Genomic DNA, 72089 nt, shown 5'->3' with positions numbered 1-72089 from the left:
ACGGGAACACATATAATCCCAACTGGAGGGATCACCCGAATTTATCATGGGGCAGAAACTAGGCCTCTCAAAATCAGTACACGTCTCAAGGGAACTACAATCTGCCCCAAAGGCCACCACAACAGGTAGAAGAAAGCACCAATGATATATTATAATGCTTTTAATTGACAACCAGCAACTTTGAACATACAACTAGCAGTTGAGGACTGATTGGGCACTTAGCTGCACAAAAAATTACCCGACCTACTGGAGCACTCCCTAATAATTCTGAAAAGAATCCCATAGAACACGTACAAGCAATTAACCTAAGAAGTGGGAGAGAATTGGAGGAGCCTCCTTCCCCAAAGCATGTATCTGAAAGAGAGTTGGTGCCTAAGCCAGTAATAGAAGCCGAAAAGAAGGATGGTGAACACATGCAAGAGATAGAGGAAAGGCCACCACCTCCTTTTCCTCAAAGGTTGCAAAAGTAGAAAGATGAGTCCAAGTACAAAACATTCTTAGATATCTTGAGTCGGGTACGTGTAAATCTACCCTTGATAGAGGTGCTGCAAGAAGTTCCTAAATATGCCAAGTACTTAAGAGACATTGTGGCCAACAAAAGAAGGTTGAGAGAGTTTGAAACGGTTGCACTTACTGAGGAGTACAGTTCTAGAGTACAGAGTAGTCCCACCAAAGTTGAAGGATCCAGGTTGTTTTACAATTCCCTTGGCGATTGGAAAGGACGAGGTTGGTAGAGCCTTGTGCGATCTGGGAGCGAGCATTAATTTGCTGCCACTATCACTGTTGAAGAAGCTGAATCTTGGAGCCCCTAGGCCTACTACTATAACTCTACCGCTAGCAGGTCGATCATTACCAGTGCTTGAAGGAATTATTGAAGATGTGCTAGTGCGAGTAGGGAAGTTCATCTTTAACGCATATTTTATTATTCTTGACTACATGGCTGATGAGGAGGTTCCAATTATTTTGGGGCAGCCATTCTTGGCCACTGGAGGGGCACTTATTGATATGAGGAGGGCAAGCTAAAGATGAGAGTGCATGATGAAGATCTAAATCACATTTAATGTGTACAAGGCGCTTAAACTTCCTAAGCATTATGAGGATTTATGCATGATCTATGTGGTAGAATCAAAGTTGATAGAGAAATGTCGTTATGTGGAGCCTAGTAGCATGGAAAAGAAAATCGAGTTAGAAGAAGTGGTGTTGCGAGCGAAATGTGTAAAGGTAAAAGAGAAAAGGGTCTGAGAGGAAAGAGGAGATCCTCCTAGAGCACGCAAAAAGGCAAAATTCGATGGAAAGAGTTGGAAGCGAAAGCACCCAGCCTGAGCAGAGTATAAGACTTGTGCCACGACTATAAATAAGACTTTTGTTGGGAGGCAACCTAGCATGTATTTTATTTTTTAGTGTTATGTTTTGTTTCTTTTTGCTTTGTAGATTAGGGGAAGTTTGAGTACCCGAAGTAGAAGCTAAGGAGCATGTTTGAGCTTAAGTGTGTGGTCGTCCCAACCCTTAACATTGAGCATCATGTGCTAGCTAGGCCCTAGAGGGTCTCAGGGAGTATTTTTCATCCCTTTTTAAATATTTTTTTATGTGATCATGCATCGAGGACCATGCATTTCATAAGTGTGGGTTGAGAAAATTACTTTTTGAGTGTAATTGAATGAAAAATATTTCTCATTTTTTTAAAAATATAACCCATAGATAGAAGTAGTCTAGTATAGTAGTAGACTAAAGAAAAATCAGAAAAAGCTAGGAATTTTCCCGACGATGGATCTTTTGGACAGTTTTCTTGAGGGATTAAGGTCCCATTAAAAATACCAAAAAGATTTTCTTTGGTTTTTTTTAGGATAGTTAGGTAGTATCCCTTGGTTTTTCTTTAGACACCGGTTCTCGAAGGGTGTAGCTTGAACCGAGTATTTTGTTTTTTATTTTTTTAAGAGTAGGATAGGAAGAAATCTGAGTTGCTCTAAGTTACCTGTTGACATGTTTGGTATTGGCACATTAGGCTATGGCATGCGCTCTGTCTTCCTATTATATTTGATTTGAAATGTGATGCCTGAGTGAAATAAATAGTCTATTCTGTGACGCCTTTTTCTTAGTTATTCGACTTATATGTCAGCTAGTGCATTATTGCTTAAATATTTTTCAACTATACATGCTTGCTTGACTTGAGAGAGTTGAACAGAACTATATTGATTGAGTCATGTGCAATGTGTGTGTAAGGATTCGTGATATTCTATGCTATCCTATCGAGTCTAGCACTTGCCCCATGTGTTAATCGAAGTGAAACCATTAAGTTGTGCTAGTATAGGAGATGACGTTGGAGTTTCTTGCTTGATCATAGATGTGCTTGTCACTTATAAATAAAATTTTCCCGTTGCTAGCCCCTCGAGTCTATAGACCTTTTCTTTGGCACCCACACTACAAGTCGTAGTCCTATATTGTTCTTAATTTGAGCTTGTTGAACCTTTACCTCCGAAGGCACTTAGGGACTAAGAGAAGTAAGGTGTGAGATTTGGGAAGTGGCTTTCAAGTGGAACGATGGAAGGGCCTATAAGGTGCAGTAATGTTGTGAAAAATACAACTTGCCGATGATCCTTAATCTATGGGGTGTGTGTAGAAAAAAAAGAAAATTGCAAGACAAAATAGACAAATAATGTGGATAATCAAAAAGAAGAAAATCACACACCTCCTAAACTTACTAATTCGTTCTCGTGGGGGTGTACAATTGCTTAATTGAAGAAAGAGCTATGTTTTGTATGGTTTGTGGCGAGTGAATTGGTTAAAAAGAAAAAGCGCTTGATTCTTGAGTGTAGTGTACTAAAGTTCTTAGGAGCGTTAGTCACTATTCCTAAATGTATCCTACCCTCCCCCTAGCCTATATTACAACCTTAAAGTCCTAATTGATCCAAGATTTGGCTAGCTTAGATTAGTAAAGATGTACAATACAGGTAAGTTTATGGTACGACCACGGGATGCACACAAATTACTTTGTGAGAGTGAGAGAATGTTGTTCAATTGTGTGATGTCCTTAATTTATGTTCAAAATTGTACTTGAATGTGTGGACTATTCCTCTCTTCACTCTCTTGTTGGTGAGGGAACATGATCTCATGACGGATTAGTAATGTTGTGAACTTATCTTGTTGGGTGAGTGCGCGAGTTGAGGGTGCTTAGTGGTAACGAGTTGGCTCTTGAGGTAAGGTGGTTGTGGATAGGTTATTTGAATTGGTTGAATTGCATTGTATATACTTGGGCATGTTTAAAAGGGGAAGAATGTGAACTTCCTATGTTCATGCTTGATTGTCGGTATCGATTACAGTCAAAGGTAGAGTGTATGATTGAAAAATTGAATTGCTCCTCCCTTGTTGATATGTACGTTGTTAGAGTATAGTTATAGTTCCATTACTCGAGGACGAGCAAGAGTTTAAGTGTGGAGTGTTGATATTCGACTTAAAGTATGTATATTTATATGCATATTACCTCGCATTTTACTCATGTTTCGTAAATTTTGGATGTATAATTTAATGATTCGTACTAATTTGTGGTATTTTTATTAGTAGGAATCATCCGGATTCAATTTGGGATGAAGGTGTGTGAATTGAAGTGAAGAGGGGAACAAACGAGAAAAAGTCACAAAGTAGCGCCATAGGTAGCGTGGGGCGCTACCTGTGGCGCAGTTTCCAGACCCTCAAAATTTCCAGCGTCAGGGCTAGTGCCCCACGTTACCTTGGGCACTAGTGAAGGGAACTTGTCCTATTTCGCCTGGGACTTGGTTATTTCTACCTAAAGACACCCTAACCCATATAAAAGCAAACCTAAACCTATTTTGGAGGGGGAGACGTCACTTGGAGAGAGAAACAGAAGTACGAAACACTCGGAAGCACGGAATTCATCGATTCTCCCATTCTTCTTATAGTATTCAAAGCTTTTATGTTTAAAAACGATATTTTGATTATTGTTATGAACATGAGTGGTTAAAACCTCATTATTCTGGGGTTATGGGTCATTCTTGGCTATTGTAATTTGACAGTTGATTGTTTTGCTTGACTTTATCATATTAATTTATTTATTCAATCTTGCACTTAATTATTATATTGCGTAGCTAACTATAGAATACAATCTACGAATTTATAGTTGAACTCGAAAGTAGGAACTATTGTCACGACCCACAATTCTAACCTGTCATGATGGCGCCTATCGACGGTACTAGGCAAGCTGATTCTCAAAAATACTTCCAATGTTTCACAAAAGATAAGTCAAAAGCTTTTACATGATAGAGTTTTTGTAAAAATAGGAGTTAAACTTAAAATACAGTGCGAAAAAATAACCCCAACATCGGGTGTCACCAAGTCTTGAGCATCTAAACAACCAGTCTAAGAAACAGTGTCTACAAGAGTCTATGTCAAAATACCAATACAGAAAAGAAAAGATAACAAGGAAGTAGAGACAAGGACTGCTAACGCCGACAGCTACCTCGTGAATCTCCGATACTCAACCACGCACGAGATCAACGTCCTACGTGACCAGAAACACCTGAATCTGCATACGAAGTGCAGGGTGTAGCGTGAGTGCAACCAACTCAGTAAATAACAATAATAATTAAGAACTAAAAGGTAGTGATGAGCTATGCAAATACAGTTCATTTTAGTAATTTCAGCAATGAAAGTAGACATGTTTCAATTCCGGCAATTTAAGTCAAGTCAGTTACACATTACCAAGTTTAGCTAAAACCGGATACAATATTTTTCCAAAGGTTTCAGAACAATGATATAAATCATCTAAGTGCAGCAACATATGAAACAAGTGCAACCTCTCAGGGAAACAACCCCTCTAGCTCTCTCAATAGCTCAACACTCGGCTCTCAGCCCTCAATACTCATACTCAATAGGTACCTGCGCTCACTGAGGGTGTACAGACTCCGGAGGGGCTCCTAAAACCCCAAGTGCTATAATCTGCACGAACAACTCACGTGCTATAGTATGATATCCAGATCCGCACGGACAACTTACGTTCTACAATATCATATCAGAATCCGCACGGACAACTCACGTGCTATAGTATAAATGTCATAATCCGTACGGACAACTTATGTGCTATGGTATCAATACCTCACAATAGGCCCTCAGCCTCACTGAGTCATCAACCTCTCTAGTCTCACGGCCCTCAGTAATAAAGGGGAATCAACCCAAAACAGAATGATATAATGTATCAACAGGGAATAACAGAGACTGAGGTATAATATACAAGTAATACTACGACTGAGTACAAGTAACTATAAGCAGCGAGAATCAATAGGTATCATGACCATTGTGGGTCTCTACAGCACCAACACATAGCCTAAGCATGATTTCTAACATGTTTTACTGTCAAATTTCTATAACACAGGAAGGCACATAGCTAACGACAAGCTTATTCAACTTTTCAGTTTCACAGAATGGACCAAGCCTCAATTCCCACGGTGCACGCCCACACGCCCGTCACCTAGAATGTGCGTCACCTCTAAACAATCATTCAATACAAAATCCGGGGTTTCATACCCTCAGGACCAGAGTTAAAACTGTTACTTACCTCAATTCGCGCAAAACTCTACTCCAAAATGCCTTTGCCTCTCAAATCGGTCTCCAAACGTCCCGAATCTAGCCACAAGCAGTACAATACAATCAATATAGGCTCAAGAAAATCAATTCCACAAGAAAAATACGAATTTATAGCCAAAATTCGAAATTGGCTCAAACTCAGCCCCCGGGCCCACATCTGGAAATCCGACAAAATCACAAAACTTGAAATCCCATTCACTCACGAGTCTAACCATACCAAATTTATCAAAATCCGACACCAAATGGTCTTTCAAATCCCAAAAATTCACTCTCCAAATCCCTAGCCTCAAACCCCCAAATTGCACCTCAAAAACACACCAACTAGGTGGAAAATCAGTAGGGAAACATCATTATTAAAGAAAAAAGAACACAAGAAGCTTACCTCAATAATCTCTACAAAAACCCTCTCAAAAGCCTCCATCCGAGCTTAAAACGTTAGAAATGGCCAAAAATCACGCCCGAATGACCTCAAATTTCGCACACAAGTCACAAATAGCCCCACGAACCTACTGTGAGTTCCGGAATCGGAATCCGACCCCAATATCAAAAAGTCAACCCCCTTGTCAAACTTCCCAAAAATTCGGCTTTCGCTATTTCAAGCCTAATTCTACTCCCGACCTCCAATTCACAATCCGAACACGTCCCTAAGTCCAGAATCACCCAACAGAGCTAACAGAACCATCTAAATTCCAATCAGAAGTCGTTTACATATAAGTCGACATCTGGTCGACTTTTCCAACTTAAAATATCAATTAAGAGACTAAGTGTCTCAGTTCACCCTAAATTCTCTTCGGACCCGAACCAACTAACCCGATAAGTTATATAACAGCTATAAAGCACAAATAGAGAGACAGTAATAAACCTTACTAATCAACAGATTAGATAAGTCAAGTGATTACATCAACCGAAAAAATGCAATAGGAGAGACGCTAATCCCAAAACCCTGGAATATCCCTATATCATTGATTTCTTTCTAGTGTTTATTAGCTTTACTTGCGATCTTATTTTCTTGCTTGCTTATTAGTTCGTATTAATTTAGTTACAAAAATCACAATCATCTTCGGCACAATCACTTGAGCATTAAATTTATGAATAGCTTGGATTGAAGAATAGTTGATCATAAATCCCCGCGAGAACGATACTTTCTTATTACTTTATTACTTGTCAACCGCGTATACTTGTGTGTGCGTTTGGACCTAACAACTTCTAAAACTAAACTAAGAATAGACTACTCCCTATAGCCTTACGGTGCAATCCGTAAACATCCTTATCTCAAAAGAAAGTGCTACCGGTAACAATGAACAAGAACATGAATAACTCTACCCAGAAAAGCTTAGGACAGTTAAGATTTACAATATAAGGATCATTCAGAAAGAAACGCTTATATTATATCATGCCAAGAAAGAACGATTGCGTTACATACCTTTTTAAGAACTAGTTATATCTTCTCGGTTTTTACCCTCTTATAACGAAAAGCTTCACTTCTAAGGAATCTTCAAAATCACGATAATAGAAGAACGTTTGATATAGGGATGAACGTGAGAGCTTTACTCTAATCTTTCCACTAAGTTTGATTCTGGCCCTGAATTGTTTAGTGAATTTCTTAGAAAACTTGAAAGCTTTTGAGTGAGATAAAGTGGGTGACACTTTCTAGAATGCAAGAGAATATCATCCAACACCCAATGATTCTACTCCAATTCCAGTATCTGACTGTTCTTCATCTTACCCGGGAGGAAGTCGAGGATAGAGTTAATTTCTAGTCACTAAAAAGTGAACTTCATTTCTTCGACAGTCGGAAAGTCTCTTAGGCGGTCTGAGGATACCAGCTTCGCGGGACCACAGTCCAACTCAAGGATGCCTTTATTTATATGTACCTAACATAGGAAATTATGTCGCTCCACATGCAAAAAGGGTCGCCCCGCCCCAGTTGCAGCACCCAGTGATAACTGACGCAAGTTTAATGAGGCTTAATCATACCTTTGTCTCCCATGGGATGTCGTCGGCTGATTGGTTGTTCTAAAACGTCTCTCTCTTTTTTAAAGTGAGTAAAAAGGTGCGGGGTGTAACACAAACATCTTCCAACATAATTGGCAAGGAACAAGTTATCGTTGAATTATAATACGAGAGTTAAATAATAATGAGATTCCGTAGGAGTTCATTCGCAAGTAGGACTTGACTAAAGTAATGATAGCATATTTTAAGAGCTTAAGGTGGAGTATGTAAAACAAAAAGGAGTAGCCTTTTCCTAGTTGAATGTCCCGAAAAGACAACTCGATATTATCGAAAGAGAAAATTTAACAATCCCAAGTGGATCTATGATTTCTCCTCGTATCGTTCACACTTCACATGCTTCAAAGCGGTAAGGGTTTCCCCTAATTACTCCATCGCGTTCACAAGAGTGCTTACTTAAAATGTTCTCTATTTTTCTTTTTCTTTTTTAGTTAATTATCACTTCACTGATTAAAACTATAAAAATAGTTTCTTTTAAACAAATGAATGATTTCTTATCTTTTTAAACCATCAAAAATTTAATTTAATTTGTCAAAATGAATAATATTTGTAACTGAAGGAAGTATATCAGATCCAATAAAAATGCCTGTTGTTTTGTTCAAACTAAAGTCAGTTCATGCAATCTACGAGACACGGTTAACTATCCCCGTCAAAGCTTGAACTTTTACTTGATACTAAAGCAATTCTTTTCCTTTTGAGAGAGTATTTAAGTTGACAAACGTAGTAAAACGACTTCAGAAATAGATAGGAAGTGGAAAGATTGATTACCACTTAACGAATTACAAGGCTTGTGTCACAACCCGAATTTCAACATTAGGATCGTGATGGCGCCCAACGTCCATTTGCTAGGCAAGCCAATATTAATTAAATAATTTAATAACTAAACAATTCAAAACAGAATAATAACAATTATTAATGATGATTAAAGCTGAAATACATGAAATAAACCCATAACATAATACGGTCTAACTCAATCCCAGAAGCCTGGTGTCACTAGTACACGAGCACCTAGAAGTCTACAAGTATAGTTTGAAATAAATACAACTAATCGAATTAGATAAACAGTAAAGGTAGGAGATGGAAGGGGACTTCAAGGTTTGCGAACGCCAATAACTCTACCTCATGTCTCTGAAGCAAATATGATCCGAGCAGACGCGCTTCTAAGCACCGCTGGACCAATACAAGTATCTGCATAAGTGCAGAAGTATAGTATGAGTAAAACTGACTCAATATACTTTGTAGGGGTCGAGCCTAACCTCGATGGAGTTGTGACGATGCTATGACAAGATACCTAGGTAAAATCATGTGTATATATATATATATATATATATATATATATATATATATATATGACAAGTAGAACGATAAGATATTAACCAGGAGAGGATATGCAAAAGGGGTAATATCATAAAAATGACAAGTACGAAATCACCAAATAGCATCTTTCAAAATAAGCAACAGTGTATCGAAGTAAATCACCAAAACCGGAAATCAAATAAGGCAATAAAATAAAGATGGCACGGCATCACCCTTCGTGCTTTTACTCTCGTCCTCACCGTATAATACCATAATTAAATAGCACGACATCACCCTTCGTGCTTTATACTCTCCTGCACGGCATCTCCCTTCATGCTTTAATCCTCTCAACATCTCAATATGTGATAATGAATGCAAATAAGGCACGGCAACATCGTTCGTGCTTTTCACCCTTCCTCACCAATCGATAATACAAATCCAAATAATAAATGTAAGGCGGAAAACAACTTCACTTCAATTATAGTGCCATGCTATCATACTCAACTTTCAAAAATTTCCAACATCTTCAAAATAAATAATAAATATGGGACGAATAATTAAAAGTAATAATCTAACCTAAGCATGAAGAATAAAGTCAAATAAACAACTTAGAACAAAGAAGACAATTCTCACCCACATGTTTTCACCCAATAACTACGCATATGTACTCATCACCTCACATATACGTCCTTCTCATACATAATACATATAGCAAATAAACCAACAAGTCCTAATCCCTCAAGTAAAGGTTAACTACGATACTTACCTCATTCCGGAACCAAAATAAATGTTCAATCGCGGCTTTTCCTCTAGAATTAGCCTTCAAACCAATCAAATATAGCCAAATATAGTTTAAATAATTCAACATAGGCTTTAGAAACTATCAACGAGTGAAAAAGATTCAATCTTTAATGATTTTGAAAAAAGTCAACCCCGTGCCCGCTTGGTCAAAACCCTAGATTTGGACAATAACTCAATTATCCATTCACCCTCGAGCCTGATTATGCAATTGGTTTCAATATCCGACCTCAATTTGAGGTCTAAATCTCAATTTCTCAAAATTCTCATTTTCTACCTAAATCCCCAATTTCTACCATGAAAAAATATAGATTAAAAGTTAAAATCAATCGGTGTTTATGAAAATAAAATAAAACAAGATAACATCTACTAACCTATGAAGTTGGGATGAAAATCCTGTTTAAAATCGCATTTAGGTCGAGCTCAAACTTGAAAATAGTGAAAAATGAAGAGAAATCCCGATTTTGAAATATTTAAATGACCGATCAGGTGTGCTTCGCGGACGCGATCGCGATGCACATCGGCCCAAAAGGCCTACGCGTTCGTGATGTAAACCTCGAGTTCGCGATGTAACCGTCGCGTTCGCGAAGGCTTAACTCCCTGGCCTTCGAATTTGCGAGCCAGTGCCTGCATTCGCGTAGAGTTACATGCATCCTCCCTTTAAGATCCCCTAAAACTTCGCATTCGTGTCAGGATGGTTGCGTTCGCGAAGGGTATGCCCTACAATGCTTTGTGTTCGCGACCAATTCCCCGCGTTCACGAAAAATTAATCCACTCCAGCCCCAAGTTCCTCCTCGCGATCGCGAGAGTAGCTTCGCGACCACGAAGAACAAAGCACCAGACATCAGCAAATAGTTGAAACCAACAATTTTCTAAGTTCAAAATGATCCGTAGCCTATCCGAAACTTACCCGAGCCCCTTGGGCTACAAACCAAATATGCACACAAGTGTAATAATATCATACGAACTCTCTCGCACGATCAAAATACCAAAATAATACATAGAACTACGAATCGGATAATAAAATGCATGAAATTTTCAAAGAAACTCAAGAACTTCCAAATTCACAACCGAGTGTCCGAATCCTATCAAACCAACTCTGATTTGCATCAAATTTTACAGACAAGTTTAAAATAGCAAAATGAACATATACCAAGTTTTGGAACTGAAATCCTAAAAGATTGAAAAATCATCACAAACCTCTCTTATTTCTTTTCTATTGCGATTTCTGTGGATTATTATATGATGATTTTTGAACTTTTCATATATAGAAAAGAAATAGAAAGAGATAGATTAGAAACGACATATGTTATGTCAATGACACAAAAGGGATATTAAATGAATGGAATTGGGATATGACGGCTCCAAAGAAAAAAATTGGGGTTCTCAATGCTTCTCCACGCTCAGCGAGATGCGCCAACCTCGGGATGCTTTACTCCTAACCCCACAAGGTTCTGAGACGGAGCTTAATCTGAGTCTCGGTTAAGAACAGCAATGATATACGTTTCACACGGCGCACGATTCCATGGATAGTTTCTTTCGAGATCGTGATGGAGGACATAGCTTGCGATCATCGCGCTTTCTCGAGCCTTTTTCTCTTATCCCTTTTGGTTTGGGGACGACAAGTACTTCGTATCGAATAGGACACCGGTGATCTCTACATTCACCTATGTAATTTCAAAATCTGCTTTCAAGCAGCTCCGTTTTCTAAGGGAGAGTGGACTAAAAAAAGGAGAAGCATCATGCGTCATGATTTTGTAGACCAACTAGTATACATTAAAGAAAGTGGCTTCCTCAATTAAACTAGCTTCCTCATCTTCTATTCCCCCAACAACTTCACTCCGGAGGAAACGCATATATATATATATATATATATATATTTAGTAATTCGAGGGTGGGTCTATGTCTTCATCCCGGATTCTTCATGATAGATTCCATTTTTCTCCTAAAAACAACTTGTTTTCTGTTAGTCACCTTGCACCTAACCATCTTCGTCTCATTTTTTCTTCTTTTGAGTGTCTTATCCACGATCAGCGCACGGGAAGGATCGTTGGCCAGTTGGGAAAGCTTTATTATACGGATATTCTTCTCTACATTCCTTTTTTTCAGCGCATTCTTCTCCTTCACATCATCGGTCAACTCTGGGGACAGTGGATAGAGCTCGTCCCTATTTGACTGAAGAGGGTAGGGTTCGCTCCTATGACAAGTGCTGCTTGTTGACTGCCACAGACCGGCTTTCCTCAGTCGTTGACTGTGGCGAGGCTACCCCTCTATCAAGAGAAGAAGTTTTCCCGAATCAATGAGAGAGATCAATGTGTGAATTTCCTTTCCAATCTACCTCGTGGTTGAGAAAAATGCACCTGACTCGATCGGTACCACTCCAATTGGCTTGGTTGGAAGGGGCTATAAAAGGACCTAATTGAGATCACACTTCTTTTGGCCTGGGGAGGAGTCTGACGTACTTCCAACACTCAGCGAATGCTTAAGAACTGGCCAGCAAACAAAGAGATCTGATGCTCGACGCTCGGGTCGATAGTAGCCGTGGTAGTAATGCCCCGGAGCCCAGCTACCGACCCGAGGCGCCGATCGAGAAAGTCATAAAGGGACGTTAAACGTAATTCTAGAAGGGCCTTCCCGAAAAAAACCGATTAAGTAAAAGTTTTTTAGACTAGTCCCACTACGATGGCGAGGAAACTGACTTCCAAGAGAGCTGCTTTCGCCTCGGTAATTACTTAACGAAACAGAGCCGATGCAAAAGTAGTCCTTTACGCGAGGAAACGCCAGACAAACTGACCTCTGCTGGAGGCTCGTAGCTACCACGGCCGTAAGCACTCCGCTCGTTCGTAATCCCCTTTAGAGATAGGGGCGAGCTAGGAGCTTACTTCGAGTATTTATGACTCTGGTGGCAACACATGACAGGCGAATGACATGATTCTCGAAGAGTTACACGACGGCCATGTGATGATGCATCAAATAGATGCAAGGGTGGATGACTCAGTAGGTCCTTGTATGGACTGATTGTGTTCCCCACAGGGTACCCGGTAGCCATAGAGTCAACCTACGATCAAACCTAGGAAATCTTTAAACCTTTAAGTTACTAGCTTTCGACAAAATAAGTCAAATTAAATTAAAGACTTTCGAATTCAATTCCGGACATACGCCCTAGTTCAAAATCACGATACGGACCCAGCGGGATTATCCAAATACCGATCCGGAGTTGTTTACATAAAATATTGACCGTAGGCAACCCAAGTTATTTTTAAAGCCAAAAATCATGTTTTTCTTCAAATTTTCACGTAAAATCTTTCCCAAAAAAAAATACGGACTGTGCACGCAAATCGAAAAACTATTAAATGTAGCTAATAGAAATCTCGAAATACGAAAATAAGGGCTAGTACTCAAAATGACCTATCGGGTCGTCAGCTTATCGGTCTCTAGTTAAAAACAAAAGAAGTCTTTCAAATTGACGATTATACAGTACTCCTATCATTTTAAACCTTCACATACATACACTGATACACATGTGACAACTTAATAATATCAAATAAAATAAATATTACTCCCTCTATTCTAGTTTATGACTTTATTTCGTTATTAGTAGATCTGTTCATAAAAGAATGCAATCTTTCTACTTTCAAAAATAATTTAACTTCAAAACATTTAATTTTACTCTTAATGAGAATCTTATATAATCACACAAATGTTATGTCATGTTTAAGATTAAAAATTCAAAAGTCTTATAACTACACAAATGTTATGATATATTTAAGAACATAAATTTATTTTTTTTTAAAATTCTTTCTTCCTTAATTTTCGAGCTCAATCAAATAGGATAAAAACAATGAATCGAGGGAGACAAGGAGTGACAAGTTTTGATCGTGGTGCACATAAATATCAGCAACTTGCCGATTTTACAAAATAAATCATCTAACGAGAGAAACTTCACGTTGAAATGTTATCAAAGAAACTTCAACAGCTAAAAAAATCTATAACTTGATTAGGCTCGGAGACCATATGAACATACAAAATTACGGAGAACTTGTAGAAGAAGCTATGAAAAACCCTGGAAGAACGCAGAGACAGAGAGAAACTTTCGACAAATGCGGAAGAAAAATAATGAGGTAATTAAGAAAAGAGGGAAGATAAAAAATGATAGAAAAGTGGCCAAAATAACCCTAATTAGCACTTGGTCGATCAAGGGTATAATTGTCATTTGACTATGTCATTTTATTTTTCATACGATGCCACATATGCTAGAACCGTCCACACTTTCATCTTCTCGGCTTGGGGTTTTACCACAATTTTGCTTAAATCTTCTTCCACTTCTTTTCAATTCATTCTCCTCTCTCTTTCAATCTTCTGTTCATTACTTTTTTTCAAAGGATTTCTTCCTATTTTATCAGCTTCTTGCTTGAAGTATCTATATTTATGGGTCTTCTACTTTGGGTGTTACAAGGTTCAGGTTAGTGTGTGAGCTATTTTCTATTTCCGTATTTCTTCTATTTTGTTTCATTTTTTGTCTGCTATTATCCTTTGTTAGTGTTGTTATTTATTTTGGATTTTCTTTTGGGCATTATGTTTCTTCTTTGTATCTCATGTTTAATTTTTGTCTTCATATGCAGATTCTATCAATATAATACTTCTGCATTCATTTGTCGTCTAAGCGACTGGTTAAATTTTTAGTTAAATTTGATTTAAGTTTCTTTTCATTTGGTTTTCTTGATTTTTTCTTTTTGTCTCTTCTTGGTATAAAAACACTACCAATGGAACTGGGTTTAATATGGAACATGTGGATGCTGCTACCTGAAGCTTGAGTTAGTTTTAATTGTGTTTTGTTATATTTTTAGGTAAAACCTTTTGTGCAATAAGTGTTTGATGAATTTATTGAAAGAAATTGCTTTACATTAAACTTCTAGATTCTCCCTTTTTTAATCTTGAGCTTTGATAGATCATGGCTACACAGTTTATGGGTTCAAGAGCAATATACTCTGTTTGACAGAGAACTTTCTATCCTTATGGTCTCTCCATCTCGAGGAGTCAATCACTTGCAATTTACATTGCATCTTCTTTCATCGGAAAGAACAATCTAGAAGAACTTTATATCTCTGCCACAAAATTTAGTCATATCTCAAAAAATTGAATATAGCCTATAGTCTATCTTTCTTTCATTTTTGTTATAATAGTGGTGATAACACCTTCTCATTTCTCATATTTTTCTCTATTTATTTAGATGAACCGAAAAACGTAATGCATTTTTCTTGTGTTGCGGGAAGACTTAACATTGATTAATAATTATAGGAAGATCACTCTAGCGCATTGCTTTGTCCTCATTTGATATTTTATCAAATTTAGTAACAACTGAAGCAGAACAAAAATTAGAAAATATGTTAACTTTGTGTTAAACTTAAAACACATATCTTCTCTAACCATCATAATTCATCTAACTCTTTTTATAAATGAGTTTAATGACAATCGTTTAATATCATTTCTCCTTTATCTATCTTCTTTTCAATTTGTGACTTTATAGAGAATGTTCAAGCTTTGTTCCCATTTTGAATTTACCTTATTGAAACATGTTTGTACTCAAAAGATAGAAAAATATTTACTTGCCATGGTAATGGAAGACTCGACGCACCTCCTCCATCACTTTCAGAAAGGTTATAAATTATCTATCTTGGTACCCTTTCTTTGATCCCTCAATATGTTGTTCTCCACGTATTATGTTTATCTTTATGATGGTAAGGTCTAAATTTCTGCACGTAATTTGTTGGGTGTCCTTGCTTTTGTGTTTTAATTTAAAGTTAAACTCTTTCTAAATAAAGAAGTATGATATTTTTTTTGGGACGGACTAAAAAAGAAATATAACACATAAATTGGGACAGATAAATTACCTTTTATTTGTGAATTACAACATAATTACTCTATACCCCACTGCACTATTTCCATGAGATAATTTTGTTCTGTGAGTTTATGCACTAAGATAACAGAGAAAGGATGGTTTAGCATGATTAATGTGGAGTTGTTTGGTAACTGTTATATGGTATAACTTTATTATTTTCTTTGTTCATAATCATTGCAAATTGGATGTGTCACATGTTGATGCCAAGGACAAACCAAAAATTTGAGAAAGAGAAATATATTACCTGGACTGAGTCCGTTTCAAACATGTGGCGCTCTTGCGGACAGAATAACGCAGAAGAGTTATTGATGTTACTTGGTTTATCAAACATTCAAATTCCATGTTGATTAACTTCTAATCGGAAGGGTGAAGATTAAGCATTATTTTGAGTTGACAATATCTTGAAGGACATTTTTGTAATGACCCAACCGGTTATTTTGTCTTCTAGAACCCCGTTCTCCTAAATAAGACTCCCCGTATGTGCTTTTACTGTTTTATTACTTGTGGGGATGGTTAGTTCGGGATTTGGAAGGGTTCGGGTTGAAATCGGAACACTTGGTTCCTTAGTTGACATTAAATAGGCTAAGTTAGACTTCGGTCAATATTTTGAGAAAACGACCCTGTAATCGGGATTTGACGATTCCAATACGTCCGTATGATGATTTTTGATTTGAACGTATGTTCGACTCGGGTTTAGGACAACCCGGGAGCGTTTCAGCGCTTAATAGTGAAAGTTAGCTAATTGAAGGTTTTAAGGTTATTTAAATTTTGTTTGGAGTAGGTTTTGGAGTGATTGATGTCCGCTTGAAATTCTGAGCCTGGAAATAGTCCCGTATGGTGATTTAAGATTTGCACACAAAATTTGAAGTCATTCCGAGTAGTTTAAGTATGTTTCGGCATGTTCGAAGTAAGAAATATTTGAAATCTCTAAGTTGAATCAATTTGGTTTGAGGTATGATTCTAAGTTTTGATATTATTTTACGCATTTCGAGGGTTCAAGCGAGTCCGTTTTATAATTTCACACTTGTTGGTATGTTTGGGCGAGGCCCCGGAGGCCTCGGGAGTTAATCGGACGAGGCTCAGACCATGTTTGGACTTAGGAGCAGCAGCTGAAGCTTCTAGTTTCTGCTGCAATCGCACCTGTGCTTGGCCAGCCGCAGGTGCGAGCTCGCAGAAGTGAGCCACAAGCCGTGGAAGCTGAACCGTAGGTGCGACGCCTTGCTCGCAGAAGCGGAAAGAGGAGGGGTCGTTGGGCACCACCGAAGCGAAGAGGCGTCCGCAGAAGCGAACCCGCTTCTGCGGTGAAGGAGTCCACAAGTGCGGAAACGGGGTAGCTGGCCATGTGTACCTCGAGCCGCAGAAGCGAGCTCGCAGATGCGCTAGAAGAGCCGTAGAAGCGGTCCCGCAGAAGCGGTGGGCTCCTCCCAGGTGTGGAAATATTGCTGGGCAGAATGTTTTAAAAGAACGAGGCTCAGCCATTTTCGCCCATTTTCTCCATTCTTGGGCAATTTTGGAGTTTCTTGATAGGGGTATTCACCTAGAAACTTGGAGGTAATTTAATTCTATCTATTGTGAGTTAAATACATAGATTATGGGTAGATTATAACATGTAAATTGTATAAATCAAGGGTTAGATGAAAAACCTAGGTTTTGATAAAACAAAAATGAGATTTTAACCACGAAAATGGTTATGGAATGGGATAAACATTGTATATTTGATTTCTTGAGATTATGGGTAACGATTTGCTTCAAACATTTATGGAATCCGGGCACGTGGGTCTAGGGTGAATTTTAGGAATTTTACCATTTTGGGTCGGGTAATTAATCTAATAACCTAATTTTGAATTATTGAGCATGTATTGATTAAATTATATTTTTTCGGTGCCAAGTTGTGCCTTTAACGCGAAATTTTGATCGGGGAGTGACCTTTGAGACGAGGTAAGTCTCTAGTCGAATCTTGTAAGAGGGAATTTATCCCATAGGTTTTGAAAATAAATATTTGTATCTAATTATGGGGGCTACGTACGTACGAGGTGACGAGAGTCCTTGCGTAGCTACTATTATGCTATTGTTCGGGTAGTTTTAGGACCCAATTCATGTAATATTTGAAATTTTTCACTATACTTGTTGAATTAAAATGCTTAAATTATATTAGAACTGTTTAGAGAAATTTTGAAGGATGGTTAATGAAACTTGTATTACCTTGGATATAAATCATTAAAAATGTTTAAGTCAAATGCTTATAAAAATTTTCCTTCTCTTCCTGTGGAGAGGGCCGAACGCCTCGGCAGTAGATAGATGCATCTATGGATCATGCAGCATGTCCCTTTGTAATGTACACGATATTCTGGATCGGGCTGTATGACCTCGGCATAAATCGTACTTAATAATAAAAATTACACGATGTCTTAACATCTTATTGCAGCTTGTGAATATAAATGGTTTATTGGAGATTATTGAATTTTTGAAGAAATTATTTATTTCTGCTTGTTAAGAAAATTATTGTTATTCACGTAAACCATGTTTATTTAAATATTTCTATTTTAATATTATTGACCTATAGTGAGTGTCAAAGTCGACCTCTCGTCACTACTTCTTCGAGATTAGACTTGATACTTACTGGGTACACGTTGTTTACGTACTCATGCTATACTTGTTGTACTTTTTGTGCAGGATCTGAGACAGGAACTTTAGGCAGTCCTACCGGTGCGCACCCACGTTATCCCGAGGCCTAGTTGTGAGCTGCCTTCCTGAACCATTCCGCAACACCTAGTGCCTCTCTTTATATTTGTATTCTGTCTATTTTATATTCAGACAGTATTTAGAATTTTGTACAATCTACTAGATGCTCATACATTTGTGACACCAGGTCTTGGCACACACTTTAGTAGAATTATGGGTTGAAATTTATTATTTTGGTCTTTATTTATTTAGACTTTCTATTTTCCTTAAATCTTGCAAGTAAGGAGAGTTTAATTACTCGAAAATATATTAAAAGAGGAAATATATGTTTAATTCACTAGTTGGCTTGCCTAGATGTGATGTTGGGCACCATCACGACCTATAGGTGAAATTGGGTCGTGCAAATATGGTATCAGAGCTCTAGGTTCACGTAGGTCTCACAAGTTATGAGCAGGCCTAATAGAGTCTTGCATATCGGTACGGAGACGTATGTACTTATCTTCGAGAGGCTATAGGGTGTTAGGAAACTACCTTTCTTCATATCCTATCGTGCAGTTGATGTAGTACTAAGTATCGTTCTCTTATTTTCTCATAGATGGTGAGAACATGCTTTACGGAGGTTCCAGACTAGGGAAGAGCTGATCCCCCTATTGTTATAGGCCGAGGCAGAGGTCGAGGGAGGGCTCCAGCCCGTGGCAAGGGACGAGGACGTCCCAGGGTTACTCTAGCTATGCCACTAGTTGGTCTAACAGAGGATCCTATTATTATGGAGCAGGGCGAGGTGCCTGCCGCAGAGCAAGCTCTAGTGGATTTCACGTCCGCACAAGGATTCTAAGAGGTCATGGGATGTATGCTTCTGTTCATGAATACCATGACTTAGGCCGGTTTATTCCCGGCAGACCCACCCACATCTCAGGCGGGAGGAGGGGCATAAACCCCTACCGCACAGGCGCATGGGCATGCAGTTGCGGTATATCAGACCCAAGGTGCACTACCCATAGGCAGAGTCCAGCCAGTGGTAGGAGCTACACCTGAACCCAGACCAAATGCGGCAGGCGAGCCACAGAAGCTATTGGACATATGGACCATTCTACATCCTCCTGTATTTGTGGGTGAGCGACATGAGGATCCCCAGGACTTTGTTGATCGGTGCAGGGACAGACTGCACAACATGAGGATATTGGAGTCCCATAGGGTAGACTTTGTTACTTTTCAGCTGGAGGGCAAAGCCCGTAGATGGTGGAAGTCCTATCTTCTTGGCAGACCTACAGATTCTCCTCCAATGACTTGGGACAGGTTCACCCGTATCTTCCTGGTTAGGTATATTCCACCCTCCTAGAGGGAAGAGTTGCGGTTTCAATTCGAGAATCTCCAGCAGGGTCAGATGTCAGTGACCGATTATGAGGCGAGGTTCTCTGAGTTGTCTTGCCATGCACTTATGATATTACCTACTGATGCAGAGAGAGTGCGAATATTTGTTGCGGGTTTGCACACTGGTATTCAGGCCAGTAGGACCTGGGAGGTTGATATGGGAACTTCATGAACTGGTTGTGGAGATAGCCCAGAGGATTGAGGGTGTACGTCAACTTAGCCAAGAAAAGGTTATGAGAGATAAGCGGTTTAGATATTCTGGAGAGTTCAAACGTGCTCCAGTTTGACCTTATTTGTTACAGGCCCCCATATCCAGCCCCACCGCCTCCTCGGGGTGCTCCAGTTTGACCTTATTTCAGTGCTATGCCGGAGAGTTCTTACCGCCCACCGGCTATTCTGGGTACTTCTAGTGGGTATTCAGGTCATCAGGGCCAGACTTCAGGTCAGCAGTCCATCGTATCGAGGGGATGCTTTGAGTACGGGGATTTCAGTCATATGCGGAGGTTCTGCCCTAGGCTTCGGGGTAGGTCAGTGCAGCAGGTTAGCAGCCTATGATTATAGCACCAGTTGCTCCCCCAGTCGTCCGGCCGCCCAGAGACGGAAGGCAGGTGGGTAGGGGCCGTCCTAGAGGTGGAGGACAGCCAGGTGGAGGCCAGTCAGGTGGCGCTCCAGCTCGGTTCTATACTTTTTCGGCCAGACAATATGCAGAGGCCTCAGATGCCGTGATCAGAGGTATTATTTCTGTCTGCGGCAAAGATGCCTCAGTATTATTTGATCCATGGTCTACATATTCCTATGTGTCATCTCTATTTGCTCATTTCCTGGGTGTTTCTTATGAGTCCTTGGATACTCCTAATTATGTGTCCACTCCTGTCTCTGTTGTTATGGATCAGATCTACCGGTCCTGCATTGTTACATTCTATGGCTATGAAACAAGAGAAGACTTTCTGCTGCTTGATATGACCGACTTTGAGATCATCCTGGTCATATATTGGTTATCTCCGTACCATGCTATCCTAGATTGCAATGACAAGACTGTCATCCTGGCGATTCCAGAGTTTCCTAGGTTGGAGTGGAAGGGCTCGTCTGTTAGTGCATCTAGTCGGGTTATTTCCTTTCTAAAGGCTCGACACATGGCCAAGAAGGGTTGTTTGTCTTATTTGGATTATGTTAGGGCTACTACTGTAGAGACTCCAACAATTGATTAAGTGCCAGTAGTCCGAGAGTTCTCCGATGTGTTTCCTTCTAGTCTTCCAAGCATGCCACCGAATCGTGATATTGATTTCTGTATTGATTTAGCTCCAAGTACCCAGCTTATATCTATTCCACTGTACCGTATGGATCCGAAAGAGTTGAAGGAGTTGAAGCAACAACTTGAGGAGTTGCTGGCAAAGGGGTTCGTCAGGCCGAGTGTGTCGCCTTGGGGCGCACCGGTACTATTTGTGAAGAAGAAAGATGGGACTATGCGTATGTGTATTGATTACCACCAATTGAACAAAGTTACCATTATGAACAAGTATCTATTGCCGCATATTGATGATTTGTTTGACCAATTGCAGGGTGCCAGAGTGTTCTAGAAATTCGGCTTGAGGTCAGGGTACCATTAGTTGAAGATTCGGGATTCTGATGTTCCGAAGACTGCTTTCCAGGCTAGATATGGCCATTATGAGTTTCTGGTGATGTCCTTCAGTTTGACTAATGCCCTGGCGGTGTTTATGGATCTGATGAACCAGATGTTCAGGCCATACATTGATTTGTTTGTCATTGTTTTCATTGATGACATTTTGATCTACTCGTGCAGTAAGGAGGATCACGGGCAACATATGAGAGTGGTGCTTCAGACCTTGCGGGAACAAAAATCATATGCTAAGTTCTCCAAGTGTGATTTTTGGCTAGACTCTGTAGCATTTTGGGGGCATATTGTATTGGGCGAGGGTATTAAAGTTGATCCCAAAAAGATCGAGGCAGTTTAGAATTGGCATCATCCCACTTTGGTGACCGAGATCAGTAATTTTCTGGGGTTAGCAGGTTATTATCATCGGTTTCTGGAGGGATTTTCATCTATTACAACACCTTTGAGGAGATTGACCCAGAAGGGTGCTCCGTTCCGATGGTCAGATGATTGTGAGGTGAGCTTTTAGAAGCTCAAGACAGCATTGACTTCAGCACTAGTGTTAGTGTTGCCTTCTGGTTTGGGGATGTATACGGTGTATTGCGACGCTTCACGCTTTGACCTGGATTGTGTACTGATGCAGGAGGGGCGAGTTATTGCATATGCCTCACATCATCTAAAGTCCCACGAGAAGAATTACCCGGTACATGATTTGGAGTTAGCTGCGATTGTTCACGCTCTTAAGATTTGGAGGCATTATCTTTATGGGGTGTCTTGTGAGGTTTACACAGATCATCGCAACTTGCAGTATTTGTTCTAGCAGAGGGATCTAAATTTGAGGTAGTGCAGATGGCTTGAGTCACTAAAAGATTACGATATTACTATCCTTTATCATCCGGGCAAAGTAAATGTAGTTGCAGACGCCTTGGGTATGAAGGCGGAGAGTATGGGTAGTTTGGCCTTCATTTTAGCAGAAGAGAGGCCATTGGATTTGGACATTTAGTCCTTGGCTAATAGACTTGTAAGGTTGGATATTTCAAAGGTCAGACGAGTTCTTGCATGTGTTGTTGCCCAGTCTTCACTATTTGAGCGGATCAAGTCTCGCCAGTTTGATGATCCACACTTGTTAGTTCTTCGAGGTTGCTATTGGTAATGATGGCGTTCTGTGACTCCAGGTTCGCCTATGTGTTCCTAATGTTGATGGCTTGAGGGAAAAGATCCTAGAGGAGGCACACAACTCTCGGTATTCTATGCATCCAGGTGCTATGAAGATGTACCGTGACATGCGACAACATTATTGGTAGCGGCGGATAAAGAAGGACATAGTTGAATATGTAGCTAGGTGCCTAAATTGCCAGCAAGTTGAGTATGAGCACTAGAGACTTACTTTAGCAGATGACTATACCAGAGTGGAAATCGAAATGCATTACTATGGACTTTGTAGTTGGGTTGCCGCGGACCTTGAGGAAGTTTGATGCAGTTTGGGTCATCGTCGACAGGTTGACCAAGTCGGCACACTTCATTCTGGTTGTGACTATGTATACTTCAGAGAAGTTGGCCCAGATTTATATTCAGGAGATAGTTCGGTTGCATGGTGTGCTAATTTCCATCATATCAGATAGGGGCCCTCAGTTTACTTCACATTTCTGGAGAGCAGTACATAGTGAATTGGGGACCCGTGTAGAGCTCAGCTCAACCTTTCATCCACAGACCGACGGGCAGTCGGAGCGGACAGTTCAGATCATGGAGGATATGCTCAGGGCATGTGTGATTCATTTTGGAGGTCAGTGGGATCGTTTCTTGCCTTTGGCTGAGTTTGCTTATAACAACACTTACCAATCCAGCATCGAGATGGCTCCATTTGAAGGTTATATGGTCGGCGATGTCGTTCGCCCATCGAATGGTTTGAGCCCGTTGAGGCTAAGTTATATGGTACTGCTTTGGTGAAAGATACCTTGGAAAAGGTAAAGTTGATTCAGGAGCGACTTCGTACAGCAAAGTCCAGACATAAGAGTTACGCGGATTAGAAAGCGCATGATTTATCATTTATGGTGGGTGAGAAAGTTCTCTTGAAGGTTTCACCGATGAAGGGAATCATGAGATTCAGGAAGAAGGGCAAGTTGAGCCCAAGGTTTATAGGCCCATTTGAGTTGTTGAGACGAGTTGGGGAGGTTGCTTACGAGCTTGCTTTGACGCCCAGTCTATTGGATCTTCATCCGATATTCCTTGTATCTATGCTCTGGATGTATCATACTAACCTGTCTCATGTGTTATACTTCAGCACAGTTCAGCTAGATGAGAGCTTGGGTTATGAAGAGGAACCAATTGCCATTGTTGATAGGCAGGTTCGCAGTTGAGGTCTAAGAAGATTTCTACGGTAAAAGTTCAGCGGAGGGGCCAAAAATTCGGGGAAGCGACTTTGGAGGCCGAGAAGAATATGCGGAACATATATCCATACATATTCAGCACTCCAGGTATGATTCTAGACCCGTTCGAGGACGAACGTTTGTTTAAGAGGTGGAGAATGTAACGACCCAACCGGTCATTTTGCCTTATAGAACCCTGTTCCCCTATATAAAACTCCCAGTATGTTCTTCTACTGCTTTATGACTTGCAGGGATAGTTAGTTCGGGATTTGGAAGGGTTCGGGTTGAAATCGAAACACTTGGTTCCTTAGTTGGCTATAAATAGGCTAAGTTTGACTTCGGTCAATATTTTGAGAAAACAACCCCAGAATCGGGATTTGACGATTCCAATAGGTTTGTATGATGATTTTGGACTTGGGCGTATGTTCGAATCGGGTTTTGGACAACCCGGGAGCATTTCAACGCTTAATAGTGAAAGTTAGCTATTTGAAGGTTTTAAGGTTATTTAAATTAGGTTTGGAGTAGATTTTGGAGTGATTGAGGCCCGTTTGGAATTCCGAGCTTGAAAATAGTCCCGTATGGTGATTTAAGACTTGCACGCAAAATTTGGATTCATTCCGATTAGTTTAAGTATGTTTCAGCACGTTCGGAGTAAGTTTGAAGAATTTAAAATCTCTAAGTTGAATCAATTTGGTTTGAAGTATGATTCTTAGTTTTGATATTGTTTTACGCGTTCTGAGTGTTCGAACGAGTCCGTGTTATGATTTCAAACTTGTTGGTATGTTTGGGCGGGGCCCCGGGGGCCTCGGGAGTTAATCAGATGAGGTTCGGGCCATGTTTGGACTTAGGAGTAGCAGCTAAAGATTCCAGCTTCTGCTGCAATCGCACCTGCGCTTGGTCAGCCGCAGGTGCGAGCTCGCAGAAGTGAGCCACTAGCCGCGGAAGTGGAACCACAGGTGCGACACCTTACTCGCAGAAGCGGAAAAAGGAGGGGTCGTTGGGCACCGCAGAAGCGAAGAGGTGTCCGCAAAAGCGAACCCGCTTCTGCGGTGAAGGAGTCTGCAAGTGCGGATATGGGGGAGCTGGCCATGTGTGCAGATGCGCACTTCAAACTGGAGAAATGAGCTCGTAGATGCACTAGAAGAGCCGCAGAAGCGGAGGGCTCCTAGCAGGTGCGGAAATGCTACTGGGCGGAATGTTTTAACAGAACGAGGCTAGGCCAGTTTCGCCCATTTTTTCCATTCTTGGGCGATTTTGAAGCTTCTTGAGAGGGGTATTCACCTATCAACTTGGAGGTAAGTTAATTCTACCTATTGTGAGTTAACTACATAGATTATGGGTAGATTATAACATGTAAATTGTAGAAATCAAGGGTTAGATGAAAAATCTAGCTTTTGATAAATAAAAAAAAAGAAGAGATTTTAACGACGAAAATGGTTATGGAATGGGATAAGAATTGTATATTTGAGTTCTTGAGATTATGGGTAATGATTTTCTTTTAATATTTATAGAATCCGGGCACGTGGGTCCGAGGTAAATTTTAGAAATTTTACCATTTTGGGTCAGGTGATTAATCGAATAACCTAATTTCGAATTATTGAGCATGTATTGATTAAATTATATAGCATTTGATTAGTTTCAGATTTTTCGGCACCAAGTTGAGGCTTTAACGCGAAATTTTGATCGGGAAGTGAACTTTGAGACGAGGTAAGTCTCTTGTCTAACCTTGTAATAGGGAATTTATCCCATAGGTGTTGAAAATATATATTTGTATCTAATTGTGGGGGCTACGTACATACGAGGTGACGAGAGTCCTTGCGTAGCTACTATTATGCTATTGATCGGGTAGTTTTAGGACCCAATTCATGAACTATTTGGAATTTTTCACTATACTTGTTGAATTAAAATGCTTAAATTATATTAGTACTTGTTAGAGAAACTTTTAAGGGTGGTTAACGAAACTTGTATTATCTTGGATATAAATCATTAAAAATGTTTAAGTCAAATGCTTATAAAAAATTTCCTTCTCTTCCTGTGGAGCAGACCGAACGTCTCGGCAGTAGATAGATGCATCTATGGATCGAGCCGAATGTCCCTCGGCAGTGTACACGACACTTTGGATCAGTCCGTACGACCTCGACATAAATCGTGCTTAATAATAAAAATCACACGATGTCTTAACATCTTATTGCAGCTTGTGAATATAAATGGTTTATTGGAGATTATTGAATTTTTGAAAGAATTATTTATTTTCGCTTGTTAAGAAAATTATTGTTATTCACGTAAACTATGTTTATTTAAATATTTCTATTTTAATATTATTGACCTATACTGAGTATCAAAGTCGACCTCTCGTCACTACTTCGTTGAGATTAGACTTGATACTTACTAGGTACACGTTGTTTACGTACTCAAGCTACACTTGCTGAACTTTTTGTGCAATATTTGAAATAGGAACTTTAGGCGGTCCTACCGGTGCGCACCCACGTTATCTCGAGGCCTAGTGGTAAGCTTCTTTCCTGAGCCGTTCCACAGCACCTAGTGCCTCTCTTTATATTTGTATTCGGTCTATTTTATATTCAGACAGTATTTAAAATTTTGTACAATCTACTAGATGCTCATACATTTGTGACACCAGGTCTTGGCATACACTTTAGTAGAATTATGGGTTGAAATTTATTATTTTGGTCTTTTGTATATTTATGCTTTCTATTTTCCTTAAATCTTGCAAGTAAGGAGAGTTTAATTACTCGAAAATTTATTAAAAGAGAAAATATATGTTTAATTCACTAGTTGACTTGCGTAGCTGTGATGTTGGGCGCTATCACAACCTATAAGTGAAATTGGGTAGTGATAATTTTTTATTTGATTACATCTTCTGCAGTATTTTGTTAAATCTAAATTGTTTTGATTTGTTGATTTTGTTGTAGACTGATTATTCATCAAAGAGAAGTTTAAGGAAATCATCCTTTTAAAGAAGTCCGATGGCTCTGATGACTGGGGTATGTAACAACAACTTGACGAGTAAATAAAATAAGTTTATTGTCAAACACCTACTCTAAAATAATGCTGAGATAATATAAAGAAATGCCATGTCAGTCCATATTTTATTCTTTTAGTGGTGATAGAAATTGTATCAATGAACTTACGTCACAACTGTATATTTTAATGAACTTTTTATACGTTTGGTAATCATTTGATTGGGCTTAATTCTTTCTTTTGTTTGAGGGTAAGTATATGTAGACAAGCATTTTGGAGATCGTTTGCATTAAATTTTCAGCATATTTATGTAGTTGTTAGCATTAGCTTATTAAAAAACTAAGAATTAACATTTCATCGATTTTGTTTATATTTGTTAACCGGTTTAATCTTAAGGATCTGAGGACCCCATGGAATTTTGAGAATGCATTAGTTTTATGATGCATAAGTAGATTGTAGTAACGACGTCTTTGCTTTAAAGATATTGGTAGCGTGACTCATACACTTGGTGATGGTACTCTAGAGTAATTGATTTGCATAGATACTTGGCTTGTGTCTATGTTCTCTCTTTCTAGCTTTTTTTGTATCATGATATATTTCAAATTCTTGGTGTGAGACTTGTAGTAGTAAATATTTTCTACTAAGAATATTTAATATCTTATTCTTTTCTCAGACTTGTAGGAGCAAGCTCTCGTGATGGAGATCAGGAAGAATATAAAGTAGCGGATGTTTCCAGCAATGTGCAAATCCTTGCAATACTCTATATAGTTCTTAACTCGACTACAAAATTTCTATTGTTCATAGGTGGTATAGCACTGATAGCAACATAATATATTTGGTTAATCATTTGGTATATAATGATAGGTAGGAAATGAACAATTAGTCATATGCTTGGATTTTGTTTTGTAAATGATTTTAAAAGAAAAGCACAACAAAATAAAATATTTGCTCGGTTCTACACACGATGGGCCCCTGGGGAGGTAAATAGGATTTTCTATGTCTCACTATTTATTGAGAACGGAACTGTCTATTTGTTTGTGATATGGTTATTTTAAATAACTTATTGTTATTTATAGTTGCAATCACATAAAATATGTTCATACACAGTCAAAATTATATCAGAACTCAAATTATTAGATTCTCGGCCAAAATTATAGAATCAAATTATTAGACTCATGTATAATTGTTGGGCTCGTGCTATGCACGAGCAATACTCATCTAGTTTACACGTAAAAATGAATAAAAGAAAACCAAAAATATAAATAACACCCATCAATAAACTGAATTGGGCTGCGGACATGATTACACGAAGGATCATATCTTCTAGTCAGCTTGGGCCTCATAAGATGAATCAAACAAGGGCAAATTTTAAAAAGCACTATAGTTTAGACCCTAATTACATTACATAATTATAGTTTGTCTAATTACTATTCGTAACTAATGTATTATTTTTGTTGTATCAAATGCATACAACCAAACTCAAAGCAATCTGTTGCCAAGTCATATCAATAAATACAGTTTTGATGAAAAAGTTATATCAATTGTATTCGTTACCGCATAATGGTTCTATCAATGAATACATTTTTGATAGTCGTTCGCACATAATTGCTATATTTTGAATACAGTCAATACAACCCATGAGAGATAGATTAGATACATGCTAGAAAAATACATTCAATGTGTGAAAATCGGAATACAAAGCTTCCAAGCTTTGCGTCACGAGAGACGATCAACAATCCAGCCAGATCTAAGAGTACATTGTATTTACTCTATATTTACCATTTGAAATCCAGCCAGATCTGAGAATACAATGTATATACTGTCACGACCCAAAATCCACTATAGGTCGTGATGGCGCCTAACGCCGCCGTCAGACAAGCCATCGGTGATTGATCAATTTGGTTACTTATTTTATTACTTTCAAAATCATAAAATTTAATAAGGAAGGAAATTTATACTTTTAAATCCACGGGGACGTACAAAATTAGTAGTTTATAACAGAAATGAAAGGCGATAATAATATACAGAACCGTAAGCATCAACTAGTGCATCCCAAAACTCTGTGTCACAAGTGCATGAGCCTTTACTAAGGAGTACAGTAATAATACAATATCTGTCTAGAATGTAAATGAGACAGGATAAAATATATAGTACGATGGCGACTCTGTAGACTGCGATGCATAGCCTAGAATGCATCTCACATAAAGTCTCCTCATGTCACGGCCCAATTTCTCTCTCCGTGAACCGCCGTGATGGCACCTAGTCTCTACGACTAGGTAAGCCTAACACTTTGCGAAAATAAAACAAAAACACGAATATTGACTACTAACAGTAACAAATATCTAATAACCAACTGAATGCCACTCGGCATATACAATTATCACCTCTGAAAAATGTACAAAATAATTCCCGAACGCCGGAATATTGCAAGTTACAAGCTACTAAGCAATCTTAACCGTTCTATACATCATTTCTACAGAAAGAAGAAAAAATGAACATAGGGGGGTAGAGGGGGAATCTGAGGATATGTGGGTGTGAGTAGATGTACCTTGAAGTCTCTAATAAGCAGCAGCAACTGCAACTAGTGATGAGGTTGGTAAGATGAACCTGGATCTGTATACGAAAAACATGTGCAGGAAATGGTGTGAGTACACCACAACGGTACCCAGTAAGTGACAAGCCTAACCTCGGTCGAGTAGGGACGAGATCAGGTCAGAGCCTTACTGGTATAAATATAATGAAATAAGACAGAATGAAATATCACAGTAAAATAAATATAGAAATCTAACAGGAATAGGATCAATGAAAGCCAACAACTCAGAACACAGTGATAACAACATGGGGATCTCCCGAGATACCGTCTCGTAGTCCCAAACGTAAATGTACAGGGGGATCTCTCGAAATATTATCCTGTAGTCCCAAAATAAATATGCAGTACATGGGAATCTCCCGAAATACCGTTCCGTAGTCCCGAACGTAAATGTGCAAGGGGATCTCCTGTAATACCGTTTCGTAGTCCTAAAATAAATATACAAAATATGGGGATCTCCCGGAATACCGTTCCGTAGTCCCAAAGTAAATATGCAGCGCAACCAATCGAAATAACAATTACAGCAAGAAATCCTACATTTTGGACTAAGTTCAAGTCAAGGAAAATAGGAAACTTCACTAAACATGCTGCACACAGTTCAAATAGGCAGTTAAACAAGTAGGCATGCTATTCTAGTCTAAACAAGATAGTTACATATGCTAGTGTGTTTCAAATAAGGAGAAAACAAGTTATGACTTAGTGAAAAATGGAGTTTTACAACAAATAGCCCGTGTACATACTCGTCACCTCACGTACACGACGCTCACATATCAAACAGTACCAAATCCTAAGGGGAGTTCCCCCACACAAGGTTAGGCAATCCACTTACCTCTAACCAAACTCAAATCAATCCGTCACAGTTCTTTTTACATGAATATCCGACTCTGAATGGCCCAAATCTAGCCGAAACTTATTACATAATATAAATATAGCTACAAGAACTAACCTAGCTAATGAAATCAAAGCTAATGCAAGAAATTGAAAAATCGCTCAAAATGCCTCCCCGGGCCCACGTCTCGGAATCGGGTAAAAGTCACAAAATACGAACACCCATTCACTCATGAGGCTAACCATACAAAATTCACTCAAATCCGATGCCAAAATCTGTATCAAAACCGCAAATTTTGGTCTAAGAGCTCTTCTTAATTGTTTCCAAATGTTTCACCCCAAATCCGAACTTAAATGATACAATTAATGATAGATTAGTGAGTTATAATCAAAATCAAGTTAAGAATCATTACCCAATTGATATCTCTGAAAATCCCTCAAAATCTCGTCCAAATCCGTGCTCCCAAACTCAAGTTTTGATAAAAATGGCTAACACTCGATTTTGAAATGTTTAAGTACTGCCCAGGTGATCCTTCTTCGCGAACACAGTCAAAGCCTCGTGTTCGCGAAGCACAAGCTGCTTTTGACCAAAAATATACTCATCGCAAACGCGAAGCTTAACTAGCCTGACCCTACGCGGACGCAGGACACTCGTCGCGAACGCGTAGGCTAACATGCACGCAACCCATCTGACCGTTGACTCTACGCGAACGCGAGGTACTTATCGCGAACGCGTAGCCTTAGTGTTCCATACCTTTGCGAACACGGTAACGACATCGTGAATGCGAAGAGCAACTCAGCTGCCTTTCCCAGATAATCTACGTCATTGCATGACCTCTCTCGCGAACGCGAAGAAGGATTGTCTGCAACAAAAACATCAGAAATCTACTATATTCTAAGTCCAAAAACTAGTTCATTAAGCAGCCGAAACTCACTCGAGGCCCCCGGGACCTCAACCAAACATACCAACCAATCCTAAAACACCATACAAACTTAGTCGAGCCCTCAAACAACGCTAAAATCACAAATCATCCTCTGATTCAAACTTAAAGAACTTGAAACTTCCAAATTCGATAACCGATGCCGAAACCAACCAAACCACGTCCGATTGACCCCTAATGTTTCACACAAGTCATATTCAACCTTACGGACCTACTCCAACTTCCGGAATTGGAATCCGATCGCGATATCAAAAAGTCCACTACCGGTCAAAATCTCCAAAAATTCGACTTTCGCCATTCCAAGCCTAAATGAGCTACAGACCTCCAAAACACAATCAGGATATGCTCCTAAGCCCAAAATACCCAACGGATCTAACTGAATAGACGAAACTCCATTCGAGTCATCTTCACACAGTTCTGACTAAGGTCCGAATCCTAAGGCTTAAACCTCCATTTAGTTACTAAGTGTCCCAAAACACTCCAAAAACCAAAACGAAACCTCCCGGCAAGTCACAATAGCAGAAATAGACATGGGAGAAGCAGTAAATAGGGGATCTGGGCTATTACTCTCAAAACGACCGGCTGGGCCATTAAATTCTCCCCCTCTTAAAATAATTGTTCGTCCTCGAACGAGCATAGAGACATACCTGAAGTGGTGAAAAGATGAGGATAACGGATGCGCATATCCAGCTCGGTCTCCCAAGTCGCCTCCTCGACCGGCTTCACCCGCCACTGAACCTTTACTGATGCAATGCTCTTTGGACTTAGCTTCTGAACCTGCTTGTCCAAAATAGCCACTGGCTCCTCAACGTAGGATAGATCCTTGTCCAACTGGATTGAGCTGAAATCCAACATATGAGACGGATTGCTGTGATACCTCCGGAGCATCAAAACATGAAATATCAGATGAACTCCTGCTAGGCTGGGAGGTAAGGCAAGCTCGTAAGCAACCTCCCCAACTCGCCACAACACCTCAAAGAGGCCAATAACCCCTCCTTCCAAACCTCATAACGATCTTCATAGGCGAAACCCGAAGCAGGACCCGCTCTCCAACCATGAATGCAACATCTCGAACCTTCCAGTCCGCATAACTCTTCTGTCTAGACTGGGATATGTGAAGTGTATCCTGAATCACCTTCACTTTTTCCAAGGCATGCTCAACTAAGTCCGTACCCAATAATTTGGCCTCGCCCGGCTCGAACCAACCCATCGGGGACCGACACCGTCTACCATACAGAGTCTCATACGGTGCCATCTGAATGCTGGACTAATAACTGTTGTTGTAGGCAAACTACGCAAGTGGCAAGAACTGATCCCAAGAACCTCTAAACTCCATCACACACGCACAAAGCATATCCTCAAGAATCTGAATAGTGCGCTTGGACTGCCCGTCCATCTGATGGTGAAATGTTGCGCTCAACTCCACCCGAATACCCAAATCCTATTGTAAGGCTCTCCAGAACTGTGATGTAAACTGCGTGCTCGGTCAGAGATGATAGATAACGATACGCCATGAAGTCTGACAATCTCACGAATGTAAATTCGAGTCAGCTGCTCGGAAGAATAGGTAGTCATCACAGAAATGAAATGAGCTGACTTGGTCAGCCTGTCCATAATCACCCAACCTGCATCAAACTTTCGCTAAGTCCGTGGGAGTCCAACAACGAAGTCCGTAGTGATTTGCTCCCATTTCCACTCCGGAATCTCTAACTTCTGAAATAACCCACTCGGTCGCAGATTCTCATACTTCACCTGCTGGCAATTTTATACATCTAGCCACATACTCTACTATGTCCTTTTGCATCCTCATCCACCAATAATGCTGCCTTAGGTCCTGATACATCTTCGCGGCACCCGGATGAATGGAGTACCATGAGCTGTGAGCCTCCTGGAGAATCAACTCACACAAACCGTCCATATTGGGTACACATAACCTGTCTTACATCCTTAATGCACCGTCATCCCCAATAGTGACCTCCTTAGCATCACCGTGCTGGACCATGTCCTTAAGGACAAGCAGATGGGGGTCATCATACTGACGCTCCCCAATACGATTATAAAGCAAAGACCGAGAGACCACACAAGCCAATACTCGACTCAGCTCAGAAATATCCAATCTCACAAACTGGCTGGCTAAGGCCTGAACATCTAATTCCATAGGCCTCTCTGTTGCTGGTAGATATGCTAAACTCCCCAAACTCTCTGCCCGACAACTCAAAGCATTAGCCACCACATTGGCCTTCCCGGGATGGTACATAATGGTAATGTCATAATCTTTAAGCAGCTCTAACCACCTTCTCTAACGCAAATTAAGATCCTTCTGCTTGAACAGATGCTGCAAACTCCGGTGATCAGTGTAGATCTCACAAGGAACGCCGCATAAATAATGTTTCCAAATCTTCAAAGCATGAATAATAGCTGCTAGTTCAAGGTCGTGGACATGATAGTTCTTTTCATGCACCTTCAACTGCCTGAACACATAGGCAATCACCCTATGGTCCTGCATCAACACCGCGCCGAGGCCAACTCGCGACGCATCACAATAAATTGTATAAGACCCCAAACCTAAAGGCAATACCAATACTAGGGTTGTAGTCAAAGCTGTCTTGAGCTTCTGAAAGCTCTACTCACACTCTTCTGTGCACCTGAATGGAGCACTCTTCTGGGTCAGCCTGGTCATAGGTGCTACAATAGAAGAAAATCCCTTAACAAACCGACGGTAATACCTCGCCAACCCAAGAAAACTCCGAATCTCCGTAGCTAAGGACAGTCTGGCCAACTTGCACTACTTCCACCTTCTTCGGATCCACCTTGATCCCCTCACTCGACAAAATATGACCCAAGAATGCCACAGAATCTAACCAGAATGCATATTTTGAGAACATTGTATACAACTTCTTTTCTCTCAAAGTCTGAAGCACTGTCCTCAGGTGCAGCTCATGATCCTCCCGAGTCTAGGAATACACTAGAATGTCATCAATGAATACGATGACGAAAGATTCAATATAGGGTCGGAACACACTGTGCATCAAATGCATAAAGGTTGCTGGGGCATTGGTCAGCCCAAATGACATCACAAGGAACTTGTAATGGCCATACAGAGTCCTGAATGTAGTCTTCGGGATATCTGACTCCCGAATCTTCAACTGATGATAACCTGATTGCAAGTCAATCTTGGAAAATACTTTGGCACCCTGTAGCTGATCAAATAGGTCATCAATACAAGGCAAGGGATACCTGTTCTTCACTGTGACTTTGTTCAACTGGCGTTAATTAATACACATACGCATAAAACCATTTTTTTTCACAAACAAGACAGGAGCCCCCCAAAGTGACACACTGGGCCGAATGAAGCCCTTATCAAGCAACTCCTGCAACTGCTCATTCAACTCAGTAGGAGCCATACGATATGGAGGAATAGAGATGGGCTGAGTGCCCGGCAACAAATCAATGCCGAAATCAATATCTCTGTCGGGCGGCATGCCCGAAAGATCAACTGGGAACACATACTGACATCTCTCACATAAGCTAGATACGCGTCACACCCCTTCTCAACCGTTCATTGAGCTTTAAGAAATGAAATAACTCGGCTAGGAGTATACTCTAAGGTACCTCTCCACTCTAATCACGGTAATCCTGGCATAGCCAGCGTCACGATCTTAGCGTGACAATCAAGAATAGCATAATGGGGTGACAACCAGTCCATGCCCAAGATAACATTAAAATCTACCATTCTGAGTAATAATAAGTCAGTTCTGGTCTCAAAACCACTAAGAGCAATCAAACACGACCGATACACGCGGTCCACAACAAGAGAATCTCCCACAGGAGTAGATACATAAACATGGGAACTCAAAAAATCCCGAGATACGCCCAAATGTGGGGCAAAATAAGAGGACACATATGAATACGTAGAGCATGGGTCAAATAATACCGACGCATCTCTATGACAGACTGGAACAATACTTGTAATGACAGAGTCGGAAGAAACTGCCTCTGTATAAGCTGGAAGAGTGTAATGCCTGGCCTGGCCTCCCCCTCTAGGGCGACCTCGACCTCCCCGACCTCCACCTCGAGCTGGATGAGCAGGTGGGGTAGTAGCTGGTGCTGGAATCATGGACTGAGGACCCGGTAGGGCACGTGGTAGCTAAGAAGTCTGTGGAGGTGTGACCCTCCTAAGTCTGGGGCAATCCCTCACCATATGGCAGATGTCGCCACAATTAAAACAACCCCTCAGAGGGCATGGCTGTTGTGACCAACTCAGGCCAGGTCTGTTGGACTGGCCGCTAAAAGTACCCCGAGCAGGAGGCACACTAGATACTAGCGGTGCATAATAAGGCCCCTGGAGCCTAGATAGGGTTGGAATACCACTGGCAGCTGGAAGATCTGAATGAACGGGGCGACCCACATAACCCCTACCATGGCAGGCTGCTGGGGAACAAACTTCAGAATAAGAACCAGTCTCTCGAGACCTCTTGGCCTCTCTCTCCTCTCGGTCCCGGGCAAGCATGCCCTCCAATCTCCTAGCAATACTCACAACCTGCTGGTAAGGAATATCCATCTCCAGCTCCCTGACCATACTAATCCTGATATTGGGGTGAAGTCCCTCAATAAATCATCGAACCCTCTCTCGAACTGTGGCAACCAAGGCCGGTTCATGTCAGGCCAAATCACTGAAGCGAACTGCATACTCTGACACAATCATAGCACCCTGGTGCAGCTGCTCAAATTTCGCACGCCATGAGCCCCTGAGGCTCTGAGGGACATACTCTCTCAAAAACATGTCCGAGAACTGAGTCCATGTAAGTGAAGCTGCCTCATCCAGACTACTCAACTCATAAGCACGCCACCACTGATAGGCTGCTCCTCTAAGCTGGAAAGTGGTAAAAGAAACCTCACTCGTCTCCGCTAAGCCCATAGTACGGAGAATTCGATGACACTCCTCCAGAAAACCCTAAGCATCATCAATAGCCAATCCACTGAAAGTAGGTGGGTGTTACTTCTGGTACCTCTCAAGTCTGAGTTGCTCAGCTTCCGAAGCGGTTGTTCTAGTCTCATGCTGAATCGGGGCTACCGGCGACATAGGAATGAACTTTGGGGCGTGATCAACCTGGACCCTCTGCTCAGGAGTGTGGGCTGTGGGAGTTTATGCACCTCCCCCGGCCTGAGATGTGGTGGGAGCAAACAGAATCAATCCATCCTGAGCTAAGGTTCTGAACATGCTCATGAACTGGGCTAGAGTTTCCTGGAGGGCTGGTGCAGCAATAAGAACCTCCGGTGTCTGCCCTCCAGCTGGAACTGCTAGGGGATCCTCTATCGCAGCTCGCGCGGGTGCTCTAGCTGCACCGCGTGGCCGTACTCTACCCCGGCCCCGTCCTCTGGCGGCTCTAACAGGGGGCACGAGTGCCTGGTCATCAGATCCTCTGGTATGGGTGCTCACCATCTGTGAGAAAGAATAGAATAGAAAGTTTTTATAATTTGATGCCAATAACTCACACGACAAGGAAATCAAAGAAAGATAATTGTTCCTAACAGTCCCATAGCTCCTAAAGATAAGTACAGACGTCTCCGTACCGATCCGCGAGACTCTAATAAACCGTCTTGTGACTTACGACTCCTATGAACCTGGAGCTCTGATACCAAATTGTCACGACCCAATTTCTCCCTCCGTGTACCGTCGTGATGGCACCTAGTCTCTACGACTAGGTAAGCCTAACACTTTGCGTAAATAAAACAAAAACACGAACATTAACTACTAACAGTAACAAATATCTAATAAGCAACTGAATGCCACTCGTCATATACAAGTAGGCATGCTATTCTATTCTAAACAAGATAGTTACATATGTTAGTGTGTTTCAAATAAGGAGAAAACAAGTTATGACTTAGTGAAAAATGGAGTTTTACAACAAATAGCCGATGTACGTACTCGTCACCTCACGTACACGGCGCTCACATATCAAACAATACCAAATCTTAAGGGGAGTTCCACCACACAAGGTTAGGCAAGCCACTTACCTTGAACCAAGCTCAAATCAATCCGTCACAATGCTCTTTCCACGAATATCAAACTCTGAATGGCCCAAATCTATCCAAAACCAATTACATAACATAAATATAGCTACAAGAAACTAACCTAGCTAATGCAATCAAAGCTAACGCAAGAAATTGAAAAATCGCTCAAAATGCCTCCCCGAGTCCAAGTCTTGAAATCGGGTAAAAGTTACAAAATACGAACACACATTTACTCACGAGTCTAACCATACCAAATTCACTTAAATCCGATAGCAAAGTCTCGATCAAAACCCCAAAATTTGGTCTAAGAACTCTTCTTAATATTTTTCCAATATTTCACCCCAAATCTGAAATTAAATGATAAAATTCATGATAGATTATTGGGTTATAATCAAAATCAAGTTAAGAATCATTACCCAATTGATATCTCAGAATATTCCTCAAAATCTTGTCCAAATCCGAGCTCCCAAACTCAAGTTTTGATAAAAATGGCTAACCCTCGATTTTGAAATGTTTAAGTACTACCCAGGTGATCCTTCTTCGCGAACGCGGTCAAAGCCTCGCGTTTGCGAAGCACAAGCTACTTTAGACCAAAACTATACTCATCGTGAACGCGATGCGCTAGTCGCGAATGTGAAGCTAAACTAGCCTGACCCTACTCGAATGTGGGACACTCATCGCGAACGCGTAGGCTAACATGCCTGGAACCCATCTGACCGTTGACTCTATGCGAACGCGAGGTACTTATCGCGAACGCGTAGCCTTAGTGTTCCATACCTTCGCAAATGCGAGAACGACATCGCGAGCGCGAAGAATAACTCAGCTGCCTTTCCCAGAGGCTCTACGCGATCACGAGACCTCTCTCGCGAACGCGATGAAGGATTGTCTGTAACAAAAACACTAGAAATCTGCTATCTTCTAAGTCCAAAAACTAGTCCGTTAAGCACCCAAAACGCACCCGAGGCACTCGGGACCTCAACCAATCATACCAACCAATCCTAAAACACCATACAAACTTAGTCGAGCCCTGAAACCACATCAAACAACGTTAAAATCACAAATCATCCTCCGATTCAAACTTAGAGAACTTGAAACTTCCAAATTCGAGAACCGATGCCGAAACTAACCAAACCACGTTTGATTGACCCTAAATTTTGCACACAAGTCATATTCAACCTTACGAACCTACTCCAACTTTCGGAATCAGAATCCAACCTTGATATCAAAAAGTCCACTACTAGTCAAAATCTCCAAAAATTCGACTTCGTCATTTCAAGCCTAAATGAGCTACAGACCTCCAAAACATAATCCGATTACGCTCCTAAGCCAAAATTCACCCAACGGAGCTAACAAAATTGATGAAACTCTATTCCGGAGTCTCTTCACATAGTTCCGACTATGGTCCAAATCCTAAAGCTTAAACCTCCATTTAGAGACTAAGTGACCCAAAACACTCCAAAAACCAAAACGAAACCTCCCGGCAAGTCACAATAGCAGAAATAGACATGGGAGAAGCAGTAAATAGGGGATCAAGGCTATTACTCTCAAAATGACCTGCCGGGTTGTTACACCTAAATTAGATTAACGGGATGGTGATTTCGAACTAGGGTGTATTAAGGATTTTCAGTTATGTTGTGTCATCAGGTTTACGGGCTAAGGTTGAATTAAGGATTTTCAGTTATGTTGTGTCGTTAGGCTTATATGGATTAGGGTGACGTGGGATCACCCTCAGATATGTCCAAGGTAAGGTTATATGGTGATTTGATGGCTTAAGAAAAACTCTGGGCACGTTCGAGGACCAACGTATGTTTAAGTGGGGGAGGATGTAACGACCCGATCGGTCATGTTGAGAATTTGTACTTCGATCGATAATTTACGGGCATCATTAGCTCCGTATAATGTATTATGACTTATGCGAATGGTCGGTTTTGGTTTTCAGGTTATTCAGAATCAATTTGGAAGGATGAATTTCATTGTTGAAGCTTTAAATTGGAAGAGTTGACCAAGTTTGACTTTTTGTGAATTTGACCTCGGAACGAAGTTTTGATGGTTCTGTTAGGTCCGGATGGTGATTTTGGACTCGGATGTATGCTCGGATTTGCATTTGGATGTTTCTAGAAGGTTTCTGCACTAATTGGTGAAAATTGGAAATTTGAAGCTTTGGAAAGTTCATAAGTTTGACCAAGAGTTTCTGCGTGTATCTTTCATCATCGGTAGTGTACGATGGTTTTAGAACGAGGTTTTGTTTGACATGAGGTTTATTACCGGAATTGGGTTGTTTTGGGCAGCTGCTGTGATTGGAGATTTTGCTCTGAGTATTTGAGTTATGCGGTATATCATGTGATTACATCTTAGCTTATGGTGATGGCTTGTTACAGCTTGTTCAGACTTATATAGTGTGCAGATATGAGATGCGAGTCTTATAAGAAATTTCGGATAATGGAAATTGGATTCTATGGTTTACGGGCTAAGGTTGAATTAAGGATTTTCAGTTATGTTGTGTCATCAGGCTTATATGGATTAGGGTGATGTGGGATCACCGCCGCATATGTGCATGGTAAGGTTACACAGTGATATGATGGCTTAAGAACAACTCTGGCACGTTCGAGGATGAACGTATCTTTAAGTGGGGGAGGATGTAACGACCCGACCAGTTGTATTGAGCATTTGCACTTTGCTCGGTAGTTTACGGGCATGATTAGCTTCGTATAATGTATTATGCCTTATGAGAATGGTCGGTTTTGGTTTTCAGATTTTTCAGAATCAATTTGGAAGGATGAATTACATTGTTGAAGCTTTAAATTGGAGGAGTTGACCAAGTTTGATTTTTTGTGAATTTGACCCCGTAACGGAGTTTTGATGGTTCTGTTAGGTCTGTATGTGTGCAAAATTGGAAATTTGAAGGTTTGGAAAGTTCATAAATTTGATCGAGGGTTGACTTTGTGGATATCGGGTTCGGAGTGTGGTTCTGAAAATTGGAATAGCTTCGTTATGTCATTTGGAACTTGTGTGCAAAATTTGGGATCATTCCGGGTTGATTTGCTATGTTTCGGCATTTATTATAGAAATTGGAAAAGTTCAAAGTTCATATAGTTTGATTTGAGGTGTGATTCATCGTTTCATTGTTGTGATGTGTGATTTGAGGCCTCGAGTAAGTCCATGTTCTATTTCGGGTCTTGTTAGTATATTCGGACGGGTCCCGAGGGGCTCGGGCATGTTTCACATTGATTTCGGACTATTTTTCCTTCATTTTGCATTATTGGTTCTGCAGAGCTCATGGTATCTGGTTTTCTTAATCGCGATCGCGGAGAAAGGATCGCGACCACATAAGGTTGTTTGATGGTTAGGGTCAAGTTGTTCTTCGCGTTTGCGGGTTCTCAGACGCGTTCGCATAGGTTGCTGCGGAGTGAGCATCGCGTTCGCGCCAGTGTGCACGCATTCGCGTAGTGTATTTGACTGAGCTGGGCAGTAGATGGCCTTCTTCTTCGCATTCGCGTGGTGTCTACCGCGTTCACACAATTCCATCACCTATGTGTATCGCATTCGCAATATTGGTGCCTCATATGCGTAGAGTAATTTGGTGGCATATTAATTTTGTTCATCGCGAACGCGATGGGTTTTAAGCGTTCGCGTAAGAGGATGCCTGGGAAAAAGTATAAAGTACTCTATTTCGGGGGTTTCAACCATTTTTGCATTTTTGGAGCTATGAAGCTCGGATTGTGGCGATTCTTGAAGCAATTTTCACCATGTGGACTGGGGTAAGTGTTCTCTACTCATTTTTTTTATTTTATATCATGAATCTATCTTTGTTTTCGACATTTGATTGAGGGTTCCAAAAGAGAAAATTGGGGGTTTTGACTTAAAGTTTCACAAATTGAATTTTTGAGTTTTAAACATCAATTCAGAGTCGGATTTGAGTGAAATTAGTATGGTTGTAATTGTAATTGAATGGGTTGTTGAATTTTGTGAGTTTTTTCAGGTTGTGAGGTGCGGGCCGGGGTTAGATGTTTTGGCCGATTTTGGGCTTTTGATTAAAGATTTAACCTTTATCGGTTGGGTTTGTTTTTCCTTTGGCATTATTTGATGTATTTGAGTTGCTTTTGGCTAGTTTTGAGCCGTTCTAGAGTCGGTACGCGTGAGATGGTATTTTTGGAGCATCGTTTGGCTTGCTCGGTATTGGAATTTTACTTCTTCGAGGTAAGTAACACTTCTAAACTTAGTGCTGAGGGTATGAAACCCCGAATTACGTGCTATGTGGTTGGTGTTGAGGTGACGCACATGCTAGGTGACGGGCGTGTGGCTGTGCACCATGTGAATTGTGACTCCGTTATTCTTGTGGTACTGTATAGTAACCTTATCTTATCTGTAACCATGGAATATTTACGTACTAGAGCTATTGAGTTGTGATCCATGATAGAAACCATGTCTAGGCTACATGCTTATCCAGTTGGGACCCACTAAGGTAATTTCTGATGTTGAGTTATCTGCTTTCATTACATTACATACTCATTCATATGCATAATATATCTCAGTCTCTGTTACCATTTATTGACACATCATATCATCATTTTGGGCTAGTGTCATGGCATTGTGAGCCCGAGAGACTGGAGAGATTGATGACTGATTGAGGCCGAGGGCCTGAGTGTGAATGAAATTATAGGATCGGGCTCCACGTCGCAGCATGTAATATTGATTATATTATAGGATCGGGCTGCACGCCCTATCAGGTAATATTGATTTGTGCCATGATTGGCTTGATATAGCAATTGGGCTGAAGGAGCCCCTTCGGAGTCTGCACACACCCCCAGTGAGCACGGTTGATTTATATTGAGGGATGAATCTTCCCTGGACATAGGGGATGGATCTTCCCCACGGGCTGGATTGTCCCTACTCGGTACTGAGTGAATGATGGTCAGTTGATGTATATATTGCGGAGTGGATCTTCCGTAGGCCGGATTGGCCATATACAGTACTGAGTGATTGAGCATGATGAGTGAAAAGTGTGAGGCAATGAGATTGAGTACCCTGAGAGTGTGAGCACATGAGTTAATCTCTGAGATACATTGCATTTACATGCACACATGACATACATGCATATAAATGTATTTTTTCTCATGCTGTACGATATCACGTCATTCATGACTTCTCACACATGTTGACATATAGGTATAGAGATGTATTTTAAACTTGCTATCTGGAAAGAAAAACATGGAACATCTTATCTATTGTTGAAAGGATTTTTGGGAAAAATTACTGTTTTCAAACCTAATTCATATGTTTGGCAGCTTCGGTAAACGACTTGGGTTTTCACTGATATACTTGAAAGGCAGAACTATTTTCAGAAATCATGATTAAGATGAGCATTCTATCTCTTAGTTTCTTCTTTTATTACTTGCTTTACGTTGTCATGGACTGTTGTTGGCTATTGGTGTTGGACCCAACCTTTGTTCCAGCTCGTCACTACTTTCAACCTAAGATTAGGTTTACTTATTGAGTACACGGAGTCGGTTGTACTCATACTACACTTCTGCACTTTGAGTGCAGATGTTGGTTGCTGATGTTGCTGGGATCGACGGGAGCTAGAATTTAAGACGTACCTGCGTTCCGGTTCTAGCTGCCTCTTGTTCATGGTAGCCTTAGATTCATAAAAATCTGTTTATGTACATTTCAAACAAATGATGTATTTATTTCATACTAGCTTTGTAAATTCTAATCTTAGAAGCTCATGATTTGTACTACTAGTACTTCAAAAATGTATAAGATTCAAATAATTTCTTTTACTTAATTGTCTTATTAAATATTATTGGAATTGGTTAGTTTCTTATTGGCTTACCTGACGGGTTGGGTTAGGTGCCATCACGACTAGGTAGATTTTGGGTCATGACACGAACATATAAGAAAATACCATATACATTGCTGGGCATCAGTGCGAGGACAATCTCGTGAATATTCGGTCTGCTAGCGATATAAAACACATTTATGCCGAGGTCGTTTGGCCCGATCCAGAATAATGTATACATTGCTGAGGGTCGAGCGGCACTAACCATAGATGCTTCTATTATACTACTGAGGCGTTCGACCCGCTCCACAAGAAAGGAAGGAATTATCAAATTACGAGACATGTGCTTACAATACAGTACATGGGCACAATAATAAATATATCCCTTTACATTTATCAAATATCTTGGCAACAACTCAAGGTGATAAGGATTGGCCTAATATATTTATATGTTTCTAAATCAATTTCAGTTAAAATTTCAATTAATTAAGCTAGAAAAATGAGTCCAAACAGTTTAAATATTGCATGATAAGGTCCTAAGTCTACCCGAACATAAACATGATTTAGCTAAGTACAGACTCTCGTCACCTCATGCGTACGTAGCACCCACAACTAGTTGCACATAATAATAAATATCACCTAGGGGTAGTTTCCCCCTCACAAGGTTAGACAGGAAACTTACCTCGCTCCAAAGTTCCATAACCGGCTCCAACGCTACTCTAATACTCAACTCCAGGCCAAACGTTCCAAAACTAGTTAAACAACGTGCAAATCAATCAAAATATACTCCAATGCTTACAATTTAACAGTTTATAACGATTCCCAACTCCGCTCGAAAAATCAATAAAATCAACCCTCGAGCCCACGTGCCCGCATTCCAAATTTTTTCGAAGATAAATTTTACCCATAACATTACGAACCCAAACTTTCTAGGTTTTCTCTTAAAATCCCACAATGTTCACAATTTTCTATGTTTAAATCCACATATAATCCATGCATTTCACTAACATTATGTGGGAATTACTTATCTTGCAATGGTTGATGAAAATCTCCCCTTGAATCTCACCAAAAACTGCCCAAGTCAAGGGAGAATGAAAGAAAATGGGCCAAATCCCGTATAAAAATCAAATCTGCCCAGTGCTGCCTCGCATCTGCGGTCCCATGATCACTTCTGCGATAGCCACTTGTGCAGCTTCAAGCTCGCCCCTGTGAGAATCCATCCAAGGTTGCCAACCACATCTGCAGCCCCTTCACCACTTCTGCGCCCCCATTTTTGCGACGCCTCATCTGCAGGTGTCGTTCCGTTTCTGTGGTCCCAGACATTTCCCCAACAAAGCCGCTTCTACGCTTTCATTTCCGCTTCCGCGATCGTGTAGGTGCGAAAAGCATCTTCGCACCTGAGACCTCAGTCCAGCACTGCCCTGGTCACTTCTGCGTGCCACTGCCTTACTTTTCGACACCTCACATGCGATCTTTTGTGCGCAGGTGTGAAAACACCAGCAATCAGAATTTCTATCTTTTCTTGAAGTCCAAAATCCGATCCGTTGATCACCCGGAATACACCCGAGGCCTCCGGAACCTCAACCACATATACCAAAGAGAACCAAAACACAATATGGACTTAGTCGAAGCCTCAAATTACGTCAAACAATATCAAAATTACGAATCGATGATCGAAACCTTTCTTTAAACTTTCAAACATTCAAACTTCGCCGAACGCATCCGAATTTTACTTAAACGTTCCAGAATGATGCCAAATTTTGTGTGCAAGACATAAATCATGCTACAAACCTATTCCAAGGCTCGAAACTTCGAACGGACATCGATTACACCAAAATTAATTTCAAATCAAACTTAAGAATTTCTTAAACTTCCAAAATGCCAACCTTCTATAATAGGCGCCGAACTGTTCCCAGACCACCCGATACATAACCCAAACATACGCCCAAGTCCGAAATCATCATACGCACCTATTTTAATCTTCAAATCCCTATTCTGAGGTCATTTACTCAAAAGTCAAACCTTAGTCAATTCTTCCACTTAAAGCTTTCGAAATTAAAATTTTCTTTACAAACCAACTCCGAACTTCTCAAAATTTAATTCCGACCACATGTACAAGTTATTATACCTGAAGTGAAGCTACCCAAGGATTCAAATCACCGAACGGTGTCCTAGAGCTCAAAACAACCAGTTGAGTCGTTACATATACTGTATCATTGTATGTGACTCCATAGCAAAGAAGAGAAGAAAGTTCGTTGTAGATGGCGTCTTCTGATCAAGCAAAACACTGTATATATTATATTAAAACTAAAAAATAGAGGCGAACAAACATTCAGCGAGATCTGAGAATACACTATTACACTATATTTACCAAACTCTGGCCAAATCTGATAATGAGGCTTCCAGGATTCATGCCACCCGAGACAAACAAAATTCCTGCCAGATCTAAGAATACATTGTATTTACTTTATTTACTATTAAATTCAGCCAGATCTGAGAGATGTAGTCAATCATTGGCTAGTGATGGCCTTTCGACGGAGAGGACAAAGCTTTGCCGGAGCAATCTTTTGGGAAACATGTAATGAAAAAACAGACGCTTTAGGTTTGGTGCAGAGAGACGTTACAATTGAGATGGTTTAAAAGTGGGTATATAAAACTCAAAGTTTAATTTTATATTATAACTAGTAAATCTGTCTGCGCTCCGCACGGTTATACAAGGAAAAAAGTTGCAATATGATTCTTGTTGTAAATTTAATAAGTTAGGGTATAATAGATTAGTTTTCTCATATGTATATGCATGCATTTATAAATATCATATCCAATTAGCTCTAAAACTCTCCATATCGTCAATTTTAAAGCTAATTTTGTTTAAATCCTAAAAAATAATTATTGTCTGTAGTTGATTATGAACTTCACTAATTCCTAAAACCAACCATACATTCAGACTTGGAATATGGCAGTTAATAGAAACCATCCACCACCAAGAATATCTCCTTATTTAGACTATAATAAAAATAGTCAAGATTAATTTCATTAAACCCTCATAAAAATATTCATCATGTCAATGAAGAATGACATTATAGTTTTGACCCAATTAATACCTACAACATGATGAATCTTATGCTCCTATAGATTTTTGTAAATAGTTTTTCACCCCTTCCGAAATCTAGTTGTTTCTTTCATAAGTCATTTGTCATGTAATATGATGTTAGGCTATAATCTCGTATTTTAGTCGCCTATTTGCACTCTAGTTCACTAAGTCAGGATCGTACTCGGGGGTCAACGGACGAGTAGGGCACTTAATGGGAGAAAAAGGAAATGCGCAAGAGCGAAATTCATATGCGCGACCGTGCATGAGGGCGCGCAACTGACAAAGTACTCTGCCAGACATGCGTGGCCATGATCGCGGTCAGAGCTCTAGATGCGCGGCCGCGCACGTCCGTTCCGGAAACTTTATCCATGCCTATTTTGGTAAATTCGGAGGCGATTCCTTTTTTCCTATATGAAGCCTAACTCGTCTCAGAACAAGGTATCTGAATATTTGGAGCAACTTTTAGAGAGAATAAGGCAAGGAAACAACGAGACTCTAATTACTTCATCCAGTTTATTCAATATGGAAGTTTGTTTGATTTTGTGAATTGTAAGTCTTCTTGTTCTTCTTATACTCTTGTGATGAATAACTTCTCCACTATGAAGTAATCTTTCTTATGGTTACTGACGGATATTATGATTTGACTATTGTTTTGGATTTTTACTCTCTGTTAATTGCCCGAATTCATTGAATGAGTTATTAATTGAATTGCAAGGTCAATTGTGGTTTTACTTTAATCCATAGAGGAGTGTTGCTGCAATTCTCTCTGTGTCATATTGTTTGGGTTGATTTTACACCTCTCACGGGTAATCGAAAGAGTTTAAAGGGTTATCAATTGACCTAATTTAGAAGAATAGTCGAAAGACATTCTTCGATAGATCATTCATTCGCTGTATTTTTGCATATGTTCATTGAACCTATCATTAGGTTGGTTAATGGAACTCTCATTCATTTGGAAGAAGAATTTCAATCCGTGAGATAGCCTAATCATGTGTTGAATTTGAAAGAGTCAATAGAAATTAAGAGTGAACTTAGCACTGAGTTACCTGGAATAATAGTTGATCACATATCTTGTCACAACCCTTACTTCCCACCTTGATATTTAATCGTTGCTACTTAGTCGTTAAATTTTTATTATTTTCTCACAATCGATAATATTAGTTTCTATTATTAGTTTATATTAACATAAATCAAAGGTTTATCTTCCTGGATAGTGTTAAGCTGAAGGTTTATTAGAATATTATTTAAACCAATCCATGTGGAGACGATTTAATACTATACTATCTTTGACTAGCGAGCCTATGTTTTATACATCAGGTTTGCGCTCGTCAAATTTTGGCGCCATTGCCGAGGATTGAACCCGGGTCATTCGCGTGTCAGGCGGGAATATTCACCACTATACTTACCAAATTGGGCACCGTTGATGGGGATTGGCGATTAATAGTGTTTGAATTAATTTTCGGTGCTAATTCAAGAGCATTTTTTTATTTTCCTTTTTTACGCTCCTTTTATCTGTGTACAGGCAACATGTTAAGTTTAGCGGTGTATGACTCGATCCTATTCCAAGGAATTGGTGCCGTACGATCCATAATTAGATAAGCACCTGCGACAGTTGAGAAGGGAGAAAGGATCGAGCGGATTTTTATTGGGCCAGCCTTCAACTAAAACTACAATGGTGAACAATGAAGAGGAGGTGATCCTAGCTACGAGAGAGGCAGCTCAGCGACATGAAGCATGGTTAGCAGCTGAAGCCGCCCATAGAGTTGCAGATGAAACAGTCTATGGGGATAGTGTCACGACCCAAAATCTCACCCGTCGTGATGATGCCTATCTCAATACTAGGCAAGTATACAATCTCAATAAACTCACATATCTTTTAAGTTTGAAAATTTAATATTTAAATACAATCCACAAATCTCACAAATACTGATACAAACACTCCCAAAACCTGGTATCACCGAGTACACGAGCATCTAGTATGAATACAAGTCTGGAAAATATGGTCTATAATAGTCTAAGACCAAATACATTAAACAAGGAGATAGGGAAGGAGTGACAAGGTCTGTGAAATACGGCAGCTACCTCTGAATCTCCGAAAATTCAACTGTGCGAGAGAATTAATACCCGCTATGTCCGAGAACACCTAGATCTGCACACGAAATGCATGGTGTAGTATGAGTACAACCAACTCAGCAAGTAACAATAGTAAATAAGGAACTGAAGATAGTGATGAGCTACACAGTTATAGTTCAATTTCAGTAATTCAAACAGAGAGTAGACATGCTTTCAAATCCAGCAGTTTAAGTAAAATCAATTTATACAGTTCAAGTTCATGTAATCCAGATATAAAATCTTTTAGAGAATTTCACAACAATGACAAATAACAACTAAGTGCAACAACAAATGAAAAGCAAGTACAGCCTTTCAGGGCAACAGTCACTCCACTCATCACAACAACTCAACCACTCAACTCTGAGCCCTCAGCACTCACACTCAGCAATTAGCAAATAATTCAACAAGTACGCGACCTCTTCGGGTCCCATTAGTACTATCACATAGCCTAAGAATGATTTCTAACATGGTTTACAGTCAAATTTCTTCAACATATAGAGAGCATATAACTGACAACAAGTTAATCAACTTTCCAGTTTCACGGGACGGACCAAGTCACAACCCCCTCGGTCCACGCCCACACGCCCGTCACCTAGCATGTGCGTCACCTCTAAAGTAATTACATGACCCAAAATTCGGGGTTTCATACCCTCATAATCATATTTATAATAGTTACTTACCTCAAACCGTGAAATTCTTATTCCGCTAAGCCTTTGCCTCGTGAATTGGCCTCCAAACGCCTCGAATCTTGTCACAAATAATTCGATTCAGTCAATAAAATTTATTGAAATTAATTCCATAAGAAAATACAAGTTTTCCATAAACATCTGAAATTTAGCTCAAAAATTGCCCGTGGGGCCCACATCTCGAAACCCGACAAAAGTTACAAAATTCGAAAGCCCATTCAACTAAGAGTCTAACCATACTAATTTTACCAAAATCCGACATCAACTCAACCTCCAAATCCTCAAATCTTATTTCCAAATCCCTAATTTCAAACCTCCAATTAACACTTTAAAAACATGCAATCTATTCGTATTATTTGATGATAATTCAATATTATGGAGTAGAAATGATCACAAGGGACTTACCTCAAGTTTCCCTCGAATTCTCTCTCAAAATTGCCCCAAACATCGTGCTTGAGGTCCAAAAATGGCAAAACTCGGAACCTCTTCGAAATGTATACTGTCTAGGGGCTCCGCACCTGCGACTCACTTAGCCGCTTCTGCGGTCTCGTAGGTGCGAGAATTCAACCGCTTCTGCAGTTTCGTCAAGCCCCCATGGAGTCGCTTCTGCGAGATAGGAGCAGCTTCTGCGGGCTCGCATTTGCGAGGCTAGCTCCGCTTCTGCAGAAATCTTGCTTCTGTGATGGCTGGTGCGCACATGCGGCTTCGCACCTGCGATCAAACCTCCACATGTGCGAAAATACCAGAAGCAAACATTCCAGCAGTGGTTTTAAGTCCGAATTTGTTCCGTTAACCATCCGAAACTCACCTGAGGCTCCCGGGACCTCAACCAAATATACCACCAAGTCTTAAAACATCATACAAATGTAGTCGAGTCTTCAAATAACATCCAACAACATTAAACACACGAATCCCACATATATTCAAGCCTAATAAACTTTGAAGCTTCTAATTTCTATAAACGACGCCGGAACCTATCAAATCATGTCTGATTGATATCAAATTTTGCACACAAGTCATAAATGACATAACGAAGGCATTCCAAATTTTAGAATCGGATTCCGACCCCGATATCAAAAAGTCAACCCCGGGGTCAAACTTCCCAAAAATTCAACTTTCGCCATTTCAAGCCTAATTCCTCTATCGACCTCCAAATAAATTTTCTGACACGCTCCTAAGTGCAAAATCACCATACGGAGCTATTGAAATCATCAAAACTCAAATCTGAGGTTGTTTACACATAAGTCCACATCAGGTAAACTTTTCTAACTCAAATTTTCAATTATGAGACTATGTGTCTCGTTTCACTTTGAATTCCTTCTGGGCCCGAACCAACTAACCCAGTAAGTCATAGAACAACTGTAAAGCATATATTGAGCAGTAAATAGGGAAACGGGGTTATAATGATAAAAACGACCGGCCGAATCTTTACATTTTCCCCCTCTTAAACGAATGTTTGTCCTCGAATGAGTTTAGAATCATACCTGGAGTCTCAAATAGGTGTGGATTTTTGTACTGCATCTCCAGCTCAATCTCCCAAGTAGCTTCTCCGACTGGCTGGCCTCTCCACTATATCTTCACTGATGCTATAATCTTTGACCTAAGCTTTTGAATCTGTCGGTCTAAAATAGTCACTAGCTCCACATCATAAGTCAAATTACCGTCCAGCTGTACTGTACTGAAATCCAGAATATGAGACGGATCCCCGACATACTTTCGAAGCATGGATACATGGAATACTGGATGAACACCTGATAGACTAGGTGGCAAGGCAAGTTTATAAGCCACCTCTACAATTTTCTTAAGTATCTCAAAAGGCCGATTATATCGAGGGCTCAACTTGCCCTTCTTCCCGAAACTCAACACACCCTTCATGGGTGAAATCTTGATCAGAAACTTTTCCCCAACCATGTAAGCAACATCACGGACCTTCTGGTCAGCATAACTCTTCTGTCTAGACTGCGCCGTGTGAAGCCGCTCCTGAATCAATTTAACCTTCTCCAAAGCATCCTGAACCAAATCAGTACCCAATAGCCTAGCCTCAACCGGCTCAAACCGACCCACCGGAGACCGGCACCATCTCCTATACAAAGCCTTATACGGAGCCATCTGAATTCTTGACTGGTAGCTATTATTATAAGCAAACTCCGCGAGTGGCAGAAATTGGTCCCAAGAACCCCCAAAATCGATGACACAAGCGCGCAACATATCCTCTAATATCTGAATAGTGCTCTCGTACTGTCCGTCCGTCTGAGGGTGAAATGTTGTACTCAACTGAACCTGTGTGCCTAATTCTCGCTACACTGTTTTTCAAAACTGTGATGTAAACTGCGTGCCCCAATCTGAAATGATGGACACTGGCACACCGTGTAGGCGAACAATCTCGCGAATATAAATCCCAGCCAACCGCTCCGAAGAATAATTAGTACTAACTGGAATAAAATACGTAGATTTGGTCAATCGATCCACAATCACCCAAACAACATCAAACTTCCTCAAGGTTCGTAGAAGCCCAACTACGAAATCCATGGTAATACGCTACCATTTCCACTCTAGAATTTCAAGTCTCTAAAATAATCCTCCCGGCCTCTGATGTTCATACTTCACCTGTTGACAATTTAAACACCGAGCTACAAACCCAACTATATCTTTCTTCATTCGTCTCCACTAATAGTGCTACCTCAAATCCTGATACATCTTCGCGGCACCTGGATGCATGGAGTACAACAAACTGTGAGGTTCCTGGAGAATCAACTCATGCAAACCATCTACATTAGGCACACATAGCCTGCCCTGTATCCGTAATACACTTTCATCTCCAATAGTAACTTCCTTGGCATCACCGTGCTGAACCGTGTCCTTAAGGACAAGAAGATGTGGATCATCATATTGGCGCTCTCTGATGTGATCATATAAAGAAGACCGAGAAACCACAAAAGCCAACACTCGATTCGGCTCGAAAACATCCAATCTAACAAACTGGTTGGCCAAGGCCTGAACATCCAAGGCTAAAGGCCTCTCCGTTACCGATAAGTATGCTAAGCTGCCCAAACTTTCCGTCTTACGACTCAATGCATCGGCCACTACATTGGCCTTTCCGGGATGATAGAGAATGGTGATATCATAATCCTTAAGCAACTCTAACCATCTCCGCTGCTACAAATTAAGATCTTTTTGTTTGAATAGATGTTGTACACTACGATGATCGGTATATACCTCAAACTGTACACCGTACAAATAATGCCACCAAATTTTCAAGGCATGAACAATAGAAGCTAATTCAAGGTCGTGGACCGTATAAATCTTCTCGTGTACCTTTAACTGTCTGGATGCATAGGCAATCACCCTACCGTCTTGCATTAGCACTGCGCCGAGACCAATATGCGATGCGTCACAATACACAGTATAAGACTCTGAACCTGTAGGCAACACCAATACTGGAGCTGTAGTCAAAGCTGACTTGAGCTTCTGAAAGCTCTCTTTACACTCATCCGACCACCTGGACGGAGCACCTTTCTGGGTCAATTTAGTCATTGGCGATGCAATAGACGAGAATCCCTCCACGAAGCGACGATAATAACCGGCCAAGCCGAGAAAACTCCAAATCTCAGTAACTGAAGATGGCATGGGCCAACTCTAAACTATCTCTATTTTCTTCAGATCGACCTTAAATCCTTCACTTGACACTATATGTCTCAAGAATGCCATCGAATTAAGCCAGAACTCACACTTAGATAATTTAGCACAAAGTCTCTCCTCTCTCAGCCTCTGTAATACAATACCCAAGTGTTATGCATGCTCCTTCTGGCAATGTGAGTACACAAGAATATCATCAATAAATACCACTACAAATAAATCAAGATATGGCAGGAATACACTATTTATCAAATGCATAAATGTTGTTAGGTCATTGGTTAGCCCAAAAGACATCACAAGAAATTCATCGTGGCCATAACGAGTTCTGAATGTCGTCTTTAGAATATTCGAATCCCGAATTTTCAACTGGTGATACACAGATCTCAAATCAATTTTGGAGAACACACTCATTCCCTGAAGCTGGTCAAATAAGTTATCAATACGCGGCAAGGGATATTTATTCTTGATTGTAACTTTGTTCAACTGCCTATAATCGATGCACATCAGCATAGTACCATCTTTCTTTTTCACAAACAGAACTGGTGCACCCCAAGGTGACACACTAGGCCTAATAAACCCCTTTTCAAGGAGTTCCTGAAGTTGCTCTTTCAATTCTTTTAACTCAGCTGGTGCCATACGATACGGAGGAATAGAAATGGGATGAGTACCCTGCAGCAATTCAATACCGAAATCAATATCCCGGTCGGGTGGCATACCCGACAGGTCTGTAGGAAATACATCTGGGAAGTCTCGCACGACCAGTACAGATCAATAATAGGAGTACCTGCATCAACATGTCTCACAAAGGCCAAATATGGCAAACATACCTTTCCAACCATATGTTGGGCCTTCAAATAAGAAATTACCTTGCTAGGAACAAAATCTTGAGAACCTCCCCATTCAACCTTTGGCAACCCCGTCATCGTCAATGTCATGATTTTTGCGTGACAATCCAGAATAGCATGACATGGAGACAACCAATACATACCCAGGATTACATCGAAATCAACCATACCGGGTAAAGTTCCCTAAAAGTTACCACACATTACCGATACACACAGTCCATAGTAATAAAATCACCCACCGGTGTAGATACACAAACAGGTGAAAATAAGGACTCATGGGGCATATCCAGATAATGAGCAAAATATAATGATACGTATGAATAAGTGGAACTAGGGCCAAATAATATAGAAGCCTCCCTGTGGCATATTAAAACAATACCTGTGATCACTGCATCTGAAGCAACAACATCTGACCTAGTAGGAAAAGCATAGAATCGGGCCTGACCGCCACCTGACCGGCCTCCCCCTCTTGGGCGACCCTTAGCTGCCTGACCCCCACCCCGAGTTGGCTGGGCGGGTGGTGTAACTGCTGGTGCTGGTGCCATTGGTCGAGAACTCTGCTGTAGAGCCCCACTCAACAGCCTAGGATAATCTTTCTTGAAATGACCCAATTCTCCGCACTCAAAACAACTGCTCCTCTGACAGAACTGTGTTCCTGATAACCCGGGGAATTACCTGTAGAAGCCTGAGCGGACGAGGCATGATGAAAACCATGCACTGGTAGTGCACTGAATGAAGACTGGCCTGAGTGAGCACTGTAAGAACCGTGACTAGCTGATACACCACGATGAGCTGGACGAGTCACCAGAACGTGTCAGAAAGAACGACCCCTACCGCGGTAAAACTGACCACCTGAAGGAACACCGCTAAAATAACCTGAACAATGAGGCCTCTTAGCCTGTCTCTCAACTCGTTCCTAACTACGAACCATCTCAATCTGACGAGCAATGTCGACAACCTCGTCAAAAGTAGCACCAGACACTCTCTCTCTATTAATGAGTAATCGCAGCTGAAAAAGTGAGGCCATCTATGAACCTCCTGATCCTCTCCCTGTCTGTGGGAATCAACCAGATAGCATGGCGGGCCAACTCTAAAAATCTCATCTCATACTGCGTCATAGACATATCACCTTGAGGAAGTTGCTCGAACTGCCTGCGCAGCTCCTCTATGCGGGACTGAGGCACGACCTTCTACAGCAATAAACCAGAGAACTACTGTCAGGTAAGGGGTGCTGCGCCAACCGGCCTACACCTCTCATAAGCCTCCCACCATTTGAAGGCATCCCCAGAAAACTGAAAAGTAGTGAACGAGACCCCACTGGTCTCTAGAATACCCACTATTCGAAGCATCCATTGACACTTATCCAGAAAACCCTAAGCATTCTCTGACTCAATACCGCTAAATGGTGGAGGTCTAAGCCTCTCAAATCTCTCAAGTCTCCTCTGCTCATCGTCTGCCATAACAGGAACTACCTGGGCCTCAGTAGCTGCAATCGGTTAAGCTGGTAGTGCCCCTGGTATATGAAGTCCCTGCACTACTTGGTCTAGAGTATTGGCAATAGGGGTAGGAGTACCTCCCTCGGCCTGAGAAGTGGAAGGTGTGGCCTGAGCCGAAACCACCTGAGCAAGACCAGTGCAAACTGTCAATATCAGGGCCAAAGTCTCCTGAAGACCTGGAATCTCAATGGGCATAGCTGCAGCCTGAGATGGTCCTGTCGGCTCAGCTATATCTGGAATCTACTCTTGAGCTGGAGAAACTGGTGCTACTACAGGTGCTGGTCCAACTGTGGTACGAGCTACACCTCGACCTCTACCTTAGCCCCGGCCTCTACCACGACCCCAGCCTCTCGCGGTCCTAACTGGTGGCACTGGTGATTGACCATCCGATCTGGTAGTACGTGTCCTCACCATCTGTGAGAAAATAGAATAACAGAAATTTAGTTTCCGAAATCAACAAATTCGCACGACAGAATACAAGAAAGTGAAGTTTTCCTAAGGGTTCTGCAGCCTCTCGAAGATAAGTACAGACGTCTCTGTACCGATCCGCAAGACTCTACTAAACGTGCTCATAAATCGTGAGACCTATGCAACCTAGGCTCTGATACTAACTTGTCACGACCCAAAATCTCACCCGTCGGGATGGCGTCTATCTCAATACTAGGCAAGCTGACAATCTCAATAAACTCCCATATCTTTTAAGTTTAAAAATTTAATATTTAAATACAATCCACAAATCTCACAAATACTAATACAAACACTCCCAAACCCTGGTGTCACTGAGTACATGAGCATCTAGTATGAATACAAGTCTAGAAAATACGGTCTATAATAGTCCAAGACCAAATACATTAAACAAGGAGACAGGGAAGGAGAGACAAGGTTTGCGAAACACGACAGCTAACTCTGAATCTCCAAAAAATCAACTATACGAGTGAATCAACACCCGCTATGTTCGGGAACACCTGGATCTTCACACGAAGTGCAGGGTGTAGTATGGGTAGAACCAACTCAGCAAGTAACAATAATAAATAAGGAACTGAAGATAGTGACGAGCTATACAGTTATAGTTCATTTTCAGTAATTCCAACAGAGAGTAGGCATGCTTTCAAATCCAGCAGTTTAAGTTAAATCAATTTATACAGTTCAAGTTCATGTAATCCGGATATAAAATCTTTTAGAGAATTTCACAACAATGACAAATAGTAACTAAGTGCAACAACAAATGAAAAGCAAGTATAGCCTCTCAGGGCAATAGTCACTACACTCGTCACAACAACTCAACCACTCGGCTCTCAGCCCTCAGCACTCACACTCAATGGGTACCCACGCTCACTGGGGGTGTAGAGACTCCGGAGGGGCTCCTACAGCCCAAGCGCTATAATCTGCAAGGACAACTCACGTGTTGTACGGACAACTCACGTGCTATAATATCCTACACGGACAACTCACATACCATAATATCCTTACCTCAATGACAGGCCCTCAGCCTTACTCAGTCCTCAACCACCCTAGTCTCTCGGCTCTCGGAAATGACAAAGATCAGCCAAACAAAGATAACATAGTGTATCAATAAACTCAAGAAAGACTGAGGTATGATACGCAAGTAAAATCATGACTGAGTACAAAATATCAATTAGCAAATAATTCAACAAGTACGTGACCTTTGCGGGTCCCAACAGTACTATCACATAGCCTAAGCATAATTTCTAACATGATTTACTGTCAAATTGCTTCAACACATACAGAGCATATAGCTAACAACAAGTTAATCAACTTTCCAGTTTCAAGTGACGGACCAAGTCACAATCCCCTCGGTGCACGCCCGTCACCTAGCACGTGCGTCACTTCCAAAATAATCACATGACACAAAATCCAGGGTTTCATACCCTCATGACCAGATTTATAACTATTACTTATCTCAAACCGTGAAATTCTTATTCCGCTAAGCCTTTGCCTCGTGAATTGGCCTCCAAACGCCTCGAATCTAGTCACAAATAATTCGATTCAGTCAATAAAATTTATTGGAATTAATTCCATAAGAAAATGCAAGTTTTCCATAAAAATCCGAAATTTAGCTCAAAAATTGCCCGTGGGGCCCACGTCTCGGAACCTGACAAAAGTTACAAAATCTGAAAGCCCATTCAACCATGAGTCTGACCATACTAATTTTACCAAAATTCTGCATCAACTCGACCTCCAAATCAATAAATCTTATTTCCCAATCCCTAATTTCAAACCCCCGATTTACACCTTAAAAACCTGTAATCTAGTCGGATTATTCGATGATAATTCAATATTATGGAGTAGAAATGATCACAAGGGACTTAACTCAACTTTCCCTCGAATTCTCTCTCAACATCGCCCCAAAAATTGTGCTTGAAGGTCCAAAAATGGAAAAACTCGAAACCCCTTCGAAATGTATAATGTCCAGGGGTTCTGCACCTGCGACTCACTTAGTTGCTTCTGCGGTTTCGCAGGTGCGAGAATTCAACCGCTTCTGCGGTTTCGTCATGCCTCCACTGGAGCCGCTTCTGCGGGCTCGCATTTGCGAGGCTAGCTCCGCTTTTGCGGAAAGCTCGCTTCTGCGATGGCTGGTTCGCACATGCGGCTTCGCTCCTACGATCAAACCTCTGCAGGTGCAAAAATACCAGAAGCAAAAATTTCAGTAGTGGTTTTAAGTCCGAATTTGATCTGTTAAGGATCCGAAACTCACCCGAAGCCACCGGGACCTCAACCAAATATGCCAACAAGTCCTAAAACATCATACAAACTTAGTCGAGTCTTCAAAGCACATCCAAAAACACTAAAAACACGAATCCCACATATATTCAAGTGTAATGAACTTTGAAGCTTCCAATTTCTACAAACGACGCTAGAACCTATCAAATCACGTCTGATTAACCTTAAATTTTGCACACAAGTCATAAATGACATAACTGAGGTATTCCAATTTTTAGAATCGGATTCCGACCCCGATATCAAAAAGTCAACCCCCCGGTCAAACTTCCCGAAAATTCAACTTTCTCAATTTCAGGCCTAATTCCTCTACTGATCTACAACTAATTTTTCGGACACGCTCCTAAGTGAAAAATCACCATACGGAGTTATTAAAATCATCAAAATTCAAATTCGAGGTCGTTTGCACATAAGTCCACATCCGGTCAACTTTTCTAACTTAAACTTTTAATTATGAGACTAAGTGTCTCGTTTCACTCCGAATTCCTTCTGGACCTGAACCAACTAACCCGGTATGTCATAGAATAACTGTAAAGCATAAATTGATCAGTATATGGGGGAACGAGGTTATAATGCTAAAAATGATCCGCCAGGTCGTTACAGATAGAAGGTTCAATCTCAACCGAACCATGATTGAAGATGAATTTGAAAATGCAGCTCCTAGACTTGGAAGGTCGCTGGGAGATTATGCCAGGTCATTGTACAGCCAACAAAATTCTAATGTGAGGCCCCCGCCCATTTATGCCAATACTTTTGAACTCAAACAGGGAGTCATCCAGACCATTCAGAACAATTGCATGTTCAGAGGCAAACCCAATGAAGATCCCAAGAACCATCTGATGGACTTCGATAAAATTATGAACACATTCTGCTACAATTGAGCATCACATGATGCCATCTACCTCAGAGCATTCCCTTCTTACTTAATGATAATGCAAAGCAGTGGTTGAGAAGTTTGCTCACAGGGTCAATTCATACGTGGGAGGAGATGACTACCAAGTTCTTAGAAAAATATTTCTATGCTGCTAAGACTGAACGGATGAGGAAAGAGATTCACAATTTCAGCCAAGTTGAAAGGGAGACAGCGTTCGAGGCATGGAAAAGATTTAAGGAGCTATTGTAGAGATGCCCTCATAACGTAATGGAGCAATGGATGCAACTCCAGGACTTCTGGAACAGATTAAACTCGTCATCAAAGAGATTGCTGAATAGTGCGGTTGTAGGTCCTCTGAAGAAGAAAACTATTGAAGAGACTGTTACACTTCTGAATGAATATCTAAAGACACAGAACAATGGTCCATTGACCAAGGGGATCAAAGAAGATCAGCAGAGGTGCACCAAGTAGAATCGTCAGTCGCAATGCAAGCTCAAATTGCAGCTATGGTTAAGGACATCAAGCAACTAATGATAGCTCAGGTGCAAAACCAACCACAGGTGGTATGTGACATGTGTGGATTGGGACACCCTTCACATGAGTGTCAAGCTACAACTGAGGAAGTCAACACTGTGAGGAACTTTAATAGAGGACACTACCAAGGTGCGAACAACTATAATGCTATGGGTCTAAGAAATCCAGGTTTTTAGTGGAGTTCACCTAATGGGAGTTTAAACTCATGGTAGCACAATAATCTTAGACCCCAAGGTCAAAGACAACTAGGTTTTCAGAACCAGCAGAGGCAGCAATACCAGCTACCACAGCGAATTCAGTCAAGTATGGAAGATCTCATGAAGGCATTCATCAACAAAATAGATGAAAATTTTGAGACTAAGGCACGACAATCCGGAATTTAGAAAGACAAAAGGGACAGAGTGCGAATTTGTTATCTGAGAGGGCTCTTCAGACTCTTCCCTCTGACACTGAAAAGAATCCAAAGGAAACAATCAAAGTTGTATCTCTGAGAAGTGGCAAAGCATTGACTGATGCAGTGGTGAAATCTAGACATGAGGTGGTTAACAAGCAGACTGAGACACCAGCAGAGAGAAACAGTAAAGAGCAAAAGAGCGAGGGTAGCGGGGTACAAAAGGAGATTGAAGAAAGTAGACAAATGCTAGCTCTACCATTCCCTCAAAATATGAAGAGGGAGAAACTTGATAAAATGTTTTGGGCGATTCCTGGAGATGCTGAAGCAACTTTTTGTGAACATTCCCTTCAAAGAGGTACTCACTCAGATGCCTGCTTAAGCAAAGTTCTTGAAGGAAATCCTTTCTAGCAAGAGAAAATTAGAGAAAACAACAGTGGTCAAGATAAATGCCTATTGCAGTGCCATATTGCAAAATAAAATTCTCTAAAAGTGTGGGGGACCCAGGAAGCTTCACCATACCATGCTCGTTGGGGAGTGAAAAATTCGACAAGGCCCTCTGTGATTCTGGTGCGTCTATAAATCTAATGCCTATGTATATATTCAGGAAATTGGAAGGTAAGCTTGGAGTGATCAAATTAATACTAGTGTCCCTACAACTGGCTGACCGAACCACCATTCTACCTGAGGGAATCATTGAGGATATTCTAGTGCAGGTGGACAAGTTTGTGTTCTCCGTAGACTTTAATGTGGTGGATATGGAGGTGAACAAGGAGGTCCTTCTAATTCTAGGGAGGCCATTCTTATGTACAGCTAGAGCTATCCTTGATATCTATGAAGGGCAACTTATACTTAGAGTGGGCAATGAAAAAGTGGTGTTCGAGATGAAGAGGATGATGAAATACCCAAGTGATGATACGTCTGCCTACTCGTGTTTCAAGCTAGATGTTGTTGAAGAATTGGCTGAAAAATACAAGTTTTACAAGCTTGTGGGGGATACTCTAGAGAGGTGTATTACTAAATCTAGCACAGTGGAGGATAAATATCCTGAAATAAAGAAAGAGGCAAAAGCTATTGAAACTGATGATCAAGTGGTTTATGAGGAGGAACTAAAAGAGGAGGCTTCTAAGCCTAATGTAGAATTGAATGTCCTCCCATGTCACTTAAAATATGCTTTTCTTGAAACTAACAATTTTTCTATGATTATTTCTGCTGACTTGACAGGTACACAAGAGAGAAAGCTGGTGGAGTTGCTGAAAAAACACAGGAAGGCCATGGTCTGGAGTATAGCTAATATTCAAGGAATCAGTCCAACCATTTACATGCACAAAATTCCGTTGGAAGAAAATATCAAGCCAGTGGTGTAGCCCTAGTGCAAGATGAACAAAAATTTGGAGGAGGTAGTGCACAAGGAGATCATCAAATTTCTAGATGCAGGGGTGATTTTTCCCATCTCTAATAGCCAGTGGATTAGTCCAATACAAATTGTACCTAAGAAGGGGGGGCATGACAGTAGTGAAAAATGAAGATAATGAATTGATCCCCACAAGAATAGTCACTGGGTGAAGAATGTGCGCATTATAGAAGGTTGAATGATGCAACAAGGAATGACCACTTCCCACTTCCCTTTATTGATCAAATGCTCGAGAAAATGGCTGGACATGGATGCTACTGTTTCTTGGATAGGTACTCAGGCTACAATCAGATACCCATTTCCCCAGAAGATGTTTAGAAGACCACATTCACTTGCCCGTCAGGTATTTTTGCTTACAGGAGGATGTCGTTTGGGTTGTGTAATGCACCTACCACTTTTCAGAGGTGCATGATGTCTATATTCTCTGATTTAAATGGAAAGTGTCTAGAAGTATTCATGGATGATTTCACCCTCTTTGGTGATGACTTTGAGGACTGCTTGAAGAATTTGGAGCTCGTACTTGAACGTTGTGAAGCAAAGCACTTGGTCCATAACTGGGAGAAGTGTCACTTCATGGTGAAAGGGGGAATTTTCTTGGGCCACAAAGTGACTGCACATGGAATTGAAGTTGATAGAGCTAAGGTTGATGTAATTGCTAGGCTCCCTCTACCAACTTCTTTGAAGAGCATAATGAGTTTCTTGGGACATGCTGGGTTCTATAGGAGATTCATCAACAAAAATTCCAGCATTACCAAACCGTTGACTGCATTGCTATCGAAAGATATCAAGTTTATTTTCAATGTGGAGTCCTTAAGAGCATTCGACCTGATAAAGGAAAATCTTATAAGTGCTCCTATTATGGTGACACCTGATTGGAGCCAGTCATTTGAGATAATGTGTGATGCTAGTGATATAGTTGTGGGGGCATTTATGGGGCAAAGAAAAGATAAAATGTTTAGGCCCATCTAGTATGCAAGCAGGACGTGAATGATGCTCAAGTCAAATATGCCATTACTATAAAAGAGTTCTTTGCTCTGGTCTTTTCTTTTGACAAGTTTAGATCATACTTGGTGGGGAGCAAAGTGATTGTACACAGGGATCACTCAGCCTTGAAATATCTACTGAGTAAGAAGGAGTCCATGTCGCGTCTGATGCGGTGGGTGTTGTTACTCTAAGAGTTTGACTTGGAGATCAAAGATAGGAAGGGAGCAAAAAATCAAGTCACCGATCATCTATCTCGACTTGAGAGACCGCCGGTTGAAACAGTTGAAATAAGGGAGGAGTTCCCAAATGAGCAAATTTTCTCCATTGCTGCGGTCTTAGAAAGGCCGCCTTGGTATGCTGCTGTAGCCAACTTTTTGGATAGTGGATGGTTACCTCGTGACCTTTCTCATGATCAAAGAAGGAAGCTTCAAGGTGAGGTAAAAAGTTATTTTTGGAATGACCCTTTTCTTGTTTAAACTTTGTGCAGATGGTGTGACTCGAAGATGTGTGCCTGAAGGAGAGATGGCAAGCATTCTGTCTTATTGCTATGACGGAGTAGCTGGAGGACACTATGGTTGAAATAGCACTGCAGCAAAGGTTATGGAAGCCAGTTTCTATTGGCCTACTTTGTACAAAGACACACGAGCATATGTAGCTGCATCAGACAAGTGTCAAAGGGCAGGTAATTTTAGCAAGAGGAACGAAATGCTTCTCAACTCCATTATGGTATGTGAAATTTTTGACGTTTGGGGCATTGACTTCATGGATCCGTTCCTATCGTCGCATTCTTATGAGTATATCCTAGTAGCCATTGATTACGTCTCTAAGTGGGTTTTAGAAATCCCTACTAGGACCAATAATGCTCGGGTGGTGTGTGAATTCTTATGGAAGAACATATTTACCCGCTTTGGGACACCTCGAGTGATTATCACTGACAATGGTCACACATTGTGAACAAGCAGTTTGCTGTATTGTTGTCCAAGTATGGGGTCACACACAAAATAGGAACCCCATGCCATGCCCAAACTAGCGGGCAAGTTGAAGTGGCTAACCATGAACTTAAACGAATTCTTGAAAAGACGGTTAGTGCTTCTCGTAAGGATTGGTCTGTAAAGTTGGAGGAAGCTCTATAGGCATACAGAACTGCATTCAAAACAACCATAGAGACTTCACCGTTCAAACTAGTGTATGGAAAATCGTGTCACCTACCTGTTGAAATAGAACATAAAGCTTATTGGAAAATTAAGATGCTTAATCTTGATCTTAGTCTTGCAAGTAAACACAGGTTGGGTTAGATGAATGCATTGGAGGAGTTAAGACTGGACGGGTATGAAAATGCGCGAATTTTCAAGGAAAAGACAAAAAGGTGGCATGATCGTCTGATTAATCCAAAGGAGTTTCATGAAGGGGACATAGTCTTATTGTACAATAGTAGACTCAGATTGTTCCTCGAAAAATTGAAGTCTAGATGTATGGGACCATATGTGGTGAAACATGTATCATCATATGGGGCAATTGAGATCCAGAAGATGAACGGAACAGAGAGTTTCAAAGTGAATGGGCACATGCTAAATCAGTTGAGGATGCTCGGTTGAGTCAAGCTGACGACTATAACTCAGAACTACCTCAAACTCTTCTACTAGCTAATTTTTCACTTTTGTTTATAGCGTACAGTAGATAAAAATTAGTGTATACATGTTGCAAACGGTTAGAACGGAGGTGTCTAAAAGGCTCATTATGAGTGTACCCGTGCGCGACCAGGCACCTGGTGGGGTGCCTCGCGCACATGGTCACGCAAAAAATGACGTCAGATGATTCAGGTATGTGCGCAGCCGCGCACCTGAAGGGTTGACCGCACACATGCACCAGTACACTGCAATATGTGTGCGACCGTGACCGTACACAGATAAGTAATTCTTTCTTTTAATTTCGTACCTCCCTCAACCCCCTTCTAAATTTTTCCCTTTCCCCTCTCCTCATACGCAAAACCCACCCCCTCCCTTTCTCATATCCTCTCTACGAAGAACACAAACCCACTCCCCTACGCTTTCTCCTTCCTCAAGAGCACTCTTTCCTAGAGACCCCTCAGGTATGTGAGATGCTATTTCCATTGTTTCTATTTTTTCTTGTTTGTTTGTAGGAATTTTTTTTCTCCTTTTCTTGTGGGGTGGAGGTTGAGTTTCACCATAGTGACTGAGCATATAGTTGCTATGAGTGAAATTGGTGTATCCTTAGTCCAACTATTTCACCATGCTATTTCCCTGGTTTCTATTAATTGCCTGTGGAAATGCCACAATGAGGTAGAAGGGGTATTCTTGTGACCAAGTGTGAGGGTGAAGTCTGAGTAGCCTTTCTTGGTTCACCAAGTGATTCATTAGCTCATAATTGGCGGTTTTTTACAGGTACTATGGTACCCTCCAAGAAAATAAACTGCAAGTGCCTCCACAAGTGGTCAAGCGGGCACGTCCCGGTCGCAAGCTTCTACATCTGCTAGTCCTTATGATTTGAATAAGTTTGTCTCATGGGAAGTCCAATAACGATTTAATAGCAAATCAAGCAAAAAGCCCATACCAGAAAGATGAATCGATATTGGGTCTCTCCAAAATGACTATCCCAGAGTTTATACAGAATTGGTCAGGCGAGGAATGGGGGGTATTTTTCGAAGAACCTGACGAAGCAAATTTGATGGTTGTTAGGGAGTTCTACGCAAATTGCCCGGAACATGAGGACCATGTCTATACAGTTCAGAAGAAAAGAGTGGATTTCTCCAAAGAGGCCATCTAAAGAGCCTATCACTTGCCAGAATACGTGGAAGACCCTGATGCACAATAGGGAACCATATCCATGGTGCACATTCTTTGAGAAAATTTGTATGCCCGGGAAGGAGGTGGTGTGGCTGATCCACGGCCACAAATTTCACTCTACTTCACTCATTTTTGATGGGAAATGATGGCTCTACATAATTAATAACCGCCTTATGCCTTCAGGCAACACTACTGAGGTGAATGGTCCCCGGGCTGCTCTGATTCGGTGCTTTGTCACTGGCCACGACTTTGATATTACTAAAGTAATTCAGAATGATATGAAAATTAGTTGTCCTATGCAGCGGTATGGGTTCTTTTTCCCATGACTTGTCACTCGGTTATGCCGTGAGGAACGGGTACAGAAAACAGGGCCACAAATGGGAAAGTCAAGCGCGAACAAAAATTTCGGGCTGATAAAGTTCTAATTGAAAAGGAACCTGTTGGTGCTGCTGAGGCGGATAGTGAGGAGTCTGATACGCCTGACAAGGTAAATGAGGAGCACGATGAAGATGTCACTGCTTCTCCACCGCATAAGCAGGGTGGTGGAGAACCTTCAGGTGGCGGATGGGCAATGAGAATGGTCGCTTTAGAACATGAGATGGCAGGGATGGTTACTTCAGTTACTAATTTGGGAGCTCGAGTGGAATCCCTTGCTACACAGAATGCCAAGTCTGAGAAAAGATCATGGCGTGTATGCATGCACTTGGTCGGTCTTGTCATCTGGACCCCGGTACCATTTCCGACTCAGAATGATTTGATCATGGGAGTTTTCTTTACCTTTGCATTTTCATTGTGTTTCATGGGGACATACCACAACATAAAGTATGGAGTGGGGGATATTTGTATGTATTTTTATGAGTTTTCTTTTTTGTTAGTTGTAGTAGGTAGAGATAGAAAATAATTGAAGAAAAAAACCATGAAAATTGAAAACCTTTTAACTTTGCGATTTTTCCCGACGATGGATATGAGTCGACATGTTTCTTGAGGGATTAAAGTTGAAAGAAAAAGATAAAAAAATTTTATTTTGTAGGTAGTGTATTAATTCCACCTTGGTTTTTTTTTGTGCCGTGGTTCTTTTCCAAGGGTTTTGATTGAACCGTGTGCAGTTAGTTTTTTGGTAGGAGTAGAAAATCTTGTGCTATGAATTGAATGGAAGGCAATATTTCTTGACTTTATTATACCTTGAGAATAGTGAATGCTTTAGTTGTGACGCTTAGGCTCAATTTTTGGCTCCTGCATTAGTACCTTAAGGTGTATGATCTTAACATTGCTTAACTGCTCTGACTAGGGTGTTGTGATTCCCATCTTGAGTGAGTTATGTGCATTGTATGTGGCAGGTTTGTGTTATTCTGTGCATTGGATCTGATGTCTAGAACTTGCCATGTGTGTTTGCAAAGCAAAATAGTAGTTTTATTCAGTCTTGGAAGTGATATAGGCATTTCTTTGTTGAGCCAGTTATATGTTTGTACCCATCTAATGGTCATGTATCTTAGTTAACCCCGTTGAGCCTGTAATCCTTATTCTTTGGCAACCACATTACAAGCCATATCCATTTGTTTGAATTGCCCATCTATTTGAACCTCTTACCTCTCGGGAGCACTTGAATTGGTTATGAACTTTGTAAAAAGTCGAAGTGTGGAGTAGTTGGTGAGGCTTTTGAGTGGAACTAATGAAATGAAGAGAAAAGTGCACTTTATTGAAAATGTAAGAACCACTTGAATTGAAAAAAAAAATAGTTGTATTGTTGTACAAAATATTTGTTGATAGCCGTGACTCTTGATATAATTATGCTTAAAGAAGTAGGGAGTTACTATACATCGATGTGATGGTGGAGTTATGGTTTGACATAAGTGTGGGGTTTTTAACGGTTGTATGTATTAAAGTGCTTAGGAAGGTGTAGTCACTCTTATATCTAAATGTATCCTACCCATCCTGCAGCCTACATTACAACCAAATAAAGTCCTACTTGATCTTTGACTAAATAAGCTCAATTACTAGAGTATTACACTACAGGCAAGCTTATGGTATGTCTTTTGTGGCATATGAATGTTGTTTCTGAGAGTGAGTGAATTCTTTCTATCTTGAGTTTCTAATTATTCTTAATTTTTATCATGCGTGGAACTACTTTCTATTGTTGTGTGAGGACACTTAATTCATGAAGGAAAGGTAATGTCATTGACCTCTAGGCTAGAGTAAGTGATTGGGTTTTAAATAATGCGTGGCTCTTTTGAGTCAAATCTTGAGGTTAAGATGTTACGATATTGTACTTAATCTATTTTAACGAGTCTTTGTGTGATGAGTTATGAGAGTTGTTAAAAAAATAAAAGGGTTATGTTCTATGTGAAGTTTAGTTTGATTTCTCAAGGACGAGCAATGGTTTAAATATGGGGTGTTGATGGTAGGCTATAATCTCGTATTTTAGTCACATATTTGCATTCTAATACACTACACTTTACTTGTGTTGAGTTATAATTGGTAGTATTTTGCTATGATTGCGTGTTTTATGCCTTGAAGGAGCGATTATGAGTTATGCAGATGTTGTGGAGCTAATTCTTGCTATTTGGAGCTTTGAAGTCTGAGTAAAAGCCCAAGAAACTAAGTCGGGATCGTACACGGGGGTCAATAGACGAGTAGTGCACTTAATGGGAGAAAAAAGAGTTGAGTAGGAGCGAAATTTAGATGTGTGACCGCGCATGAGGGCGCGCAAGTGACACAGTACTCTGCTAGACACGCGTGACCAAGAGCGTGGTCACAGCTCCAGATGTGCGGCCGCACATGTTTGTTCCGGGAACTTTACCAGGCCTATTTTGGTAAATTCGTAGGTGACTCTTTTTGACCTATATGAAGCCTAGCTCGTGTCAAAACAAGGTATGTTATATTTTGGAGCAACTTTTGAAGAGATGAAGGCAAGGAAACAGTGGAGACTCTAATTACTTCATCCAATTCATTCAATACGGAAGTTTGTTTGATTTTGTGAATTGTAATATTTTCTTGTTCTTTTAATACTCTTGTGATGAATAATTTCTCCACTATGAAGTAATATTTCTTAGGGTTTACTGACGGATATTGTGATTTGACTATTGTTTTAAATTTTTACTCTCTCTTAATTGCCCAAATTCATTGAATGAGTTATTAATTGAATCGCAAGGCCAATTGTAATTTTACTTTAGTCGAAAGAGGAGTGTTGCTGCTATTCGCATTGTGTCATATTGTTTGGGTTGATTTTACGCCTCTCATATGTAATCGAAAGAGTTTAAAGAGTTATCAACTAACCCAGTTTAGAAGAATAGTCGAAAGACATTCTTCGAAAGATCATTCATTCACTGTATTTTTGCATATGTTCATAGAACCTGTCATTAGGTTGGTTAATGGAACTCTCATTCATTCGGAAGAAGAATTTGAATCCTTGAGATAGCCTAATCATCTGTTGAAATCGAAACAGTCAATAAAAGTTAAGAGTGAACTTAGCACGGAGTTACCCGAAATAATAGTTGATCATATATCTTTTCACAACCCTTACTTCCCACCTTAATATTCAATCGTTGCTACTTAGTCGTTAAATTTCCATTATTTTCTCACAATCGATAATCTTAGTTTTTATTATTAGTTGATAATAACATAAATCAAAGGTTTATCTTCCTAGATAGTGTTAAGTTGAAGGTTTATTAGAACATTATTTAAACCAATCCATGTGGAGACGATTTAATACTATACTATCTTTGACTAGCGAGCCTAAGTTTTATACACCGATTTTGCGCTCGTCATAACATCTTAGACAATTTTATATGTATAACTCAACCGAACTTTAGTATTACAAAAGGTAGCACAACTTTTAGTTTTTATGTACCTTTATAATATTTTTGTATTTTCTAATCCTTTTCGCACCTCCTTATATTAGATAGCTAATCTTGATCGAGTAAAATATGTCATGACATCTTTACTAATTCGTTATTATGCACTATGAGTAAACAAAATATATTAGAATCAATAGTCAATGCCAAGAATATAACTTTTCTTTTTTTGGTGAGTAGAAACTTTTATTAATTACCAAGTAAAATTTTAACAAAATCAACATGAAAATAACTTTACTAAGCATAACAAGGTTCTTTCGTGTTAAAAAGTAATTTATTTAAGCATAGACAATTACCTTTTGTATATGAGTTCCAGACAAGTTTGGTGTTTCTAAAATATTCTCATATAAATTTTTTTTTCTTTTTTCTTTTTTGTTTCTTTTTAAGTGATTAACTCACCCATGATGGATGAGCTTAAACTAAATGTTCATTCGGAAAATCTTTGAAAACGAATAATATTATTTATCCAATTTTTTACGAAAATAAACTGTTTGACCAAATATATCATTTTCATCACTTATCGTGAATCAGATTTTTGAGATATTTTCATATTTAAAATAGTTGCAGTAGTAGGTTGCTAAGAATAACACGTTCAATTTGAATCCTGAAAAAAAAAATAGTAATTAAGATTCTCAGTCCATAAAACTATATCAACGGTGGAATTCAGATTTGTCATTTTCTTGAAACATGAAAAATATTTACTATCATCTATGCATGATTGAAATATGTGTAAAAATAGAAAAAAAAAGATTAATTCAATAGTAATAAGAATATTAAGTAACATCGCATAAATACTCATTGATAAAAGTTCGAGAAGGTCACACGTGGAAAAGAAAATACAAAATCTGGCAAATAAGAACAAAAAGGAAGTCAGTGTGCAGCCAAAAGAATTCACAAGAGGGTCTTCATGAGTTTACCAGTTGGCTCAACGGTTATTATCTTATTTTACAACTTTGCGGACAAAATAATAACTTGGAAGAGGTTGCCACTATGATAATCTCGTGGATTTGTTGTTTGGATTTTAGGCTTGTGAATTGTGAATTCGTGATACATATATGTTAGCATAAACTTAATTGTATACCAAGGTCTTGAATATGATAATCGTACATAAACTTAATCTTACATAAAATCATACAAAAAACATACCTGAATCGTAAGCAATTATCGTGAAGCGGAAGCGTTAGTTCAAATTGGTTTCTCGCCCTTTGCCCTAATTTTCATTACCACCGACTTTAGTGATGGAAGAAAGAAAATAAAATACGGTAACCCTATTGGGTAGGGAGAGGACCAATTTGTAGAGGTTCTCATTTAATCCGGTACGCCCATCAAGTAACCGATCGGACGGATGAGATTTGCTCATAATTAAATATTAATTATGGGCTTTAAACTTATTGGGCCACATATACGTAGGAAAAATAACTTACATTCTCCCACTTAGCCTAATAATCATATAATATTAATATTTAATAATATAAATATTAGTTGCGCATAAACAAATCTCTTCTATAACGTCCATCATAAATACCATAATATGATAAACTAGTAAATATGAGTTATGGCGGTTATATATAATTTATCTACATACTCCCTTCCATATATTACAACATTAGTAATTTATCGTATCAGGTTCATAAGCTATAAAATATTATGCTCCACAATAATGTCTTATTGATACTTATCCTAGTAAATGTGATAAACTAGTAAATGTGAGTTATGGCGGTTATATATAATTTATCTACATACTCCCTTCCATATACTACAACATTAGTAATTTATCGTATCAGGTTCATAAGCTATAAAATATTATGCTCCACAATAATGTCTTATTGATACTTATCCTCTAACGTCTCAAAACAATAATGTGTACACTATTATGAGAAACAAGAAATTATTAATGTATATCAGAAACACGTAAATGAGCTCAGAGTGTCAAAAATCATAAATACATCAATCATTAATACAGCCAAGACCCATTCTATGTACATGTTCTTTAAATTTCTTTGGCTGTAAACCTTTCGTTAATAGATCTGCAATAATGAGATCAGTTCTAATAGGCTCAAGTGACACTCTTTGTTTCTGAACATCCTTCGTAACGGTAAAGTACTTTAATTCCATATGCTTGGCACTTTTGGAGTACTTATCATTTTTGAAAAAGAATACTGCTGCAGAATTATCACAGTAAATTTTCAGCGGCTTGATAATGGTGTCGACAACCCCAAGTTCTGAAATAAAGTTTCGCTGCCATAATACATGAATTGTGGCTTCAAAACATGCCACAAATTCTGCTTCCATCGTGGATGTAGCAATGACAGACTGTTTGGCACTCTTTCATGATATAGCTCCTTCAGCTAATTAAAACAATAACCTAACGTGGATTTTCCAGTGTCAATACATCTAGCGAAATCTGAATTCGAGTATCCAACAACTTCCAAATGCTTGGATCTCCTATACATGAGCATGTAATCCTTCGTTCCTTTCAGGTACCTCAAAACTTTCTTTGCAGCTTTCTAGTGATCAATTCCTGGGTTACTCTGATATCTTCCTAGCATTCCGACCGCAAAACTAATATCCGATCTTGTGCAAGTCTGAGCATACATCAGATTATTAACAATTGAAGAGTCGATTCCATTTCCTTTCGTTCTACATCATTCTTAGGGTATTGCATGAGATTAAATTTGTCCCCTTTTTGAATTGGAACAATTCTTGCTGAACAATTGTTCATATTAAATCTCTCTAGAATTCTTTCGATATAGCTTTTATGAGACAATCCCAATAATCCTTGTGATCTATCACAGAATATTTCTATTCCTATCACATAGGATGCCTCACCCATATCTTTTATTTTAAAATTCTTAGAGAGAAAATCTTTAGTCTCACGTAATATGCCCAAATCATTAGCAGCAAGTAGAATATCATCAATATATAGGACTAAAAATATAAACTTGCTCCCACTGATCTTTTGGTATATACACCGATCAACGGTATTTTTCACAAATTCAAAAGATGTTATGGTATCATTAAACTTTATATACCATTGTCATGAGGCTTGTTTAAGTCCATATATTGACTTCTTCAGTTTACACGCTATTTGACCTTTTGCTTTAGTTTCGAAACCCTCTGGTTGGTCCATATAAACTTCCTCCTCGAGGTCTCCATTAAGAAAGTAGTTTTCACATATATTTGGTGTAACTCTAAATCATAATGAGCCACCAAAGCCATAATAATTCTTAAGGATTCTTTCTTTGAGACCAGTGAAAAGGTCTCTTTATAATCAATGCCTCCTTTCTGAGTATAACCCTTAGCAACAACTCTGGCTTTGTATCGTTCAATATTGCCATTTGAATCGCGTTTGGTCTTAAAGACCCATCTACACCCAATTCTTTTAGAACTTTCCGGCAATTCAATGATATCCCAAACTTTATTGTACTCCATGGATTTTAGCTCTTCATTCATGGCATCAATCCATTTGTCAGACTTATTACTTTCTATGGCTAGTGAAAATAAAACCGGATCCTTATTAAGACCAATGTCAAAATCCGACTCTTGCAAATAAATCACGTAATCATCCGAAATAGCCGATTTTCTAACTCTTTGAGATTTTCTTAATGGCATTTCTTGTGGTTCATTTGTGTCAGATATTTGTGAGTTAGTTTCTTCATGAAGTGTTTCATCCAAATGTTGCTCGGTGTTGTCAAAGTGTTCTTCAACAACTGGAATAATATTTGGTATTTGTGTGGAAGTAGGTATATTCGTGGGTAATAGAATATTGACCCTCACCTCTTTTATTTTCACACTTTGCTTTTCAAAACTCCCACTAACTTCACCATTCTCAATGAATCTTGTATTACCGGTTTTAACAATTCTCGAACTA

General features: G+C 40.2%; 1 protein-coding gene and 1 long non-coding RNA gene across 2 annotated transcripts; both read left to right on the top strand.

Moving 5' to 3' along the window:
* The first annotated feature begins 13975 nt into the window (after positions 1 to 13975).
* On the top strand, positions 13976 to 27568 carry LOC108946951 (uncharacterized). The gene is made up of 4 exons (XR_001971336.2): positions 13976 to 14161; positions 15227 to 15356; positions 26560 to 26631; positions 27290 to 27568. It is a non-coding gene; the product is annotated as an uncharacterized lncRNA (long non-coding RNA).
* Positions 27569 to 59614: 32046 nt separating this feature from the next.
* Positions 59615 to 60532, top strand: LOC104106819 (uncharacterized). The gene has a single exon (XM_009615450.1). It carries the CDS (start codon positions 59615 to 59617, stop codon positions 60530 to 60532), a length of 918 nt encoding a protein of 305 aa, XP_009613745.1.
* Positions 60533 to 72089: the final 11557 nt, after the last annotated feature.

The sequence above is a fragment of the Nicotiana tomentosiformis genome, chromosome 12 (assembly GCF_000390325.3).
Source record: "Nicotiana tomentosiformis chromosome 12, ASM39032v3, whole genome shotgun sequence".
Lineage (NCBI taxonomy): Eukaryota > Viridiplantae > Streptophyta > Magnoliopsida > Solanales > Solanaceae > Nicotiana > Nicotiana tomentosiformis.
This window is presented reverse-complemented; position numbering and strand designations above follow the sequence as displayed.

Bases quoted from the DNA above. Each gene is read 5' to 3' on its own strand.
- LOC104106819 (XM_009615450.1), top strand. From the start codon at position 59,615: ATGCCTATTGCAGTGCCATATTGCAAAATAAAATTCTCTAAAAGTGTG.